The 69990-nt window shown below is 47.0% G+C and overlaps 4 protein-coding genes across 4 annotated transcripts in view; 3 read left to right on the top strand and 1 right to left on the bottom strand.

Moving 5' to 3' along the window:
• USP2 (ubiquitin specific peptidase 2) overlaps window positions 1–6110 on the top strand; it is a 197469-nt gene extending 191359 nt beyond the window's left edge. The window contains exons 6-9 of the mRNA XM_032228775.1: window positions 717–795; window positions 2256–2363; window positions 2635–2755; window positions 3997–6110. Coding sequence (XP_032084666.1) covers window positions 717–795; window positions 2256–2363; window positions 2635–2755; window positions 3997–4084 — 396 coding nt within the window. The 3' untranslated portion in view covers window positions 4085–6110. The remainder of the gene's footprint in view (window positions 1–716; window positions 796–2255; window positions 2364–2634; window positions 2756–3996) is intronic.
• Window positions 6111–12516: 6406 nt separating this feature from the next.
• On the top strand, window positions 12517–36171 carry MFRP (membrane frizzled-related protein). Its single transcript, XM_032228776.1, has 14 exons — window positions 12517–12651; window positions 15041–15182; window positions 16650–16781; window positions 18815–19043; window positions 19786–19837; window positions 21025–21248; window positions 22546–22585; window positions 22783–23002; window positions 23169–23245; window positions 25379–25527; window positions 27568–27702; window positions 32178–32281; window positions 32675–32821; window positions 35315–36171. The coding sequence occupies exons 1-14, from the start codon at window positions 12517–12519 to the stop codon at window positions 35557–35559; spliced, it is 2031 nt and encodes a 676-aa protein (XP_032084667.1). The 3' UTR covers window positions 35560–36171.
• A 4435-nt stretch (window positions 36172–40606) lies between these two features.
• On the top strand, window positions 40607–46559 carry C1QTNF5 (C1q and TNF related 5). Its single transcript, XM_032229565.1, has 3 exons — window positions 40607–40724; window positions 43299–43529; window positions 45449–46559. The coding sequence occupies exons 2-3, from the start codon at window positions 43310–43312 to the stop codon at window positions 45964–45966; spliced, it is 738 nt and encodes a 245-aa protein (XP_032085456.1). The 5' UTR covers window positions 40607–40724; window positions 43299–43309; the 3' UTR covers window positions 45967–46559.
• A 16531-nt stretch (window positions 46560–63090) lies between these two features.
• On the bottom strand, window positions 63091–68108 carry RNF26 (ring finger protein 26). The gene has a single exon (XM_032229449.1). It carries the CDS (start codon window positions 67227–67229, stop codon window positions 65802–65804), a length of 1428 nt encoding a protein of 475 aa, XP_032085340.1. The 5' UTR covers window positions 67230–68108; the 3' UTR covers window positions 63091–65801.
• Between the last annotated feature and the right edge of the window lie 1882 nt (window positions 68109–69990).

Raw genomic sequence — 69990 nt, forward strand, 5'->3', positions numbered from 1 at the left:
TTTTGCACAAAACGAAGTTGCTTATGATTTTTTTTTAAGGATCATAAGATTTTCGAGGACTGGAGGCTAAAACATACAACGAACAGTTGCAGGAACTGGGCCTGGCTAGTCTAGGGAAGAGAAGGACCAGGGGAGACAGGAGAGCAGCCTTCCAATATTTGAGGAGCTGCCAAAGAGGAGGGGGTCAAGCTATTTTCCAAAGCACTTGAAAGCCAGGCAAGGAAGAATGGTTGGAAACTGACCAAGGAGAGATTCAACCTGGAAATAAGGAGGAATTTTCTGACAGTGAGAACAATCAACCCATGGAACAGAAGTTGCCTTCAGAAGTTGTGGGAGCTTCATCACTGGAGGCTTTCGAGAAGAGATTGGACTGCCATTAGTCAGAAATGGTGTAGGGTCCCCTGCTTGGGCAGGGGGTTGGACTAGATGACCTACAAGGTCCCTTCCAACTTTGTTCATCTGGACCTGCCCACGTCAGATTCTTCTGTAAAAATAAGGGTATTTTTTTTCCCCTCAGTGAAAGCTGGCCTCTCTAGTGTGCCACTGGTTGCCCTTGTGTTTAACTCGGCCCTTTCAGCTGATCTTGTACTCTTTTTCCCCCAGATGGGACCACATGTCCCATGTCTGCCTTTCCTAACAATGTTCGTGCGCTAAGCTGCGCTCCCTTCATCTCCAGTGCTCCCCTCCTAAACCCTGGTTGTCCTTTCTCCCTGCAGACCTGCTTCCATTGCAAAGCGAGGACGAAATGCATGAAGAAGTTCAGCATCCAACGTTTTCCCAAGATCCTGGTTTTACGTATCCTTTCCTTCTTCTCCAGAGGATTTGGCCTCGGCTATTTATTTATTTGTGGGATTTATTTGGCGCCCATCTCGTATCCAACCACTGTGGGAGGACCCATAGCAAGTAGACCTCACAGGTGGATGCTCTTGTGGCCGGTCAGTGGAGCTGGCAGCAGACTCGGACAGTGAGGAGGTTGGGGAGGAACCTGGGCCAGTCCTGGAGTCTGGGGAAGGCTCTGATGATGACTCTGTGTCGGAGGCAGAGAAGGGGGCCAGAGCCATATGCCAGTTATCAGCTGCCTTTGGAGTCAGACCTCAGTGAGGCAGAAGAACAGCTGGAGCCTGTTCCCAGTGTGCGCATGTGCAGAGCTGCCAGACGAAGGGAACGGCTAAAGAACAGGGGTCGACTTGGGAGTAAGGCCACAGGTGGACGGTGAATGGCCCCTCCCAGAGGGAATAAAAGAGGAGTGAAAGGGGAGTGGAGTTTGCAGAAGGCAATTAGTTCTCTTCATTGGTTCGTGACTCTCTGAGGCTCCTTGCAAAACTCAGCCTGGCAGCTTTCCAAGCCAGATAAGGTCTGTGACTGTAAATCCTCCCTTTGCTGGATGTGAATGAGCAGAATTCACACTCAATTAATAAAAGGGGTTTTTGTCGGGAGCAGGAGTCTGCTTCATGCCCTTGGGGGGGGGGGGCTAGATCAGAACAGGTGTGTGGTGACTTGACAGGTGTCCATCAGCATCTGTCGGGTGCAGACAATTTTACTGGGTCCAAAATCCAGCCTGCGGAGGACTTAGCTTATTATTTCAAGCTCCTAGTCCTCTTGGATTTGAGAATGCAGACTTTTTTCAGTGCAGTAGAACGTGTATACACACACACACACACACACACACAAATTACAGCCTCAACCTTTTTGCTTTACTTTTTTTTTGGCGGTTAAGGCGCTAGGCTAGAAAGGAGGAGATCCCGAGTTCAAGTTTTGCCTTAGCCATGAAAGCTGGCTGGGTGACTTTGGGCTAGTCCTCCTCTCTCCCACTTTACAGGGTTGTTGTTGTTGTTGTTGTTGTTGTGGGGAAAAGAGCAGGAGGAAATTGTGTTGCATATGTTTGATGCCTTGAGTTATTTGTAACAATAATAAATGTGGGGTATTAAATAAATAAATAAATAAATAAATAAGTGATGTGGTGGCCTAGAGGTGGAGCTCTCGCCTCACAATCAGGAGGCTGTGAGTTGAAGAATATATCTGCTGAACAAAACTCCGCATTGGCAACAGGAAGGGCATCTGGCCATGGAAACAGTCTGCCAGCTACATTCAGTTGCCCAGATTCCACCCCACAAGGGAACATGGGGTTGTTTAAAGATGATGATGATGATGATGATGATGATGATGATGATGATGATGATGATAAAATAAACAAAACTCCTTCACTCGTGGGAACCATTTGGCCCTCCCCCCTTTTTCCTTAATTCCTCGCCCAGACCTGAAACGTTTCTCCGAAGCCAGGATGCGATCCAGCAAACTCACCACTTTTGTCAATTTCCCACTTAAGGATCTGGATCTACGGGAATTTGCCTCTCAGAATTGCAGTGAGTATCGCCTGCAGGGTTGGGGAGAACCAGCCAGGGTGATGTGGGTGTGGGTGTGGGTGTGGGGGGGTCATGTAGGCCAGCAACCCCCAAACGTTTGGATGCCAGGAGCCACTTTCATGGAGGGGGGATTTTCTGCGGACCTGTGTGTGTGTGTGGAAAAAAAGAGGAGGGCCACGGCATGCTTCCGATGGAGGCCGCTTCTGGCTTTTGCACAGCTAGAAGTTAACGAAAGTCTCCCCTGGCGGTAATTTGCCTCTTCCGTTTCCAGATCACGCAATTTACAACCTCTACGCCATCTCCAACCACAGTGGGACCACCATGGGTGGCCATTACACAGCCTACTGCAAAAGTCCTGTCTCTGGAGAATGGAACGCCTTTAACGACTCACGGTAAGCGGGCGCTAAACCGGACTCTCCGTTCGCCCTCCCAACTCTTTCCCCGAACAAGAGAAGGTCATCTGAGGAGGGGGGGTTTGAAACTTAACTCGGACAACTGTCTCGCTGAGCAACAAAAATGTTGAACTCAATTCTGGTCGTAAGCCGAGGACTGCCTCGGTTTGCGTCTCATCATTCCGCCTTCATTTTGGGCCATTTTTCGCCCTCCTGACGCTTCCCCAAACATGCAAAGTGGACGTTCGAGAACGGACTTCCAGTTTTCATGTTAGGCCGTTTTTTTGCCCTCCCCGGGTTCCTAGAAGGCCTCTGGAGCCTGGGGGGGGGGTGAAAAATGGACCGGGGGGGGGCTTTTCACCCTCCCCAGGCTCCAAGAAAGCCAAAATTCTAAAAGGAATATAATTGCAGGGCTGACAAATGTATGCACAGATGGATCTTGGTTCTTAATTTTCTAAGCGGAGTCCTTGGTGCTCTCTGAGCTTGGTGGTTTTCTTGCAGACATTCGATGACCCAACTAGGTAACATCATCAGCGCTAGAAGGGAGTGGGGTTTGCAGTGTGGAGGAGGACTGTAGGGACCTTGGTGCTCTCTGAGCTTGGCTGTTTTCTTGCAGACGTTTCAGTACCAAACTCAGTAATATCATCAGTGCTAGAAGGGGGTGGGGTTTGCTACTTTCGGACTCTGATCATGTTACCTAGTTGAATCATGAAACGTCTCCAAGAAAACAAGCCAGCTCAGAGACCATCAAGGACCGCCCTGCTACGCAAGGCCGCAGGGGGGGGGGGGGTCAGGCTTGCATGCACAGGGGGAACAACACAGGGGGAGCATTAAATTACGGGGGTGGGCATGCAAGTGTGTGCAATAGCACCCAAGTGTGTACTTTTGGCACCTGAAGCGAAAACGTTTGCCATCACTACCCCACGCCTTCCCAGATGGGTCTACCGCCCTTCCCAGATGGGTCTACCGCCCGGAGCCGAGGTGGCGCAGTGATTAGGGTGCAGTACTGCAGGCCACTTCAGCTGACTATTACTTGCAGTTCGGCGGTTCAAATCTCACCGGCTCAAGGTTGACTCAGCCTTCCATCCTTCAGAGGTGGGTGAAATGAGGACCCAGACAGTGGGGCTGATATGCTGACTCTGTAAACTCCTTAGAGAGGGCTGAAAGCCCTATGAAGCGGTATATAAGTCTAGCTGCTACTGCTATTGCTCTTAACACTTCTGTTTCTGTCCTTCCCACAGCGTCACACCGATCTCCCTGGGCCACCTCCGCAGCAGCGACGCCTATCTCCTCTTCTATGAGCTGGCCAGCCCGTCTTCCCGAATGTAGCTCCCAGGTCACGCTCCCCTACCTTGCTCTGCCAACGCGCGTCCCCCACGAAAAAGGAGTCCTCGTAATATCCCGGAGGAGGGACGCAAGCCAAGAAAACCAGCTCAGAAACGCATCGGGAGCGGCCGGTGGGGTGGGGTGGGGGGGCACGTGGAGACCCAGGACAATGGTGACTTGAGGGATTTTTTTTCTAAACTGGGTTTTTCCCCTCCTTTTTTCCTAAAAAACAAGCAAAAGCAAAAAAAGAGAGAGAGAGAGAAAGAGAGGGAGGGAGGAAGAAAATGCTTTTAATAAAGCGTTAACTACAATTGCCGGTTCTAACCGGGATGACTTTCTCTCACGCATGGGACTGGAGACAGAGAAAACCAGGGAGAAAACACCATCCTTGGTGGGCAGCTTCCACGCTACCTCCATCGCTCCGCGGGGAGCGGGGGGGAAGGTCCTCAGGGATGGTTTCTATGTTTTCCTTCCCTCCCTTCTCCCCTTGTTCGCCCACACTCAATACCCCTTCCACAATTTGGTGTGCAATAAGCCACAAACAGCTGCTGCTCTTTCCAGGAGGGGGGGGAGCAACCTGTGATCCCTTGGGGGTGGGGGTTTGTCGGAGCTGAGCCACAGAGGTGTTTTCTCTCTGTTCAACGCCGGACGGACGTCAGTTGCAGAACTAGATAAAGTATAACGGAATCTGATTTTGCATCTTCGATCCAGGCAAGGCGTGTTTGGTTCTTTTGCACAGCTCTTGCGCACGACCCTCCTCGGTTGGGGTTGTGCGAGGGATTTTTCTGCAGGACTTCGAGTCCTATCTCTTTGGGTGGGGTGGGGGCTGCTGTTGGTTTCGGTTTTTTTACAAACTGGAAGCATTCGTGGACGGATTTTTACGGACTTTATCGCAAAGAGCAGAGACTCGCGGGATCCAATTCTACCCGTTTCCTTGTCACGACTGTGCCTTAAGACGCATCCCGACGAAAGGCAGAGGGATTGTGTTTTCAGTGGATCCAAGTGCCCTTCGGAAAGGGACACCAGGGCACAACCAGCAGAAGTATAAACACCCACACACACACCCCCGCCTCAAATCCCTCGGCTTTCCTCTCTCCCAACTTTTCCTCGCCACATCCCTCATTCGTCCTGGGACGGAGGCCTAATTCAGGAACGCTTCGGACAATTTTTCACTGCCTTTCCAGAACGAGGATTTGCTTTTGATTTCGGTTTTCGTTTCGGTTCTTGCTGCATGCGTTCCGCGGAGTCGCCAAAACGCACCTCGTTGGAGTGCGTGTGTTGTGGGGGGGGGGGAGTTGAGCCACTTTGGGAGCGATGGCCTCGATGGGCCAGCTGGCCAGCATCTGCAAACTCGTCCAATCCTCTTATTTATTCTCCGTCCCCCATCACGCAGGGTCAACTTTTCAGCCCACCTCCGAAGCCGGCACTACTTGAAGGGCTGAGAGTTAGAGTTAGCACCTTGACGGTTTTGCAATCAAGGCAGCATTCGCTGGGTAGAAACCCCCCTCCCCTCTTTTATTACCTCCCACCCTTTTCATCCACCACCCCTCGCAAAGCTTTGAAAAAGCACCGAGCCAACTTTTAACTCAGTTTTGAATCAAGCAGAGCATTGAGGTCAGTTTTAGCGGGCACCTTGGTTTGCAACCCAAAGGACCCCCTTCTGCTTGTTCTCACGGCCTGCTTTCCCACAACCTTCCCCTCCCCCATGCCCCTTCCCCTTTGCATATTTCACTCCATTTCAACCAGGCGGATGCTCAGGACCCCCCGAAAGGGCAGGCAGAAGGGGTAAACCCAGACCTCAAGGGTCCGGCTAGCTAAGCCTTTCTCAGTGTTACTATTTCGCTTGGTTTGGGGGGAACGGGGTTCTTTTTTTTTCCCATTTTCGTTTGTGTTTGTTTTTTTTCCCCTTTGGGTTTTATCAGTTTTGGACTGAACAGCTTGTTTACTGTGTAAGCAAAGCTGGAAGGACGGACCGTGGTCACTTAGGAAGGAGGCTTGTACAGAAATAAAATTGTAACTTGATGACCAGCCCACTGCGTTTTGTGTCCCAAGTGTCTGAATTGTGGGCAAGAAATCTTTCTGGTGGGAGGAATGGGTTGTGCATTAAGAAGGTCCCAGCCCCTGATGAGCTGTGGGGCTGGACTCCTGGATTTGCCACAATCTGGATGGCGGACCCTGTTGTGGCCCTCCAGCAGAGCTGGGAGCTGATTCGGACAGTGAGGCGGTTGGGGAGGAAGATGGGCCAGTCCTGGAGTCTGGGGAAGGCTCCGATGAGGGCTCTGTGTTGGAGGCAGAGAGGGGGCCAGAGCCGTCTGACAGTTATCAGCTGCCTTCAGAGTCAGACATCAGTGAGGCAGAAGAACAGCTGGAGCCTATTCCCAGTGTGCGCGTGCACAGAGTTGCCAGACGAAGGGAACAGCTAAAGAGAAAGTCAACTTGGGAGTAAGACCACAGGTGGATGATGAATAGCCCCTCCCAGAGGAAATAAAAGAGGAGCGAAAGGGGAGTGGAGTTTGCAGGAGACAATTAGTTCGCTTAATTGGTTCCTAACTCTCCAAAACTCCATGCCAAGTTCTGCAGAGATCGGCCTGGCAGCTCTCCAAGCCAGATAAGGTCTGTGACCGTAAATCCTCCTTTGAAAGACTTTGCTGGGTGTCAATGAGCAGAATTCACAGCAAATTAACAAAAGGGTTTTTTGTCGGGACAAGGAATCTGCTTCATGCTGTTGGGAAGCCTCAGTCAGGACAGATCCAATGTATTTTCTCTGAAGGAGGAGGGCTCGGCTGGCAGACCTCAGGATTCCTTCCACAGTTGTCCACAGCAGATGCAGGCAGTACTTCTGCAGGGAGAGCTGAAGGACGTGTCATGGATAAGGTTACAGGACTACGAGCTTTGCTCAAATATGAGTTGAATATTTCACTTATTTTTGGCCACCGATTCACCACACGCTCACTTCACACACGAACGCTGCTTCTGCGCATGTCCCCGGCCTCACAAACATGGCTAAACAGGACGGCATAGCACCAGGGTGGGTGGGCGGGCCCATCCGCGATATCTGCTACCGGTTGACTTGAACCAGTCCGAACCGGCTGAATGCCACCTCTGCTTTATTTGACCAAGTGTGATTAGACACACAAGGAATTTTGTCTCCGGTACAGAAACCCCGTGTACGTGCAAAAAAATAGCAGAGTAATAACATAATCATCATAATGGTACCAAATGAGAGAAGGTAGTAGAACAAATGAGAAGGATAATAACAGTAATACAGCCGTACAATACGAGTAAATACCCTTAGGCATAAGACTACGGTGGGAATCAGGTGTTCAACTTAGTGATGGCAGGAAGGAAAAAGTTGTTTTGGCATGCAGTGCTCTCTGGCGCCACCCCAAGGAGACAAGTTGAAACGGTTCTTTGTCCAGGATGTGAACCGTCTGCAGATACCATATTTTTCAGAGTATAAGATGCACCTTCCCCCCCCCCTGCCCAAAAGAGCTTGGAAATGTTGGTGCGTCTTATACACCAGATAAAGCCATTTTTGGCCTCCCGAAGGCCCCCCCCCCTGCATCCCATTTTTGTGAAAAACAGTCCGTTTTCTGCAAAAATGGAAGCATTTTTGCTTTTCCCCAGCCCTGCTGAAGCCTGCAGAGTGCTGCTGGGGGCCAGGGAGGACAAATACTTTTTTTTCTTACTTACCTCTTTGAAATCTTGGTGCGTCTTATACACTGGTGCATCTCATAGTCCGAAAAATATGGTATTTTCTCAGCTTCTGACCCGCACGATATACAGGTCCACAGTGGAAGGAAGGCTGACTGCAATTGTTTTTTCCTGCCGTCCTAACTATCCGTTGCAGTCTCTTACCTGTTCTGTTGGGTTGCAGGACCAAACCAGACAGTTGCAGAAGTACAAACGACAGACTCCATCATTCCTGTGTAAAACTTTATCAGCCGCTCCTGGGGGCGGTCTGAATGTGAAGGGAGCTACTTACAAGCCAAATCAGGGGGGTCAAAGGTCCCTACCTCAAGATAGGGAGGTAGAAGGCATGAGCCAGGTGCTTTCGGTGCTCTGGGACAAGGGGAGAGAGTGAGTCCGCGCTCCAAAATGCATCTCCCGTTTTTGCACCGTGGGAAAATAGGGGTGAAGAAAAGGTTGTGCATCAGTGGCATACAGCACATGGATATGGCATTGGCATCCTTCAGTCTCAAAAGACTATGGTATTGTGTTTGGGATGTATGCAAAGCTGGAGTGTCCTCTCCAGAGCACGAGGCCTGGATAGATTAATATGGAGAATAGACCGTTACCCAAGCAGCAAATCCCTCCTCTCCACGTGGCTGAATTAGTCCAATGGAACGGCAGAGCTGATACGGTTGGTTCCAGCTGCTTCACAGGAGTTACCAGAATGTGGTTGTACACAGTCACGAACTGCTTCCGGGACTCCGGCTCCGGATCTTGAGTTGAGTTGAGTTTATTATATTTCTATGCTGCCCTATTCCCCGGAGGGGACTCAGGGAGGCTCACAACCAAGTCGGAGGGTGGGGGGGGTGGGTACAAATAAGAAAAAAAGAGCACAAACAAAACAATACCACAATTTAAAACACTCAACAACCATACCATTCGAGGGGGGACAAAAAAACTCATTAGCCCCAGGCCTGTCGGAACAGCCAGGTTTTAAGGGCTTTGCGGAAGGCCTGGAGGGTGGTGAGGGTCCGAATCTCCACGGGGAGCTCGTTCCAAAGGGCCGGAGCAGCCACAGAGAAGGCTGTCCTCCGGGTGGTCGCCAGTCGGCACTGGCCAGTAGATGGAATTCGGAGGAGGCCTAATCTGTGGGATCTAATCGGTCTATTGGAGGTAATTGGCAGTAGGCGGTCTCTCAAGTAACCTCTTGCCTGGAGGCTGACGCCTGAAGCCTTTTCCAGGAGTGGACAGAGCCACAAGGCAGTGGAGGTTTGTAATCAGAGTTTCCCTTCTCCTAGACGATGGTTTCTGGTGCTTGATCTGCCGTTGGGGCGTAGAGCCCTCTTCCACCTTCAAAACCGTTGACCGTCTTCTCCTGTAACCCTGGGAAGGGGCCCTTACCAGGTGCTCCCAGCCGGGCCAGCTGGACCAAGGTTTTTTAAGGAGGTGTTACTCCTCCGTCACTCACGCTTTGTCCTGGCTTGTGATAAGCAGAGCCTGGCTTCCCAAACGTTGGGCCCAGAATGGCGGGTTTGCACATTAGTAAAATTATAGAGAAGCAGCACCTAATACTACAGGACACATGCAATGTAAATGTGCAGTCCATTTATAATTTCTTGAGATAATTCAAGAAACTATAGAGAGAGTCCCAACTTACAACCTGTAGTGAACGTTTCAAGTTGCAACAGCACTGGCATACGGCCCTTTCTCACACTTACCACTGTTGAAGCATCCTTCCTCAGGGTCACGTGGTCAAAATTCATATGTTTGGCAACAGGGTTCGCCTTTATGACGGTCACGTGATCTGCTTTTGCGACCACCTGCCAAGCCAAGCCGATGGGGAAGCCGGATTGTCTGAACAGCTGCGTACCTAACTGCCATGATTCACTTAACGAAAACGGCAAGGAATGTTATAAAATGGAGCAAAATTCACTTAAGGGTCTCGCCTAGCAATGGGGTCACTTGTGGTCGTAAGTCCAGGCTTCCTTCTAAGCCTGTTTATTGCTGTGTGGCCTTGTATTATCTCTTCGGGCAGTGTTTCTCAACCTTGGCAACTTGAAGACGTCTGGACTTCAACTCCCAGAATTCCCCAGCCAGCATTCGCTGGCTGGGGAATTCTGGGAATTGAAGTCCAGACGTCTTCAAGTTGCCAAGGTTGAGAAACACTGTCTTGGGGGAAGCGACTTTACTCTTCTGAAGGGTTGAGGTAGTAGTCCAAGCTGAAGTGACATCCGATTGTCTTCGTCCCCTGCAGCTTGGCGCCGAGGTGGCGCAGTGGTTAGGATGCAGTACTGCAGGCCACTTCAGCTGACTGTTATCTGCAGTTCAGCGGTTCAAATCTCACCGGCTCAAGGTTGACTCAGCCTTCCATCCTTCCGAGGTGGGTGAAATGAGGGCCCAGACTGTGGGGGCGATATGCTGACTCTGTAAACCGCTTAGAGAGGGCTGAAAGCCCTACGAAGCGGTATGTAAGTCTAATAAATAAATAAATAAATAAATTTACACAAGCAGGTTTTTTTTTTTTTTTTTAAGTTTCCCCCTTTTCTGGAACTTGCCTGATCCTTCCCAGCGGGACACCCTGGCCGAGTTAATTGCCTCTGCGGCTCACCAAAGGTGAACTAGCCTCGGTGGGAAGATTACGGAGGCCGAGGCAGCCGGTGGGGGGGGGGGTTGCGGATTAATGATTGAAAAACAGAGCTGAGAGTCCGTAAGGAGCCGGCGTTCCTTCCCGAACAATTTGAGCAGGCAAACAAGGATCTCTTTGTCCTGTGCTTTGGAACGAGACCAGAACGGTTTTGCAATGGCTTCACGGGCCGCGTGGAATGTGGGCGTCTTAGCAACACGCCCGGTCCTGCGGAAAGAGCTGCCCTGGCAATGGCGCTTTTGACGCAACGGTTCGGAAGAGAGGTTTGGCACTCAAGGACGGGCAGGGACTCCTCAGCTTACGACCAAAGAGAATCTCTGTGGCTAAGCAAGGAGGCGGTTAAGTGAACCGCAGCCAATGTGGTGACCCTTCCCCCCCTCCCCGGGGTTGTTAAGCGAATCGCCTGACGTTGCTGTGAATCGCACGGGCGTTCGAGGAAATCTGGGACCCTCCCGTTGGTTTTGCTTGCCGTTGGGAGGTGGCTGGGAAGATCGGAAATGGGGCTCCCGCAAATACACGCACACCAACCCTGCGATGGTGTAACTGGTCAGAAATAGACGCCCGTTGTCAAGGGCCTGAACTGTGATCATGTGACAGATAGTCCTCGACTTAGAACAGTTCATTTAGTGACCATTCAAAGTTACAACAGCTCTGAAAAAAGACAATTTTTCACTATTCCTATTCTATTCTACTCATTCCACTGTACTCTAATCTTTATTCTTCATTGCAATATCTGTTCTGTTCTGTTCTGTGCTCTACTCTATTCTACTCAATATTGTTCATTCCAATATTCTATTCTATTCTATTCTACTCTATTCTATATTCTTCATTCCAATATTTGTTCTGTTCTGTTCTGTTCTATTCTATTCTATTCTACTCTATATTCTTCATTCCAATATTTATTCTATTCTATTCTATTCTACTCTACTCTATATTCTTCATTTCAAATTTTTTTTCTGTTCTGTTCTATTCTATTCTATATTCTATTCTATTCTACTCTACTGTATATTCTTCATTCCAATATTTATTCTATTCTATTCTACTCTATATTCTTCATTCCAATATTTATTCTATTCTATTCTACTCTACTCTTCTCTACTCTATTCTGCTCTACTGTATATTCTTCATTCCAATATTTGTTTTATTCTATTCTATTCTATTCTATTCTACTCTACTCTGCTCTACTCTATATTCTTCATTCCAATATTTATTCTATTCTATTCGATTCGATTCGATTTTCTTCATTCCAATATTTATTCTATTCTATTCTATTCTATTCTACTCTACTCTATATTCTTCATTCCAATATTTGTTTTATTCTATTCTATTCTATTCTACTCTACTCTACTCAGTTTGAAGAACGTGGCCACCCTGTTTTCTTTGTTTATAGAATCCTTCATGACACTCGCACTATATTTAACAGTAATCTACCCTGTGCAACTATTTCTCACCACCCCTTTTCTAGCATCCCACTATATATATATATATATATATATATATATATATATATATATATATATATATATATATATATATATATATATATATATATATATATATATATGTGATAGATAGATAGATAGATAGATATAGATATAGATATAGATATAGATATAGATATAGATATAGATATAGATATAGATATAGATATAGATATAGATATGTGTGTGTGTGTGTGTGTGTATCTATATCTATAATATGTATCCATTTCGAGAGAGTTTTTGCTCCTTCTGTTGCCCTGGTCTGGCTGGGCAGCACTGTAGCTTTAAGAGCCCCGTAGCCCATGCCAGGGCCTCTGACCTGGCGAAGTCCTCAGCTGAGTTGGATTAAGGCACCGGGGCGCCTGGTGGCTCTCATGCTCGCGCATTCTTTCATTTCCCAGCAGCTTAGCCAGTCCCTTCTCCCAAGGCTCGGCTGGCCAGGGATGGGCTGTGGTCTTGAAAGCAAGATGAGGGCTGGTTGGTTGAATTAACCCATCGCCTTCACCGGGAGGGCAAAAGGGCATCGATTTGCAGACCTCATCTCACCCTTTGGGGGATCCTTCACCAAGGAGGAGAACTTCTGGTCCGCCGTTGAATGCCCAGAGGTTCCTGGGAGAGCTGCCACTGCAGAAAGCCAGATGCCGCAGGAAGGGGGAACATGTGGCAGCCCCAGGCAGGCGGGGATCCTCTCCACGTATCCCCCAGCCTCCTTCCTGGCCATGAAGGACTTCACCAAGATCGACTTTCACCCAAAGGTGCAGAATCAAAACCAGGTAGGCGGAAGACCAGTTGTCTCAGGAGGCTTTGGGCTCCGTATCTCCACCCAACAGGGACCAGGGGACGTCCATTGTCCAATCCCTTGAGTGTTGCATTTTTGTGGCCATCATAATGACCTTTTTTGACTTCCTGGGGCACCCCCGTTAAAGACAGCACCCAAAGATTTTGCTTAGCCCCTTCCCCAAGTGGAAACTGCCTTTGGAAAGCCATGCTGGTTTATAAAAAAAAACCCATGCGCACATCTCTTTTCTTTCTCCTCCTGATTTTCAGTCTTCTGGCATCCTCACTTCCCGGATCTCTGGAAATTATTATTTTATTTATGGAGGGCTGCTCATCCCTGAGGAGGAAGGAGCCTTGTGGCGAGTAAGCACCTCATTACAAGCCAAGTTCCTTAAGAATATTGGATAAAATTTTGGAAATGGGTGCAAGAAATTACAGGAGAACAGATAAAATACAAAGCCGAAATCTTTCTACTGGGAATAGTCAAAGGGAAATATACAAAGAAAATTAAGTACATATTAATACATCTGCTAACTACAGCTAGAATAGCATTTGCACAATGCTAGAAACAAAATAATACCCCCCTCGGACGAATTAGTGATAAAAAAAAAACTTTGGATTGTGCAGAGATGGACAAATTAACACTGAAATTAAAAGATAAAGAAGAGTCGGAATATTATGAAATTTGGAACAATTGGTACAAATGGCTGCAAAACAAGAATAAAATTAATTAAGCCAAAAAACTATATATAAATATATATATAGAAGCAGTATGCTTCCTCCCATATTTGGGCATACCAGGGGTTGTGACACTAAATACATACCTATTTCCCTGGCTCAGCTGATAAAGGAGGAGAACCTTGTGGCTTAGTGGTTAACACAACTGCTTAATATGTAATACAGCACAGGTTCGAATCCCAGTAAGGGTATGGCTAGCTGATGAGAGCTAAATAGCTTGAAATAGATCTATACTAGTCTCCCTTTATTTATTTATCAGCACAAATGCAACATATATATATAGAACTGTGTATAAAGGTGTGTAAATATAGAAGCGAAATATTATATACATGTACAGGTATGATGACATAACAATGTTGATGTAATGACTGTAAGGTGTTGTAGAAGGGGAAAAATAATAAAAAATAATCTGCTAAAAAAAAGAAAAGAAAGGAAAGTCAAAGGATGATCAAAACGTTTGGCCTTGCAGATGTTTAACCCTAGATTCCAATTCCATTTCTGTCCCTGGCTGGAAAGCTACTGCGATGGCAATAAGGCGGTTAAGAGGGGGCAGATGCCCTCACGAACATTTTCACAACCCAATAAGTAAGTGTTGAATGTCCACTGGCCTTTGTCCAGTGCAAAAATTGGCCTTGTTTGTGTTTGGAGCAGTGGGAGAAGGCTGTGACAAGGCAGAGAGTAGGAAGAGCCTAAAATTTTGGAGGAGATGCCACCTTTGAGGTTCACCCTAATAGCATGGCTGAGATGGGGCAGTGGTCAAAGTCATTGCAACTTCAGGTCCAAAATTGTGTCCTTGGGGCTTTCGGTCTGATGCCGTAATCGTGATATGGACAAAAAGCCAGTTTGGTCTGGTTTGATTCGGCCAAGGCACCCAGTCAGAAACCAGAAGACAGTGAGTTCTAGTGCTGCCTAAGGCACAAAAACTGGATGGGTGACTTTGAGCCAGTCACCAGGCGACAGTGAGTTCTAGTCCCATTTTAGGCATAGAAATCCAGTTGGGCAACCTTATCTTAGCGCATGTGCCCAAAAGCTCGATTGGGCTAATTATCCGGGGAGATCTTATTTTTAGGGAAACAGGGTAGATTCAAAAATGCCCCACTTTCTCTTTCTTTCTTTCTTTCTTTCTTTCTTTCTTTCTTTCTTTCTTTCTTTCTTTCTTTCTTTCTCTCTCTCTCTCTTTCTTTCTTTCATATTTATTCTTATTGCACATTTTTTCTTTACATGTCTCTATCACATATTTAACAGATTTGTGGCGTTATTCATACAACTAGACTTAATATTCATATGTATACATTATATGCATTCTATTTCCAAGCTTTCTAACCCTATATACATTTCCATTTCTTGTTTCTATTGTTTATCCATTCATACCATTTCTCCCATACCGCATAATACTCCAAATCATCCTTTCCCTTTAACTCTTAACATGAGTTCGTCCATTTCTGCACAATCAAATATTTTGGGGATTATTAATCCCTCTGGTGGAATACTATCTTTCTTCCGATATTGCAGAAAAGCAATCCTTGGCGCCGTTATTATATGTGACATCAAGTATTCTAACTTTAGATTATGCTTCACCCTCAATATCCCCAGGAGTCTTATTCTTGGGAAAACAGATTTAAAAAAGCCCCGTTTTCTATGCCCCAGGAGACGGTCATCTTGTCTTTGCCATCGAATTTGCTGATGGAGTTCTCCAACCCCGTGTTTGAGGAGGACGCCGAGAAGCTGACCCAGAACCAGCCGGAGGAGGAGAAGGGCAGAGATGCCAAACTCACCGCCAATGGATTTGGTATCGATAAGTCCATGTTTTGGAGGGGTGCTAAGACGGTACAACAGTACCCAGCAGGATGGAGGGGGGGGGTGTCAGTTGGGTGTGAAAGTGAAGAGGCTGGACTAGAAAACCAAGAGGTTATGAGTTCAAGTCTTCTTTAGCCCAACACTCCACGCCAGGGAATTCTTGTTAGGAAAAAGGGAGCGTTGTGAATCTTGTCTTGAGTTGTCCTGAAGCAAGGATGGGATAGAAGAAATCTCTTAATTGTTACAGAGGAGATGGTTTGGGGGTGCATCACTCCAGGGTTGTTAGCTCACATTTCTGTTCTAATGGCGTTCCACAGCTTGGTGCTCTCCAGGTAGGATGGACTCCAACTTCCATCTCCCTGAGACAGAGGAATCCAGAGCTATGCTGCCCAGGGGGGTTGTGTGAATTTGTTCGAGTGAATGAGAAATATGGGAGCTGAAATCCGACAGCAGGCAGGCAGGCAGGGAGAGAGGAAGAAGGAAGGGAGGGAGGGAGGGAGGGAGGGAGGAAGGAAGGAAGGAAGGAGAAAGAGAGAGGAGGGGAACAAAGGGAGGGAGGGGGGAAGAAAGGAAGATGAAAGAGATAGGAGGGGAAGAAAGGGAGAGAGGGAGGGAAGCAGGAAGGAAAAAGATAGGAAGGGAAGAAAGGGAGGGAGGGAGGAAGGAAGGAAGGAGAAAGATAGGAGGGGGAGGAAGGGAAGGAGAGATAAGGAAGGAAGGGAGGAAGGGAGGAAGGAGGGAAGGAGAAAGAGAGAGGAGGGGAAGAAAGGGAGGGAGGGGGGAAGAAAGGAAGATGAAAGAGATAGGAGGGGAAGAAAGGGAGAGAGGGAGGGAAGCAGGAAGGAAAAAGATAGGAAGGGAAGAAAGGGAGGGAGGGAGAGAGGAAGAAAGGAGAAAGAGGAGGGGAAGAAAAATAGGGAGGGAGGAAGAGGGAAGGAAGGGAAAGAGATAGGAGGGGAAGGAAGGGAAGAAGAGAAGGAGAGATAAGGAGAAGGAAGGAAAGAAGAAAGGAAAAGCCTCCAAGCCTGGCAACATATTCCTCTGGATTTCTGAAACTATTTAGAGCAACATCTAAAAGGTCTTCTGCTCCAGTCTCACCTCCAGAGGTCCTTCTTAGCAATAGCAATATAGCAGTAGACTTATATACCGCTTCATAGGCCTTTCAGGCCTCTCTAAGCGGTTTACAGAGAGTCAGCATATTGCCCCCAACAATCTGGGTCCTCATTTTACCCACCTCGGAAGGATGGAAGGCTGAGTCAACCCTGAGCCGGTGAGATTTGAACCGCTGACCTGCTGATCTAGCAGTAGCCTGCAGTGCTGCATTTAACCACTGCGCCACCTTGGCTCTTTTAAGGCTTCTTGAGGCTATCACGAGAGGTCATCGGAACAGCTGGGGGGGGAGGGAGTGGGAGGTCGTAGGGGTACCATGATGGCCAACCTGCTTCTCCCTACCCTGCAGCTCAACAAGTGCAAGAGGAAGCCAGCAAGAAATTCAAGCCAGACTGCAAATTCTCCTGGCTTTGTGTGACCGTCCTGAGCCTTCTCCTCCTCCTCCTCCTGGCCTTGCTCGTGGGCATCCTAGTCACCTACCGTAAGTTCTGGATGGAGGGGTGGGGTCTCGGAGGGGCATTCCTGTCATTTAAGCCCATCCTGGGCCAATACGGGCTTGCTTTGAGGGTAGCTGGTGGTGGCCACCCTGATGTCGTCTCCCTGAAGCTAAGGAGGCAACAAAGGCAGGGCATCAGGGCTGGGTCTGCCCTTTGCTCCTTTCGTGCTAGTAAGACCCCGAAGGCCACGCACTTTAATTCTAAGAAGCCAACATTCTTCAACGCACAAGAGGAAATTATTTTCCAGGTCCAGGTAAGCTGAGAAGGCCTGTTCTCTTCATGTCAGCAGCTACATCGGACCTTCTGGTGGAGCTCAGCCTTGAAGAGACACCCTTGCTTCATCCATCCCATATGAGACGGGGTGGCTCAGGGGCTAAGCCGCTGAGCTTCTCAATTAGAAAGTGATTGATTCTAATTGAATCCGATTGATTCTAATTGAATCCGATTGAATCTGATTGATTCTGCCGAGTGATTAGTCGGCAGTTCAGCAGTTCGAATCCCTAGCGCCGTGTAAAGGAGTGAGCTCCCATTACTTGTCTCAGCTTCTGCCAACCTAGCAGTTCGAAAGAATGTAAAAATGCGAGTAGAAAAATAGGGTTCACCGACAAACGCACGCTGGACAAAAGCGTGCCGACGAAACCGCGGGGGAAAAACTGCGAGTTCAAAAGCGCGCCGACGAATGAGCGCAGAAGCGCGCCGACAACAGCGCGCCGACAGAAGCGCGCTCTAAACCTAACCCTAAAGGTAACCCTAAAGGTAACCCTAAACCTAACCCTGAACTTAACCCTAACCCTTACCTTAACCGTAATCGCGCTTCTGTCACCGCTCTTTTGTCGGCGCGCCTTTGTGGGCGCGCTGTCGACGTCGCGGTTTTATCGGTGCGGTTTTGTCGGCGCGAACCACCTTTGGTGGGAAGGAAACAGCATTCTGTGTGCCTTCAGCGTTTAGTCATGCCGGCCACAGAGACGTCCTCGGACAGCGCTGGCTCTTCAGCTTTGGAGCAGAGACGAGCACCGCCCCCTAGAGTCGGGAAGGACTAGCACATATGTGGGGAAACTTTCGCTTTCATTCTTTTCCTGGTCAATTTCTCTCTCTCTTTTTTTTTCTTCCCTGGAGGCAGGGCTAAAGCCCCCTCCTCTAAGCAAGCCCACTCTTGAGACTTTCCTTGGGCACAACGTGGCCAATGCCACCTTCGCTTCGGTCAGGAGGACTTCTTGGAAACCCATCTCCACCACGGCTCCATCTCAGCGAGAACTGCAGGAAACCACAAAACCAGGGCCTGGTGAGTACCAGTTACTGCTAACGCTGTTTCTCTAACCTGGTTTGTCTGGTCTGGGGATTTCTGTCCGTGGCGCTCCTTGATTGACGCTGGATCTCGTAGTGTCCAGCTTGAGGGCTTACTACAAGAGGAAAGGCAGACTTCTTCTACCTAGCCAATGCTGGGCTTCCTTGGATAAGTAGCCTAGATAGTAAACATATAGAACATGTATTCCATTCTTATCAATCAGCCTATTTTAAAATGTAGCTTTATATAGCAATAGCAATAGCAGTTAGACTTATATACCACTTCATAGGGCTTTCAGCCCTCTCTAAGCGGTTTATAGAGTCAGCATATTGCCCCCAACAACAATCCGGGTCCTCATTTCACCCACCTCGGAAGGAGGGAAGGCTGAGTCAACCCTGAGCCGGTGAGATTTGAACAGCCGAACTGCAGAACTGCAGTCAGCTGAAGTAGCCTGCAGTGCTGCATTTAACCACTGCGCCACCTTGGCTCTATATAACTGTATATAATTTCTTGAGTGGTGCGGTGGCCTAGAGGTGGGGCTCTTGTCTCACAATCAGGAGGCCGGGAGTTCAATCCTAGGTAGAAGCAAATATTTCTCTCTCTGGGCACGCTGGGAATATATATCTGCTGAACAAAACTCCACCCTGGCGACAATAAAGGCATCCGGCCATTCAAACACTCTGCTAGCTCCATTTCAGTTGCTTTGTTCTCTGCCTCCTCCTTCTTCTGCAGTGTGTGGAGGTGAACTTGGAGGCCCCGGGGGCACCTTCAGCTCTCCCAACTACCCCAATCCCTACCCGCATAATGCCCTCTGCTACTGGCACATCCAAGTGAAGTTGGGGATGGTGATTCAGCTGAAAATAGAAACCATGGATGTGGAGGCCTCCGAACTGTGCTTCTACGACTGGCTGGAGATCTACAAGGAGTCGGATAATCTCTCACTTTGGGACAGGAGCACCAGGTAGGTAGAAAGCCTTGGAGAGGAGGCGGCCTGGACTTGCCATCTGTGTGTCTATGTGCGTTTAGCTGGGGTCCATGAGATGGGATGGATTTTAGCTTCCTGTCGTGGTCCGCCAGTGGCCAGCAGAGCTGGCAGCAGATTCGGACAGTGAGGAGGTTGGGGTGGAACCAGTCCTGGAGTCTGGGGAAGGCTCTGAGGAGGGCTCTGTGTCAGAGGCAGAGAGGGGGCCAGGGACATATGCCAGTTATCAGCTGCCTTCAGAGTCAGACATCAATGAGGCAGAAGAACAACTGGAGCCTGTTCCCAGTGTGCGCATGCGCAGAGTTTCCAGACGAAGAGAACAGCTAAAGAACAGGGGTCGACTTGGGAGTGAGGCCACAGGGGGACGATGAATGGCCCCTCCCAGAGGAAATGAAAGAGGAGCGAAAGGGGAGTGGAGTTTGCAGGAGACAATTAGTTCTCTTCATTGGTTCGTGACTCTCCGAGGCTCCTTGCCAAGTTCTGCAGATCTCGGCCTGGCAGCTCTCCAAGCCGGATAAGGTCTGTGACTGTAAATCCCCCCTGGAAAGACTTCGCTGGCTGTGAACGAACAGAATTCACAGTCAATTAATAAGAGGGTTTTTTTGTCGGGATGAGAAGTTTGCTTCATGCTCTTGGGAAGCCTCGGTTAGAACACTTCCTGGATCCTCCATCCAGACGACTAAGACAAGCCAACATCCAGAAAGTATTTGCTTTTTAACAGCTTCACCAGTGAATTGGATAAGAGCAATGCAGAAAAACATATCCTGTATGAAGTACATAGAACAACCACTAAGGAAGATTATTTATTCTTGCTTATGGTCCCCCTGGTGGCGAGAGTTGGAAATGTTTCCTTACTTATTGATTTGTTCATTTTATTTTTATGCCGTCCAATCCCACCAAGGGCCACTCAAATTCTAATAAGGAACAAGCAGGAGGCGATTAACCTTGGTGTCCGTTGTCTCGAGTGGATGTCTTAATCTTTCAAACGTCATCGGCTTTTCTGCATTTTCCTTTTGAACCTTGTAAATCTTAAGAGGATAGTTTTTAATTGCTTTAAAAAACACCCTCTTGTTTACAAACACAATGAAATGATCAAGAATGCAATCCAACATTTCATCCAGTTTGGTGTTGTCTTTCTTCCTCAGCCCTAAAAATCTCACTTTGATTCCCAACTAACACTATTTGATGGATGGGGGAATCAGACCTCCAACAGCCAAAGGAAAAACGGAAAGGTTAAGTCGTTAAGTGAAGCGGTCACTAATGGAAACCACCGCTATGCTTAGGATCTTATTTCAGCTTTGTTGTACCGATCTGCGAAGGTCATAACCATGAGGATTGGTCATCGTGAAGTTATTTTTTTCAATATGGTCACCACTGTGAATGGTCACTAAACAAGGACTGTTCTGACCCCCCCTCGTTCCACACCAAAGCACACTCCGAGCCAGAGATAAATTACAGCATTTAATTAACAGACAAACAGGTCCTTGGCAGCAACCCAACACAGACAAGCTTGGGCAGCATTAAACACAGATAAGGCTTGGCAGCAATCCAGCCTGCCAAGCTCACACAATGTTCTCCGACATTCAATCCTGTGTTGACTTCTGCAAAGAGGGGCGTGTGCACAAGTAGCCTTTTTATAGTCTGGAGAGGAGCCTAATGACCATCAGCTGAGCACAATTACCTCCTGTAATTGCATAATTGTTCCTGATGCCTAGTAGCTCTTCGATGCCGTGCATCCAGGAACAACTCACTACTGGCTTCCGGCTCACTCTCCCTAGTCTCCTCCCCACTGGTCCAAGGCTCAGGCCCCTCCTGGTGGCCAACCAGCCTCTCTGCGCCCTGCTCGGAGTCGGAACCCTATCCAAGGTCCTCCACAGCCGACTCAGAGGGCCCCTCGCTGTCGGAGTCTGGTGGCAGCTCCAACGGCACCTGCTGGGCCACAACAGAGGACTATCTGTAGATATCGCTCCAGGGGGAAGTGGGGGTGGTGGACAGCTCCTTGATCCTTTGCTTATGTGGTGACTTTTGCAGGTATTGTGGCACTGTAGCTCCAGCGACTATCAACACCAACTCTAACCAGATTGTAGTTGGTTTTGTGTCCGATGATAATGTTGCTCCCTCGGGCTTCACGGCGAGGTACCGAGCCATCCTCCCCAGTGAAAGTAAGTTCCAGCTGTTTCCTGAGTGGGGATGAATTTCAGCCTGGTGGAAACTTGCTTTTGGGGTGGGAGGGAATTGGGGTTTTTTTTAACATGGTACCAATGGTTTTTCGGTCCCTAAAATAATGGTAATGACACGAAAGAGACTGGAACCAATTTCCAATGACATTTTAAAAAAATAAAATATAAATAAACAGTCACTGACCACGTAGAAGACAACAATATTTAAATCTGTAAGTGCAATAACATGGCCCAGTATGACCAGGGAAAGGGTGACAGCTAATCTCTCTGTTAGTCAAATAGGGGGGAATGGAAGACATATTTTTAGTATGGTTGATCTCTCAGTTACCCTACATTGATCAAGTGCTGTGCCAGCAGAAACAAAGTCTTAGGTGCTGCAGATTGTCAGCGATTTCCTTCTCCAGCACATGGATAAGTACATCTGGAAACATCTACCTACCTACCTACTCTCTTTCTCTCCCTACCTACCTACTGTATTTCTCTCTCTATTTCTCTCTCTATATATATATCCCTCTATCTATCTACCTACCTACCTACTGTCTTTCTCTCCCTACCTACCTACTGTAGTTCTCTCTCTATTTCTCTCTCTCTCTCTCTCTACCCCTTTATCTATCTACCTACTTACCTACCTACTCTCTCTCTCCCTACCTACCTACTGTATTTCTCTATTTCTCTCTCTCTCTCTATCCCTCTATCTATCTACCTACCTACCTACCTACTCTCTCTCTCTCCCTACCTACCTACTGTATTTCTCTATTTCTCTCTCTCTATCCCTCTACCTACCTACCTACCTACCTACCTACCTACCTACTCTCTCTCTCTCCCTACCTACCTACTGTATTTCTCTATTTCTCTCCTCTCGATCCCTCTATCTATCTACCTACCTACCTACCTAACTACTCTCTTTCTCTCTCTACCTACCTACTGTATTTCTCTCTCTTTCTCTCCCTCTCTATCCCTCTATCTACCTACCTACTTTTTTAAAAAAATGCCTCTTCAAAACCTTGGTGCGTCTTATATTCCGGTGTGTCTTATACTCAGAAAAATACAGTAAGTGTCCTAGAACAGGTTCTACCTAGAATAGGTAGAATAAAGACCGTGTTCCGTGAGCATCACGAGTGAAGTAATGATAGGATTGGTGCGTTCTTTCTTTCTTTCTTTCTTTCTTTCTTTCTTTCTTTCTTTCTTTCTTTCTTTCTATTTTTCTTCTTTTTTTCTCTTCCTCCTCCTTATTCTTTTCTTGTCCTTCTCCTCCTCTTTTTTCCTTGCTTATTCTCCTTCACCTTCATACTTTTGCAAAGCTACATTTCCCAAAGTATCTCAAAAAAGAAGGGAGCCAAGGTGGAGCAGTGGTTAGGGTGCAGTACTGCAGGCCACTTTAGCTGACTGTTATCTGCAGTTCAGCGGTTCAAATCTCACCGGCTCAAGGTTGACTCAGCCTTCCATCCTTCCAAGGTGGGTGAAATGAGGACCCGGATTGTTGTTGGGGGCGATATGCTGACTTTGTAAACCGCTTAGAGAGGGCTGAAAGCCCTATGAAGCGGTATATAAGTCGAACTGCTATGGCTATAATTGCAACCAGTTCTGAGGTAGACTGGATTTGCTCTGAACCTTTAATTCTATTTATTCCAGAGAACTGCTCCTGGGACGAATTCTTCTGTGACCAGGGACTTTGCCTCTTCCCAGCCTTTGTGTGCGATGGTCACCAGGATTGCCTGGACAATAGAGATGAAGCCAATTGTAGTGCCAAGCATACAGGTATGGAACCCATGCAAGCAAGAAACATTGCTGTGCCTCTGCCTTGCATGAGGAGGAGAAGAAATTGGAAAAAAATAAAAAGATGGGAGGACACTGCAAGTATAATCAGCCAAGTGCCAGTAAGGTAAATCCATGACCACCTATGGTGTTGGTTGTCTCTTTCCAGGTTGTGGTGGGACCTTGACCAGCTTGGAGGGACAGTTCTTCTCCCCAAACTACCCCAAACCATACCCACACCTACAGGTGAGTGAAGGCCTTTTGAGGTGGCCAAGCCTGGGCCCTGGGGACTCATTTTGCCCCAGAAATCCCACCTCCCAGCTCTATCACTGCAGCATTAAGTTGTCCCCCTTTCTGGGGAAGCCCGGCCTCTAAGGATTTGACCTGGCACGTAGGTAGGTAGGTAGGTAGGTAGGTAGGTAGATGATAGATAGATGGATGAGAGAGATGAGAGACAGAGAGAAAAAAAACAGATAATTAGAGATGATAGATAGATAGATAGATAGATAGATAGATAGATAGATAGATGAGGAGAGAGAGAGATGAGAGAGACAGATTAGAGAGATTAGAGAGATTAGAGAGATTAGAGAGATTAGAGAGATTAGAGAGATTAGAGAGATTAGAGAGATTAGAGATAGATAGATAGATATGGATAGATGGATAGATAAATAGATAGATAAGAAAGATGGATGGATGATGAATAGATGATAGGATAGATGATAGATAGATAGATAGATAGATAGATAGATGAGGAGAGAGAGAGATGAGAGAGAGAGATTAGAGAGATTAGAGAGATTAGAGAGATTAGAGAGATTAGAGAGATTAGAGAGATTAGAGAGATTAGAGAGATTAGAGATAGATAGATAGATAGATAGATAGATATGGATAGATGGATAGATAAATAGATAGATAAGAAAGATGGATGGATGATGGATAGATGATAGGATAGATAGATAGATAGATAGATAGATAGATAGATAGATAGATAGATAGATAGATGAGGAGAGAGAGAGATGAGAGGGACAGATTAGAGAGATTAGAGAGATTAGAGAGATTAGAGAGATTAGAGAGATTAGAGAGATTAGAGAGATTAGAGATAGATAGATAGATATGGATAGATGGATAGATAAATAGATAGATAAGAAAGATGGATGGATGATGGATAGATGATAGGATAGATGATAGATAGATAGATAGATAGATAGATAGATAGATAGATAGATAGATAGATAGGGAGAGAGATGAGAGAGACAGATTAGAGAGATTAGAGAGATTAGAGAGATTAGAGAGATTAGAGAGATTAGAGATAGATAGATAGATAGATAGATAGATAGATAGATAGATAGATAGATAGATAGATAGATAGATATGGATAGATGGATAGATAAATAGATAGATAAGAAAGATGGATGGATGATGGATAGATGATAGGATAGATGATAGATAGATAGATAGATAGATAGATAGATAGATAGATAGATAGATAGATGAGGAGAGAGAGAGATGAGAGAGACAGATTAGAGAGATTAGAGAGATTAGAGAGATTAGAGAGATTAGAGAGATTAGAGAGATTAGAGATAGATAGATAGATAGATAGATATGGATAGATGGATAGATAAATAGATAGATAAGAAAGATGGATGGATGATGGATAGATGATAGGATAGATAGATAGATAGATAGATAGATAGATAGATAGATGATAGATAGATAGATAGATAGATAGATAGATAGATAGATAGATAGATAGATAGATAGATAGATAGATAGATAGGAAAGATGGTTGGATGGATGATGGATGGATGGATGATAGGATAGATGATAGATAGATAGACAGATATGGATAGATAGGGATGGAAAGATGGATAGATAAGAAAGATGGATGGATGAATGATAGGATAGACAGACAGATAGACAGATAGGATAGGATAGCTAGATAGAAATAGAGAGGTAGAGAAAAATTTTGAGTCTGAGAAATTTTCACTTGGAAATTTAAACCTTAGTGGTTTAAAGAAAAATGGGCCTCCTACAGTGATGGAGTCTGAGTAAGGAGGAGAGAAAACTGCCCCATTCGCAAGATCCTGTGGTCGAGGCAGAGCAAACCCTTCCATCCCAACTCTCTGGTGGATTCATTCTTCATGTTCAGGTGGATGAAGATTCAAACCAAAAAAAAGAAAAGAGGCCCAGTTCCCATGATTTTGAGGTCTTTGTCTTCACTCCTGTCTTCCCCCAACCAACGACACGTCCGTGTTCAAAGAAATCTAGGGGGAGAGAAGGTTTGGGACCCAGATTTCTACCATCCCTTGTGACACCCCCATCTTAGCATGGAGCTCCGTATCCTCCTCCCTCCACTCATCTCCTGGACTTCTTCTCTTCCAGATTTGTCTCTGGCACATCTCCGTCCCTGTGGACCACGTGATCCAATTGCAATTCTACAACTTCAGCCTCGAGTCCCACAAAGACTGCAATTTCGACTTTGTGGAGGTCTACGACAGTGCCGCCATGGGGGCCGGCAGCCTCATGGGTCGGTAAGCTGGACCCTTTTGCACACACACACACACACCAGTGCTGGGTTTCAAAAATTGTTCGAACCTACTCTGTGGGTGTGGCCTCCTTTGTGGGAGTGGCTTGCCGCCCATGTGACCGGATGGGAGTGGCTTGCCGCCCAGGTGACCGGATATGAAGATGCCGACGACACTTGTCAGAACCACCTTAAATGACCTCGCACACAGCACTGGCATGCATAAGAATGTGATGTAAACTTGTTTTTTAAAAGGCATCTTTGGTTTGCGTTAAAACAACTTCAACACACGCAATGTTCTGATTGCGCCACAAACGCAGGAGTCATCCTTACCTTTCACAGAGGCACTGAGTTTTATAAATATGAGCATGATAGTGTAGAATAATCATATCCAAGGACCAGTGGTGGGTTTCAAAAATTTTTGGAACCTCTTCTGTAGGTGTGGCCTGCTTTCCGGGTCCACTGGTGGAACCTCTTCTAACCGGTTCGGTAGATTTGACGAACCGGTTCTACCGAATAGGTGCAAACTGGTAGGGACCCACCTCTGACACACACACACACACTCCTCCTCCTCCTCCTCCTCCTCCTCCTCCTCCTCTTCTTCTTCTTCTTCTTCTTCTTCTTCTTCCTCTTCCTCTTCCTCTTCTTCTTCTTCTTCTTTCTTCTTCTTCTTCCTAGGATATTCCCACAGGTGCAGGGTCCGCTTTTCGGACTGTTGAATGCCATTTTGCACACTCAGCTACATCTCCATGGTGACTTGCATATCTTTGTTGATGATGTCTTGCCATCTCTTGTTTTGGATGCCCGCGATGTCGCTGGCCATTGACTTCTAGCTGGTAGGCAGCCTTGGCCACAGTGGAAGGTGTTGCTCTCTGGACATAGGTATCCATAGCAGGGGAGTCGGCCTTCTATCATCTTCTGTATAATTGGTGCCACACCAAAATGTTGTCGAATGGTGTCGTTTGTGATGTGGTCAACACACACTCCTTATGTGCTCCTTATGGAATAATCCAGATGGGCATGCTCACTCCAGGTTCTTGGTTGCATTGATCCCTAAGGAAGAGAAGAGAACAGAATTTTTTCTTGACTGGACACACAAGGAATTTGTCTTTAGTGCATAACTTCTCAGGGTACATAAAAGGACAAAATACATTCATCAAGAACCATAAGGTACAACACTTAATGATAGTCGTAGGGTATAAATAAGCAATCAAATCATACTAGGAAACAATCCATATAAATCTTAAGGATACAAGCAACAGTCCTGCAGTCATAAGTGGGAGGAGATGGGTGATAGGAACCATGAGAAGACTAATAGTAACAGTAGTGCAGACTTAGTAAATAGTTTGACAGTGGGGAGGGAATTATTTGTTTAGCAGAGTGATGGCGTTCAGAGAAAAAAATGGTCCTTGTGTCTAGTGGTCTTGGTGTGCAGTGCTCTATAATGTTGTTTTGAGGGTGGGAATTGAAACAATTTATGTCCAGGATGCGAGGGGTCTGTAGATATTTTCTCAGCCCTCTTTTTGATTCGTGCAGTTTACAGGTCCTCAACGGAAGGCAGATTGGCAGGAATTGTTTTTTCTGCCGTTCTGATTCTCCTCTGAAGTCCGTGTCTGTCTTGTTGGGTTGCAGAGCCAAACCAGACAGTTACGGAGATGCAGATAACAGACTCAATAATTCCTCTGTAGAACAGAATCAGCAGCTCTTGGGGCAGTTTGAGCTTCCAGGAAGAAAGAACATTCTTTGTGGTGCTTTTTTGATGACGTTTTTGATGTTAGGTATGAGATAGGATAGAACCTAGAAATTTGAAGGCCTCTACTGTTGATACTGTGTTGTCTAGTATTGTAAGAGAGGTGGTAGTATGGGAGGATTTCTCCTAAAGTCTACCACCATTTCTACGGTTTCGAGTGTGTCCAGTTCCAGATTGTTCCAGTCGCACCACGAAGCTAGTTCTTCAACCTCCCATCTGTATGTGGATTCATCGTTGTCTTGAATGAGAGACCCATCACATTTCCAGAACTAAGTGTGACTTCCCTGCTCTCTGCAGGTTCTGCAACTCCAATCCGCCTCCAGTGTTGACTTCATCCCAACACGTCATGACCATCCTGTTTGTGGCTGACGAGGAGATTGTGGATGATGGGTTCTTTGCTGTCTACCGTGCCCACAACCTGAGTGAAAGTAGGTAATGGTGGCCCCGTTGAGGCTAAGCGATGCAGCTCAGTCATCTGCTCACCCCTTGCCCCCAAGAAGTGGGGTAGACCTGACCTGGAATGGGAAGCTAAGCGGGGTTAATGATTGGACGGGCAGCTGCCCTGGGAAATAAACCGAAAGAAAACAAAAAAAGAAATGCAGGAAGAAGAAAAGAGAATATTTGAAGCTCAGGATGGATCTTTGAGGTCCTTGATGCTCTCTGAGCTTGGTGGTTTTCTTGAAGACGTTTCATTATCCAACTAGGTAACGTCATCAGTACTAGAAGGGAGGGTGGTTGAGGAGGAGGGGGAAGAGGAGGAGGAGGAAGAGGAGGAAGAGGAGGAGGACTGTGGGGTCCTTGATGCTCTCTGAGCTTGGGGGTTTTCTTGAAGACGTTTCATTATCCAACTAGGTAACGTCATCAGTACTAGAAGGGAGGGGGGTTGAGGAGGAAGGGGAAGAGGAGGAGGAGGAGGAGGAGGAGGAGGAGGAAGAGGAGGAAGAGGAGGAGGACTGTGGGGTCCTTGATGCTCTCTGAGCTTGGGGGTTTTATTGAAGACGTTTCATTATCCTTCTCAACCCCCCTCCCTTCTAGTACTGATGACGTTACCTAGTTGGATAATGAAACATCTTCAATAAAACCCCCAAGCTCAGAGAGCATCAAGGACCCCACAGTCCTCCTCCTCTTCCTCCTCTTCCTCCTCTTCCTCCTCCTCTTCTTCCCCCTCCTCCTCAACCCCCCTCCCTTCTAGCACTGATGACGTTACCTAGTTGGATAATGAAACATCTTCAATAAAACCCCCAAGCTCAGAGAGCATCAAGGACCCCACAGTCCTCCTCCTCTTCCTCCTCTTCCTCCTCTTCCTCCTCTTCCTCCTCCTCCTCTTCTTCCCCCTCCTCCTCAACCACCCTCCCTTCTAGTACTGATGACGTTACCTAGTTGGATAATGAAACGTCTTCAAGAAAACCCCCAACTAGGTAACGTTATCAGTACTAGAAGGGAGGGGGAAGAGGAGGAGGAGGAGGAGGAGGAAGAGGAAGAGGAAGAGGAGGAGGACTGTGGGGTCCTTGATGCTCTCTGAGCTTGGGGGTTTTCTTGAAGACGTTTCATTATCCAACTAGGTAATGTCATCAGTGCTAGAAGGGAGTGGGTTGCTTTCTGTTAATATATCATAGATTTCCCTGTCAGCATTGGTGGGAATATTGGTTTCTTATGGGGTCCTTGGTGTTCTCTGAGCTTGGTTATTTTCTTTTTTTTTCAAACAAGTTTTTATTTTATTTTATATTATTTATACATATCAGTGTGTGACTGGTGGGATACCTGGGTATCCTCCATTTCAGTACAAATAAGCATAATATTGTTACTCATAATTATTACATTTCATTCTCATTTTTCATGTTGTTTACACATAACCTTACTACCACCCTTCAATTCCTAAAACCTCCTTCTTATTCTTTTAAATATCTTAATATGTTAATATATACTGTAGTTTTCGGACTATAAGACGCAGCGGTGTATAAGACGCACCAAGATTTCGAAGAGGTAAGTAAGAAAAAAACGTTTTCGTCCTCCCCAGCCCTCAGGAGCACTCGGCAGGCTTCAGTAGGGCTGGGGGAAGGCAAAAAGGCCCCCATTTTTTTTGCAAAAATGGAGGCGTTATTGCCTCCCCCCAGTCCTGCTGAAGTCTGCAAAGTGCTGCTGGTGGATGGGGGAAGGCAAAAAATCCTCCGTTTTTGCAAAAAAAACAGCCCATTTTTCACCTGTTTTTCACAAAAACAGGACACAGGGGTGGGGCTTTGGGAGGCCAAAAATGGCTGCATTCTGTATATAAGATGCACCAACATTTCCACACTCTTTTAGGGGGTGGGGAAGGTGCGTCTTATACTCTGCAAAATATGGTACATATACTATTATTCCCCTCTTATTTCCGTCTCTATTTTAACCAGCCTGGTTATTTCTTGCAGACGTTTAATGACCAAAGTAGGGAACAGTATCAGTACACTGACGATGTTCCCTAGCTGAGCCATGAAACATCTGCAAGAAAACAACCAAGCTCAGGGAGCACCAAAGATCCTCCCCTTTTCCTCCCCCCTCCATCAATTATTCGGGTGAGCCAGCCAAGCAGAGAAAGGCTGGACTTCATCCAGGTCTCACGAGAAGCATTGTGGTCTCTTGTTCCCAAGCTCTCTTCTTTTGGAGGCAGAACACAGTTTTGGTTTCTTGATTCCTGTAATTAGGGTTCCATTTTTCCCAAGCAAACTGAAAAGACCTTCTGAGAAGTCCTCCCCATCCGCAAGATGTGTGGGGTTGTGTTTATACAAGCAGAAAGATTGTGTATCCAGTTACATAATTGGGTAGAAAGACAAGACGGTGTTTCTCAATCGTGGCAACTTTTTAAGATGGGTGGATAAGTTCCCAGCCTTGCTGGCTGAGAAATTCTGGGAGTTGTGGATGTATGTATGGATGGAAGAAGGGATAGAGGGAGGCAGGGAGGGATGGATGGAAGGAAGGAAGGAAGGAAGGAAGGAAGGAAGGAAGAAAGAAGAGATAGATGGATGGATGGATGGATGGATGGATGGATGGATGGACGGATGGAAGAAGGCATAAAGGGAGGGAGGGAGGGAAGGAAGGAAGGAGAGATGGATGGATGGAAGGAAGCAAGGAAGGAGGGAGGGATGGGAGGATGTATGGAAGGAAGAAGGGATGGATGGATGAAGGAAGGAAGGAAAAGGAAGGAAGAAGAGATGGATGTATGGAAGGAAGGAGGGAGGGATGGGAGGATGTATGGAAGGAAGGAGGAATGGAAGGAAGGAAGGAAGGAAGGAAAGAAGGAAGGAAAGAAAAAGAGATGGATGGAAGGAAGGAAGAAGAAATGGATGGATGGGTGGATGGATGGAAGGAAGGAGGCAGGGAGGTAGGAATGGAAGGAAGGAAGGAAGGAAGGTTCAAGGTTCATTTTATTTATATGCCGCCCTATTCCCGGCAGGAAGGAAGGAAGGAAGGAAAGAAGGAAAGAAGAGATGGATGGATGGATGGATGGACGGAGGGAGGGATGGGAGGATGGATGGAAGGAAGGAAGGAAGGAGGAATGGAAGGAAGGAAGGAGGGAAGGAAGAAGATGGATGGATGGATGGATGGATGGATGGGATAGGTGAATGGATGGGTGGGTCAGTGGGTGGGTGGAGGAAGGAAGGGATGTCATGTTGGACAGATGGATAGATAGATGGATGGATAATGGTGCAAATTTTGATACAGACGTTGCACAATCTCAAAAGCACCAAAAGACACCTCCAAGTCTCAGCAGGATTTTAAAACTGACACCGCCATGCTGCCTCCTCTGCCTTCACCCCATCATCCTTGCAGTGATACAAAGCCTTCGATATAAATGACCAAAGGGGCAGCTGAACAACACACGAAAACGACAGAAATCATTAACAAAGAAATGACCTAAATTGGCCTCTTCTCTGACATTCTCTTGAAGGCGTGTTGTTGCATTTCCTTCTGTTCCTTCTTTCTTTTAAGCATTGCGTAAACCTCCTGTGTCTTCCACTACATTAACCTAAACGTTGGAAGAAAGCCACAGCAGAAGTTTCAAAGGTGTAGTTCACGTGGGCAGGTGATCTAATCAGACCAAGTGTTCATCCTTCTGTAAACTGCGGCCTAGAATCCGGCTTTGAGAGAGACTAACGTTAATTTTTAACTTTCACGCATGGCCGCTTCTCTGGCAGGCCAGCATCTAAACTGTTAGTAAATCACTGCTTTGAGCAGCTGGCTTCTGCAGGACCTCAAGCCGAGATTAAGGAGATAGCAGTCTCGCATCAAGAATCTTTGACTTCAGATCGGTGGATCTAAGTGAAGTGTTGGGAAGGGAGCACCTGTGAAGTGTTTCCTGGCCAAGCTGGGACCAACAGGTTGTCCGAAGGCAGAGCTTTGTGCCTGTGCTATTTGCGGTGCATTTTTCCAGATGTTCTGGTTGTGTTGTTTTTTTTTTCAACTGAAGAATTGAGGTGGCTATTTTCAAGAAAGGCCCAAGAATAATCTAGGTTTCTTCTGGGAATCTCTGGCTTCCTTCAAAGAGAAAGGCCAGAAATACAATGTGGGAAGAGTAGACATCCACCATCTTAAGCGGTGCTCCTCAACCTTGGTGGCTTGAAGAATGATGGACTTCATCTCCAAGAAGGCATCTTCTTAAGCAGGGTTTCTTAACCTTGCTGGCTTAAAGATGGGTGGACTTCTTCACCAACTTAAGCAGTGTTTAACAGCTTGAAGATGGGTGGACTTCAACTCTCAGAATTCCCCAGCCAGCCCTGAATTCTGAGAGTTGACCTTCAACCATCTCCAAGCTGCCAAAATTGAGAAACACTGATCTTGAAAGTCCAAGGAATTCTTTTCTCTAAATTCTTCTCTCTTTTCCTTGCCCCTCACCCCATGCAAGAGACATGTGGACCTCTGGAATTTGTCTGCAGGAATGGCGAGTGTGTGGCCCAGGAGTTTGTGTGTGACAGCTGGAGGAACTGTCCGGATGGAAGTGACGAAGTCAACTGTACCAGCATTTCTTCCACCTCAGTGGGTAAGTAATGTCCCCTTACATGGACCAAGCTCCCTTCGTTGGCCAATTTGCAGAACTACTCATCGCAATGCCCGCAGTTCAGATCTCACCTGTGATCTCAACCCAACTTCCTAGGTGAGTCAACCACACTCTTCCCCATCCAGCCCCCCCCCCCCATCCTCCTTTTTCTCCTGGCCTTCAGCTGGTCCCATGACGTTGAGGAGAACCTAAAAACCAACCTGAGTCACCAACAGGAGACCAGATGTGGGAATTTTGGAGAACAACCCACCTCCATTTTCCACAATTTTTTTTGTTTTGAGTAGTCTTCTTCCCCCTGAAAGCAGAGGACAACTCAACTCTTTACCATTGTATTCTGGTTACTCTCTGAGATGTTGCCTTCTCTCCCACCACTAGCAGAGGCCGCCTGCGAACCGATAAAGATAGAAATGTGCCAAGGTCTCAGCTACAATTCCACCTCCTTCCCCAACATCTGGCTGATGATCCCCCATCAGCAGAATGCTGAGGAGCTGCTTCAAGACTACATGGTGAGGCTCAGGGCAGGCGCGAGGCTGGCCAGGGGGGGCAGAGAGAGGGGGGAAGAGGGGTCAACCCTTGGGAAGAAACTCCACAGGGTGGGCATTGCATGGGGAGCAAACCCCAAACTTCCATCCCTATCAACACATGGAGGAATCAGGGTTAATTTCCCATTGCATGATTAGATACCAAGAACTGGGTGGAATTTTCACGTTTTGCTACTAATACGTGCATGAGAATGACTTCTGTACAGCAGGTGTATGAGGAGGCGGCCTGGGCGGCCAGGGTCAGCGTCAAGGCAAACTGAGAAGCCCCCGGGGTCACCCCTCGGTCTGCTGTCCATTGCAGCTAGAAATCTCAAAGACAGCCAAGGATGAATGTTTGTGTTAGCGTTCCAAATATCATGCAGAATTAAATCAGAGTCCAAGGCAAAAGTATGCTTAAAGTTCCAATTTAATAAGGCAGGCATGTTGGCATCGTGCTGTGGGGATTCCAACTCTGGAAGTGACATCAGAATCCCACCCAGTTAAAAGTTCACGATCTTGGCCCCCCACACCCACAGTCCATCCCATGGTCCAATCTCCTTCTTCCACGCTGACATCCACACCCGGCTGCTTCCGGTCAGGTGCAAAGGTTCGGGAGACAAAAGATGACCTTGAGCTTCTAGGAAGGAATTTTTTATTTGGAAAACAACACATTCTACCCTTTGCTAAATCCCCCCCCCCTTAATAAGAGTGTGGCAGGCCAAAGATTCTTAAAGGAACCGCTGCAGGCCTGTCAGTTTGTCTTGTAGCCAGCCCAGGTGCTAGATCAGCCCTCTGCAAGCTCGCCCAAAGTTTCGTGCACCGCTCACTGAAGTGCGCTGCTTGAGCTCACGGCTCACCCTGGGAGTCCTGCCTACACTCCCAGGGAGGGAGGGAGGGAGGGAGGGAGGGAGGGAGGGAGGGAGGAGAGCGTGGCACGACAAAACCACGCTCGACTAAAGCGCACCCGATTAAACCACGTCGCTGACGTCATCAACAGGGCGACAACAGCGAGCGCGGAGAAAGAAGGGCGCTTTAAATAGCGCTTTGAAAGCAAGCCGATTCAACTTAAGGTAAGGGTTAGGGTTAGGTTTAGGGTTAAGTTAAGGGTTAGGATTAGGTTTAGCGTTAGGTTAAGGGTTAGGTTTAGGGTTAAGTTAAGGGTTAGGATTAGGTTTAGCGTTAGGTTAAGGGTTAGGTTTAGCGTTAGGGTTAGGTTAAGGGTTAGGTTTAGGGTTAGGTTTAGGGTTAGGTTTAGGGTTAGGTTTAGGGTTAGGTTTAAGGTTAGGGTTAGGTTTAGGGTTAAGTTAAGGGTTAGGATTAGGTTTAGCGTTAGGTTAAGGGTTAGGTTTAGCGTTAGGTTAAGGGTTAGGTTTAGGGTTAGGTTAAGGGTTAGGTTTAGGGTTAGGTTTAGGGTTAGGTTTAAGGTTAGGGTTAGGTTTAGGGTTAGGTTTAGGGTTAGGTTTAGGGTTAGGTTAAGGGTTAGGTTTAGGGTTAGGTTTAGGGTTAGGTTTAGGGTTAGGTTTAAGGTTAGGGTTAGGTTTAGGGTTAAGTTAAGGGTTAGGATTAGGTTTAGCGTTAGGTTAAGGGTTAGGTTTAGCGTTAGGTTAAGGGTTAGGTTTAGGGTTAGGTTAAGGGTTAGGTTTAGGGTTAAGTTAAGGGTTAGGATTAGGTTTAGCGTTAGGTTAAGGGTTAGGTTTAGGGTTAAGTTAAGGGTTAGGATTAGGTTTAGCGTTAGGTTAAGGGTTAGGTTTAGGGTTAGGTTAAGGGTTAGGTTTAGGGTTAGGTTTAGGGTTAGGTTTAGGGTTAGGTTTAGGGTTAGGTTTAAGGTTAGGGTTAGGTTTAGGGTTAAGTTAAGGGTTAGGATTAGGTTTAGCGTTAGGTTAAGGGTTAGGTTTAGCGTAAGGTTAAGGGTTAGGTTTAGGGTTAGGTTAAGGGTTAGGTTTAGGGTTAGGTTTAGGGTTAGGTTTAGGGTTAAGTTAAGGGTTAGGATTAGGTTTAGCGTTAGGTTAAGGGTTAGGTTTAGGGTTAGGTTTAGGTTTAGGTTTAGGTTTAGGGGTTAATTTTAGGTTTAGCATTTACAGCGTGCTTTTTTCTCCGCGCTGTTGTCACGCTGTGATGACGTCAGCTACACGGTTTCGTCGAGCGCCCTTTAGTCGAACGCGGTTTTGTGGTGGAACCGAGGGAAGGACTGGAGCTACTAAACAGGCAGCCAAGCTAAGTGCCTGAAGGACCCCATCCTATCAACGAGCGGGAGTAATTGCTTCAGCGGGCCGTATCCGGCCCAGGGGCCGTAGTTTGAGGATCTCTGATTTAGTGCAATATTTTTAAAAAATGCAAAAATGCAAAGGTTCTTCTGCGGACCACCAAGATTTTCTTGCGGACCCCCAGTTGGTGAGCGCTGCTCTAGGAAACCTCACGAATGACCCTTCGTTGGTAGCGTTGGTCCCTTGAGAGCGTAGCCCAGGAATTCCTAAATTCCCAGCCCCTGACTGAGTCCGGCCCTCTCTTTTTCAGGTGCTGCGGGATCTCAGGTGCTACCCGTTCCTGCGCTTGCTGATCTGCAGCCTCGTCGTCCCCAAGTGCATCCCGGGAGGGGGCACCTTGCAGCCCTGTCGCTCCGTGTGCCTGGGGGCGGAGGAGCACTGCCGGAATCCCCTGGCCCACTTGGACATCCTCTGGCCCTTGAACTGCAACATCCTGCCCGACTCCGCCAACCCTCTGAAGTGCTTCTTACCTTGAGGAGCCCCCCACCCCGTGCCCAGTGCCCAGACGAGGAGGAAGGGAGGGAGGACCAATTGGAGGCAGCCAGGAGAAGTCCCAGTCCATAAGATCCTTTGATCCGTTCATCTCGCAGGGAGCCTTTACCGGTTGAGCTCGAAAATATCTCCGGGGAATTCCTCCTCCGTTGAGTCTCCTTCTGGGCTCCACTTCTGTCTCTGTCGAATTATAGATTGCAAACAGATCGAGGGATCTCTCTGTCCTGGAATTCTAGGTCGTGAAGTTGGAAGGGATCTCAAAGGTCATCTAACCTAACTTCCACTAAGTCATCTCTGACAGATCACCATTCGAGGTCTGAAGATCTGCGGCCATGGAAAGCTCAACACTTCATTGGCCAGCCTTCTACCCTTAGCTGAGGGTTGCGCAATCGGAACGTCCCTCTTCATCTCAACTCCCACGGATTCTGCAGGCAGATCTGTGAACTAAAAACTAGGACTGTGGTGGAGAACCAATGGCACGCGTGTCCAAAGTGTCCCGTGAAGCCATGTTGGCTGGCATGCGCAGAGTTGCCCGATCCTCCTCCTGGTTCCTGACACGCATGCGCATGTGATGATCAGCTGATTTTTGCACACATGTGGCAGAGCTGGAAACTGGAAGAGCTGGTCTTCCGTTTTCCGCTGTGCACATGTGCACCAGCCAGCACATCGTCGTGTGCCCATGCAAGCAGTGGTGGGATCCTGCTGGTTTGGCCTGGTTCCGCCATACCGGTAGTGGTTTTGCAGCCTGGATTGCTGGAACCTGCAGTGACCCAGGCCTGCCACGCCACGCTCCCCAAACTGGTTCCCTGGTTGGGGCCAATCTTGTTTTTCAGTTCTGCTCATGCGCAGAACAATTTTCATTGCATTGCCAAGTGCGCGCAGTGTGCATCAAATGCATGCAGCTTGCACACAAGTGAATCAGCAGTAGGCATGCACCCCAGTAACCGGAAGACAAGCTGGCCGATTTTCTTTCTTTCTTCTTCTTTCTTTCTTTCTTTCTTTCTTTCTTTCTTTCTTTCTTTCTTTCTTCTTTCTTTCTTTCTTTCTTTCTTCCTTCCTTCCTTCCTTCCCTTCCTCCCTCCCTCCTTCTTTCTTTCTTTCTTTCTTTCTTTCTTTCTTTCTTTCTTTCTTTCTCAGCACCCCCAACCCACGTTTTTGGCCTATCAGGCTTCAGGGAAGTCTGCTGGGAGCAAAAACGGACACACACACTGCGTTTCCGGAGAACCTGTAGTAAAAAAATTCTGAAAAAGTAACCAAAAAAAAAGTTCCAAAGATCAGCTGTGCAATGTGCAATTGTTGGAACTTTTTTTTAAAAAAAAAACTTTTTAAGTATTTTTTTACTCCCGGTTCAGGCGAAGTGGCCCGAACCAGTAGCATTTCACTCCTGGGTTGGTTCCTGCTTGAACTGCCTTACCCCGTCTGGTGTGTCTCCTCTGACCTCAGCAGAACACACCCAACTGGGAAACACAAAGAGACACACACTCCCCAGCAGGGAGGAGTTCCATGGAGACAGCTGGCAAAGAGCAGCCTCTGCAATGGTTAGGGGGTGACCTCATCCAGATGTAACTATCACAGCTGGAAAACACGCAGAGCTTCTCCTGATTGCCACATGCAGCTGATTTTTTTTAAAAAATGCAACCAGCTGCCGATAGGGGAGCACGCATGCGTGACGTACAGAGGCACACATGTGACACGATGTCCTATGTGTCAGCCGGCAAGCGGCGTAGATTTTATTTCATGGCTTTAAGGGGAGAAAAAGCCCAGATGTTCTTCATTCAGGCAAGGGCAAATGAATGACTTCTAGGTGTCCTGGAAGAGGATGGCAGCAGCATCCAAGCAGCGCATTATGCGCTAACTGAGCTATGACAGGTTCAGGGTTTGTAGACTACCCGTTGCCTGGAGGGTGGGGAATGAAACCCCCTGGGAACAGGAATATGGGAGGGGGGGACGATAGGATCTTCTGCCCTCTGCAACATTTCCTGTCAATTCCACCCTTTCAGCTCCTCCACAGCCGAACATCAGACATTGATTATTGGCAGTCAAAGAGGGGAGCATGGAAAAATAAGGGCAGCTGTGCCGCAGGAGCATCTTATGAAGCAGGTATGAATCCACATACCCACAGGCAACAATCACTCTTGACGCAACCTGCACTCAGCAGTTTCTAAGGCTTCACTTCTCTGCTTCCATTCAGCGGGCAGCTGTTTGTTGTTTAAAATAGAATAGAATAGAATAGATATTGGACTGAAGAATAGAGAATAGAATAGAATACTAGAATAAGAGTAGAATAGAGAATGGAAGGGAAGGGAAGAGAAGGGAAGGAAGAGAAGAGGAGAATAAGTGTAGAATAGAATAGAATAGAATAGAATAGAATAGAATAGAATGCAATGCAATGCAATGCAATGCAATGCAATGCAATGCAATAGAAAAGATGGAATACAATAAGAGAATAAGAATAGAATAGAATAATAAGAGTAGAATAGAGAATAGAATAGAATAGAATAGAATAGAATAGAATAGAATAGAATAGAATGCAATGCAATGCAATGCAATGCAATGCAATGCAATGCAATGCAATGCAATGCAGTAGAAAAAATGGAATACAATAAGAGAATAAGAATAGAATAGAATAATAAGAGTAGAATAGAGAATAGAATAGAATAGAATGCAATGCAATGCAGTAGAAAAAATGGAATACAATAAGAGAATAAGAATAGAATAATAAGAGTAGAATAGAGAATAGAATAGAATAGAATAGAATAGAATAGAATAGAATAGAATAGAATAGAATAGAATAGAATAGAATTCTTTATTGGCCAAGTATGATTGGACACACAAGGAATTTGTCTTTGGTGCAGATGCTCTCAATGTACATAAAGAAAAATAAAATACATTCATCAAGAATCATAAGATATAACACATAGTGATAGTCAAGGTTACTAATAAGCTATCAAATCGTACTAGGAAACAAATAAAGCAATATAAATTGTAAAAATACAAGCAACATGGTTATAGTCATAAGTGGGGAAAGAGAGATACTAGAAAGGAAGAGACGAATCATATTCTTCGGTCAACTCCCTGCTTGCAGACAGAAATCTCTGTGTTTATTCTGGGACCCCACCCTGCTTGGATTCACAGCCAGGAATGCCTCCCTGTTCATTTTCGACGCACGTCGAGAAAATCTTTATGTTCGCTCCATAAGCAAAAGGCCCCCTTGCCATGCTCGGTGGCGGCGGTTTCCTCGTGGCTGATGCCCAGACATGCAGACACCGTTCTGGATAAGGCCTGGCACACATTCAGCTGTCCGGGCACAACATAACAGGGTTGACCTATTCGTGGCTGAGCTTGTGGGGGAAATCCTGCTGTGATTGTAGCATGTTCAACGACCAGGGCACTGCAGGAAACCTGAAGGCGGCCGGTTGAGGGCACGGCACGGGATCGGAAACTGTGCCACTGCGTTTCCGAACAAGGGCCACAATGTAACTCCAGTCCTTCGTGGCATCTCTCCAAGGCTAACAGCAAAGAGGACAAAGGGAGTTATTCACCTAAAGAAGTCCTCGGCTTACAACTACAAGGATTTCCATGGCTGTGTAAGACGGCTGCTAAGAGAACCGCGGCAATTGTTCACCGAACCTTCCGGTCATTAAGAGAATCCGCCTTCCCCGCCCCGTTGACTTGGCTTGTCTGGCTGGGAAGGTCGTAAATGTGGACTGCTGTGGCCTCGAGGCGGAGCCCTCGCCTCACCATCAGGAGGTTTTGAGTTCAGATGAAGGCAGATGTAGGGTCTCCTGCTTGGGCAGGGGGTTGGACTAGATGACCCACAAGGTCCCCTTCCAACTCGGTTACTCTGTTAAAATGGTGATCACATAACCCCGGGACACTGCAACCATTGGTTAGCTGGGAAACTCTGGGAGGTTATGTCCAGATATCTCAAAAGTTGCCGGGTTTGAGAAACACGGAAAGCTCTTTTTCCCAACTCGGAAGAAAACTAGAAAACGTGAGACGCTTACAACAAATTGCATTTGGATCAGGATGATGAGCTATGGAGCTCTTTGGCAGGAAAACCATGAACTGGGCGCGGGGAATTCTGGGAATTGAAGTCCATGGATCTTAAAAGTATTGCGAAACACAGATTTTCATGGAAGATTTGATTTGATTTGATTTATTGCATTTCTATGCCGCCCTATTCCCAGAGGGACTCAGGGCGGCTCACAAACCAAAATAAGGAGGGGGGGATACAAACAGGAGGACAACAACGGACAAACAACTACAACAATTTAAAAACAGTCAACAACCACACAATTCGAGCTTTTGTCCATGACTTTTTCTCTTGTCTATTTTAAAAATTTTATTTTCCCCTTCCTATACATTCACAAATATACGTTCTCCTAAGTACTATTGACATTCATGTGTTATCTTTTAACATTTGTCACAATTCCTTTAGAGATTTAAAAATATAATTGGGGGGGGTCTCTTTCTTGCCACTCCTTACATCCATCTTATTTTACAACCACACTACTACTATTCCTTCCATCCTCCCTTCTCTACCTCCTCCTTCTTCTTTCCTCCTCTCCTTCCTCTTTTCTTCTTCCCCTCCCTCTCCCCCACTCCTCCTCTCTTCTTCTTCCCCTTCCTACCCTCTCTCCTACTCTTACTACCCCTCCCTCGCTCCCTCTCCTTTTCCCTTTCTTCTTTTCCCTCTCTTTTCTTCCTCCTTCTGTTGTTTGTATTTATGTATTTTCTCTGTGGATTTTCGGGGATTTGGGATTTGACTTTTTCTCTACCCTTGACCCCCTCGCCCTCCCTCCATCCTTCCTCTCCTCCTCCTCCTCCTGACCTATCCCAGGGACATCCAGACAGGATGCTCCTCCATGCCCCTGCTCAGCCGTCCTGCTTGCGTTGCTCAAACACAGCAAGTCCATTCCTTCCTTTGCCATGTCGTTTTTGGCAAAGCCTCCCATTTCCTTTGCAAGTTTGGGAGGAGGAGAGACAGAGAGGGAGGGGGGAGGGAACCAAGGGTGGGGGGGGGGGAAGGCCGGCCGCTGGAGCTCACTAGAGGCCCTCAAAGCAGCCAGTTGGCCGGTTGGAAAGTCCGTTCCTCCCGGGGAGAAGCAAGCAGAGAGAGGGGAAAAAACCCCCAAGAAAAACCAGGTAAGGGAAGAATCTCCCATCATCTCTATACATGTGCAAGGAAGACCCTCAACGCTGCTGGGCCTGGGGGTCCCTTTTCCACCCCATCCTGCCTCTCTTGGGGTGCCTGGGTGGGGGGGCTCTTTCCCAGTTGGGGGCTGTGAATTGCAGAGTCCATCATTCCCAGCCAAGTTGGTCGGGAAAGACGGGAGCCTAGCTCAGCTGGGTTTGCTTTGGATAGGAGGGTCCTCTGGTGGGGGAGTGGGGGAGACAGGGGGCACAGCCTTGTTCCCCCTACACACACACACACAGACACACACACACACACACACACACACACACACACACACACACGAAAGTTTGGGCATTGGAAGTAGTCCTTGACTGGAAGTCTGGCTGGCCAAAATGCATCCCTGGCGGAGGGGGGGGGAATTAAACAAGGACAGGAGAAAGGAGATTTCTGGTATTTATTTTGCCCTTAAGTATGAAAAGGTGGGGGGGCTATTGAGAGAAAAAAATATGCCCCTCCCCCTGTAGGGCCCGCCCGCTGTCTCTCCCCACCCAAAAAATAAGAGACTCAGATCTTACCCTCTTTCTGACATCCCTTTCATCGGCTCCTTAACCCGAAGAATTTAAGGGCACCTGTTTGATTTTCCTCCCCATTTTCTTAGCATCCTCATCCTCCCCTCCCTGCAAGGTAGGACCTGGGGTGGGGGAGACTAAATTAGTCAGCCCAAGGATGATTGGAAGGAAAACCACAGCTTTCTTTCTTTCTTTTTCTTCTCTTTCTCCCTCCCTCCCTCTCCCCTCCCCTCTCTCTCTCTTTTTTCTGGTTTTTCTGGACTTTCTGATTTTTCTTTGAAGACATTTAGTTTCTCATCCAAGGAGCTTCTTCAGCTCTCTCTTTTTTCTTTTTCTCTTTCCTTCTTTCTTCCCTCTCTCCCTTTTTCCTATCTATCTATCCATCTATCTATTTATCTTCTGATTTTGATTTATATGCCTCCCATCTCAGTATTCTCTTGAGTGTTAAGAAATCTATCTATCTATCTATCTATCTATCTATCTATCTATCTATCTATCTATCTATCTATCTATCTATCTCTATCTATCTATCTATCTATCTATCTATCTATCTTCTGATTTTGATTTATATGCCTCCCATCTCAGTATTCTCTTGAGTGTTAAGAAATCTATCTATCTATATCTATCTATCTATCTATCTATCTATCTATCTATCTATCTATCATCTATCTATCATCTATCTATCTATCTATCTATCTATCTATCTATCTATCTATCTATCTATCTATCTATCTATCTTCTGATTTTGATTTATATGCCACCCATCTCAGTATCCTCTTGAATGTTAAGAAAACTATCTATCTATCTATCTATCTATCTATCTATCTATCTATCTATCTATCTATCTATCTATCATCTATCTATCATCTATCTATCTATCTATCTATCTATCTATCTATCTATCTATCTATCTATCTATCTTCTGATTTTGATTTATATGCTCTCATCTCAGTATCCGGAGTCTTCCTCAGCTGCTATCAGGAACAAGAGCTGATTCTTTCCTCCCAGCCAACTCTTTGCTTCTTGTGGCTTGCGAAGCAAACTCAGCACAGGAAATGCAGACATATACAAGCCCCCCCCACCAGAGGATGCCAGAGTTTGCAAGGAAGAGATCACGTGTAATTTGGGGGGGGGGGGAGTTGAAGCACATCTCCACAGAACCCCCCCTCCCCCCCGATCGGTCCTGATTGGCTGAAAGGCGTTTTGGGAAAGCGGGGTTGGGGTTTGTGCGTTGAGGAATCCTCATCAAGTTTCCTCTTCAAACTTTTTGCAAGTTTCAGCGTCTGAGTTGATTTATGCCCGGAGAGGCACTGGTAGAAATCTGGCCTGTCAGGGAAGTCTTTAAACTCCAATCTGGAGGAGGAGGAGGAGGAGGAGGGGATGATCTCCCCTCCTTTTAAAGGAAAAGACACTCTGTGTGCGTCTAGTGGAACTCTGCTTTTCCTGATGAATTCATCAGAAACTCTCAGTAGCCGATTAATTTATCTTCTTTTAAAGCAAAAATCGATGCATTCAGATATGCAGAAACTGTGCTCTTTCCTTGCGCCCTGCTGTAGCTTTGGAAAAAAAAGGAATGGTTGTTTTTCCACTGATGGGACAAACTCCCCTTCTCTCACACACACACACACACACACACATTGTCACTTACTCATGCTCACTTTCACACACACAAACACACAAATGTGACACCTGGATGCTAAACCACGTCTCTCTCTCTCCCTCTCTCTGGCCCCCCCTCTCTGTATCTCTCTCTCTCTGTCTCTATCTTCTCTCTCTCACTGTCTCTCTCAGTCTGTCTCTCTCTCTCTGTCTCTCTCTCTGTCTCTCCCTGTCTGTCTCTCTGTCTCTCTGTCTCTGTCTCTGTCTCTCTTCCAATTTCCAATAGCAACAGGCAGGGCTAATCCTAAAATTAGGGGGATTGCTTGCAAAAGTGATTGGACGACACACGCACGCCCGGGGTTGATCTAGATGACCTTTAAGGTCCCCAACTTTTGTGATTCCCTGATTTTTCAGGCCTCGGGGACATGGAGCAGACGGGCTTCCTCTTTCTTTTCCTCCTCGCCCTGGCCAAGGAGGCGGCTCTGTTGGAAGACAACAAGATCCCCAGCTTGTGCGCTGGGCATCCGGGCATCCCTGGCACCCCTGGAATTCACGGCCAGCAGGGTTTACCCGGCCGGGATGGTCGTGATGGACGAGATGGGGCTGCAGGCCTGCAGGGAGAGAAGGGTGAAATTGGCCCTCCAGGTAAGGAGAAGTGATGGAAATCTTTTAAGGATTCTGGGGCTGAATAACACTTGATTTCTCCAAATCTCAGCAATGCCCAGTGTTAAAAAGGTAAAGGTTCCCCTTGCACATCTGTGCTAGTCGTTCCCGACTCTAGGGGGCGGTGCTCATCTCCGTTTCAAAGCCAAAGAGCCAGCACTGTCCAAAGACGTCTCCGTGGTCATGTGGCCGGCATGACTCAATGTCGAAGGCGCACGGAACGCTGTTCCCTTCCCACCAAAGGTGGTCCCTATTTTTCTACTTGCATTTCTTACGTGCTTTCGAACTGCTCGGTTGGCAGAAGCTGGTGCAAGTGAGGGAGCTCACTCCGTTATGCGGCGCTAGGGATTTGAACCGCTGAACTGCCGACCTTTCTGATCGACAAGCTCATTAAGGTGTGGGGGGGGGGGAATCAGTGAGAAAAATGTTATTTATCAGCCCAACTTTTCCTGAATTGGGCTCAAGAAACAAGGACGTCGTGACAGGTTTCCAACATATGAAAAGAGGTTTCAAAGGAATCTGGGACCAGCGTCAAATTTAATACATTCACAGAGCCAGAAAAAAAGACTTTAAGCTTCTCCCAGATAAATAAAGGGGAAACAAACACAGGAAGAGATTAAAGGACAAATGCAAATCATTTTTAAAAAATCGATAGTAACACGTAGATAATTGCACTGGCAAACACCATTAGGTGGAGAGGGGTCTGCAGAGGGAAATCAAAGCAGCAGGAGGGGGGGGGTGAATGCACAACTGAAACCCCCCCCCCCTTTTTTTAAAAAAATAAAGAGGTAGGAGTACAGGTATGCAATCATGAGCATGGTCTTGACTCTTCTGAATTCTGTGGATGAACCTCATTTGATGTTACAGATTCGGGTTAAATACGTGCTGCAATTGCTATTCAACCTTCATAGTCTTTCCTTCCTTCCTTCCTTCCTTCCTCCCATCTCTTTCTCCTTCCTTCCTTCCCCTCATTCCCATTCTTTCCTTCCTTCCCTTATCTTTCTCCTTCCTTTCTTCTTTCCTTCCTACTTTCCTCTCATTCCCATCTCCTTCCTTTCTTCCCCTTTTTCCTTCCTTCCTTCCTCTCATTCCCATCTCCTTCCTTTCTTCCCCTATCTTTCACCATCCTTCCTTCCTTCTTTCCTTCCCTCCCATCTCTTTCTCTTTCTCCTTCCTTCCTTCCTCTCATTCCCATTCTTTCCTTCCTTCCCCTATCTCTTTCTCCTTCCTTCCTTCCTTCCTTCCTTCCTTCCTTCCTTCCTTCCTTCCTTCCTTCCTACTTTCCTCTCATTCCCATCTCTTTCCTTCCTTCCCCTTTCTCCCTTCCTCTCATTCCCATCTCCTTCCTTTCTTCCCCTCTTTCTCCATCCTTCCTTCCTCTTTCCTTCCCTCCCATCTTTCTCTTTCTCCTTCCTTCCTCTCATTCCCATTCTTTCCTTCCTTCCCCTATCTCTTTCTCCTTCCTTCCTTCCTACTTTCCTCTCATTCCCATCTTTCCTTCCTTGTCTCTATGCTCTCCTTCCTTCCTTCCCTCCCATCTCTTTCTCCTTCCTTCCTTCCTCTCATTCCAATTCTTTCCTTCCTTCCTTGTCTCTATGCTCTCCTTCCTCCCTTCTTTCCTTCCTTCCTTCCTTCTTTCCTCTCATTAACATCTCCTTCCGTCCTTGCATCTATGTTCTCCTTCCTTCATTCCTATCATTCCCATCTTCCTTCCCCTATCTTTCTCCTTCCTTCCTCTCATTCCCATCTCCTTCCTTCCTTTCTTCCCCTATCTCTTTCTCCATCCTTCCTTCCTTCCTTCCTCTCATTCCCATCTCCTTCCTTCCTTCCTTCCTTCCCCCATGTTTAACCCTCCATTCTTGCTCTCACCTTCACTCTGCTTTTACTTTTTATCCCCGCAGGACTGACGGGCGCCCGAGGGGAGCCAGGCAGCCCCGGCACCAACGGGCTCCCGGGGGAGAAGGGGCCCCAGGGGGAGTGTGCGGTGGCACCCCGTTCGGCCTTCAGCGCCAAGCGCTCCGAGTCCCGCAGCCCGCCGCTGCCCGATGTGCCCATTGTCTTCGACATCGTCCTGATTAACGAGCAAGGCCACTACGACGGCAACACCGGCAAGTTCATGTGCGAAATCCCGGGGTTGTACTACTTCGCCGTACACGCGACCGTCTACCGGACGAGCCTCCAGTTCGACATTATGAAGAACGGCAAGTCGGTCGCCTCCTTCTTCCAGTTCTACGGCAACTGGCCCAAGCCGACCTCCCTGTCCGGAGGGAGCCTAGTGCGGCTGGAGCCGGAGGACGAGGTCTGGGTGCAGGTGGCAGTGGGCGAGTACACTGGCTTCTACTCCAGCGTGAAAACAGACAGCACCTTCACCGGGTTCCTCGTCTACTCCTACTGGCAGAACTCCCCTGTCTTCGCCTGAGAGACAGCCCAGGAAATGCCAGCATCCTAAAGTCCCACATCTTAACCCTGGTTTGTATCAACAGCCCCAAGATCCTTCTTGAGTGGGGGGTGGGTGGGTGCAACACCCTTGATCTGACCCCATTGAGACTAGGAGATTAGGAGGGGATGGCTCTCTGTTAATTCCTGGTAGCCCGGACCACTGCCAAGAAGCCAATGCTTTTCTCCAGCATCTCCCTAACGCAAATAGTCCCCGACTTACGGCCAAATCTTCCACCGCTAAGCAAGGCGGTTGTTAAATAGCTCTCGCTCCATTTTGCAGCCATTTGCATCGCCGTCGTTTAAGCAAGTCGCTGTAGGCCTACATTATTCTTGCAAATCGGGCTCCCCATATTTGACTTTGTCAGAAACGGGCTAGGAAGATGGCGAACGCCGGTCGTATGTCCCTGGGCGGCTGCGACTATTGCAAATACACGCTAGTTGCCAAGGGCCTAAATATTGACCCCCATGGCCGTGATAGAATGAGGGCGAGTTGCAAGACACTTTTTTTTCAGCGCCGGTGTGATAGCCGCTAAGCCAGTGTTTCTCAACCTTGGCCACTTGAAGATGTCCGGACTTCAACTCCCAGAGTTCTCCAGCCAGCGAATGCTGGCTGGGGAATTCTGGGAGTTGAAGTCCACGACATCTTCAAGTGGCCAAGGTTGAGAAACACTGCGCTAAGCAAATGGTTGTTAAGTCCAGAGTTGAGATTCAGCCGGTTTGGACTGGTTCAGGTGAATCGGATGTCAATTTTAATCTGGTTCACCGAACCGGCAGTTTTAAGGACTGGCTGATTCCGCTCACCTTGCCCTTCCCCCCTCCAGGAGTCTCCACGTGGCCTGTTTTGGATGGAAGGTAAGTACAGGGCCTGTGCAGAGGCTTCAGGAGGGCAAAAAACCGGCCTCCCAAAAGAACCGGAAGTCCGAAAACATGTCCATTTCCAGCCTCTGGAAAGTCTCCAGAGCCCAGGGGAGGCCATTTTCACCCTCCCGGAGGCTCGACAAGAACCTCCAGAGCCTGGGGGAGAGAGAAATCACACACACACCCCCATTCATGGTGCAAGAAACTGACTAGACCATGCCCCCCCATGGCTACGTCCACCCAGCAACTGGGCAGAGAACCGGTTGCTAAAATTTTTCATTTCTACCCCTGGAGGGGTCTCTTCTACAGAAAGGCAGTTCCACCTTCTTCTTCCCTGACCTCAGAAGTCCTCCAAAGGGTGGACCTGATGCTTTCAGCCAATTCTTCAGCTCTCCCTCCATGGAATTTAATTTCCTTCTTTGGCTAGGAGGCTCCTTCCTGATTCCATCGTTTTTTAATGGGGAGAAGTGCAGGAACCGAAATCCTCCTCACGACGATTATGGAAACCCACCTGGTGACCAAAGAGAGCTATGCCCCCTGAACCCCAGGGGTACGGATGGCCCCTCTCCAAATGCTTTGGGTTGTGGGAGGGACAAAAGGTGCCCGTGAGAAAAACGATAGAAGAGGTAAAGTAGGTGATTCATGTTGATGATGGTGGTGGTTAACGATTCAGTTGTGTCCAACCCTTGGATGTTTCGAAGGGCCAAGATTCTCTTCCGATCTTTCTGTTCTGACCCCAGACTTCCTTAAAAAGCAAGAAGCAGAGTCTTGGTCCTGACAAAAATCTCTTTTATTTGCGTGACTGTGAATTCCTTTCATTCACAGTCAGCAAGGCTTAGCAATCAGTTTTTCAGAGGAATGTTTATCCACATGCACCTTATCTCGCTTGGCGAGCTGCCAGATAACTAGTTTCCAAAGGCAGGGCAAAGCAAAACTTGGCACAGGATCTCTTATAATCCCCAACAGAACTTTCCAGACCGAATGAACGAATTGTTTCCTGCAAAAGCCCCCTCCCCATTCGCTCCTCTTTTGTGTCCTCTGGGAGGGGCCAATCACCTACAAGGTGTGGCTTTACTCCCAAGTCGACCCTGCTTTCTTAGTTGTTCCTGTCTTCTGACAGCTCTGCGCATGCGCACACTGGGAACAGGCTCCAGCTGTTCTTCTGCCTCACTGCTGTCTCGCTCCATCTCTGCCTCCGACGCAGAGCCCTCATCTGAGCTTTCCTCAGCCCCCAGGACTGGCCCATGTTCCTCCCCAAGCTCCTCACTCTCCGACTCTGCTGCCTGTTCTGCTGGCGGTCCACAACACTCGCATTAAATATACTGAATTACACTGTGCTTCCATTTAATTGAAAATATCCATGTCGAACGAAAAAGCCAGGAGGTTCTTTTCATCTTGGCTCCACACACGTTTTGGAATGCAGTCGCCAGAATGTGAACTAAAGAATTTGGCTGTTGGCCTTGGCCAAGGTGCGACCTTGCTTTTAAAGCAAAGCCACATTCACAAAAGACTCTTAACCAAGCCTTGGTTGGGTTCTACCTGTTCGTGCCTCTCTTAAGTCTATATTGGGCCAACACAGTTGGGCTAGTCCTGTTCTGACCGAGGCTTCCCAAGAGCAAGAAACAAACTCCTTGTCCCAACAAAAAATCCATTTATTAATTTGCTGTGAATTCTGCTCATTCACTTCCAGCAAAGTCTTTCAAGGGAGGATTTACGGTCACAGACCTTATCTGGCTTGGAGAGCTGCCAGGCTGATAACTGCAGAACTTGGCAAGGAGTATCAGAGAGTGACGAACCAATGAAGAGAACTAATTGTCTCCTGCAAACTCCACTTCCCTTTCGCTCCTCTTTTATCTCCTCTGGGAGGGGTCATTCACCATCCACCTGTGGCCTTACTCCCAAGTTGATTCAGAGGCTCTGGGAGGGCAAAAAATAGTCCTCCCAGAAATCCGGAAGTGAGCCCGTTTCCGGCCTCCGGAGCCCAGGGAAGGCCATTTTCACCCTCCTGGAGGCTCAGAGAAAGCCTTCAAGGGGTGAAAAATTGGCCTACCAGAAGTCCGACACAGGCCTGTTTCCAGCCTCCAGAGGGCCTCCAGAGCCCAGGAGATGCCGTTTTTGCCATCCTGGAGGCTCGAGAAAAGTTTCTGCAGTCTGGGGAGGGTGAAAAACGGAGTACCTGAGGTTCAAAAACGAACCCATTTCTGGGCTCCGAAAGCCATATTCACTGACCCGGAGGCTCGAGAAAAGCCTCCGGAGCCTGGAGAGGGTAAAAATTCCCCGCCTCTCTGGCCATGGTGCAGGAACTCCCCTGTCATTTTTCAATTCCACCCATGGTTGGTTTGCATCTTCTGACAGCTACAAGATAAAGTTCGGATATTGTCAAAGTTTGGTTCAGCCTCCCTTCTCCCACATAAAGGTACTAATTATGACCTTTAAAGCGCTCCATGGCTTAGGCCCAGGGTACCTGCGAGACCACCTACTGCCACCGGTAGCCTCCCACCGTCCAGTGCGATCCCACAGAGTTGGCCTCCTCAGGGTACCGTCGGACAGACAGTGTCGGTTAGCGACCCCCAGGGGGAGAGCCTTCTCTGTGGGAGCGCCTTCCCTCTGGAATGAGCTGTTCCCGGAGCTTCGTATAATCCCCGACCTCCGGTCCTTCCGATGCGCCCTAAAAAGTTTGCTTTTCCAGCAAGCCGGCCTGAACAAAACTAAACAAATTATTGATCATTGTTAATTTCAATTTTTTAAAAAAAATGTTATTGTCAATTCTAATTGGGTTTGTTTGGGATATTCTATTCAATTTTTTTAAAACTTTTGTATTATGAGTTTCTTTTAATGTTGTACGCCGCCCTGAGTCCTTGGGAGAAGGGCGGCATATAAATCTAATAAACCTAAATTTAAAACCTAAACATAAATGCCGGCTGGGGAATTCTGGGAATTGAAGTCCACTTGTTTAAAAGTTGTCAAGGTTGAGAAACACTGGAGTGGCTATCGAACTGACTAGCAGTGCATCCCATAAGCCTCCCATTCAAGCTGATACGGTGTGAAATCACAGGGTTCGTGATGACATCATCCTAACATTATGGAATCTGTAACTTCATGATGTCCCTTGTTCTCTCCTGCGAAAAACCCAACCTTCAGCTGCAGTCCATGCAACTACAAGAGACATTTGAAAAAAAAATGTACTGCATTTTAGCCAAATTTGAAGAAATTGCTTAGAAAGTGGGAAGGGGAGGTGTCTTCCCCCACAAGGTTTGCTGTAATTGAGCATGGAGGTTCCGTCCACTAGGGGGCACTCTGAGCTTAAGAGTTGCATTTGATAGAGAAGTTTAAAGTTTGCAATTAACCTTGTTTTTTTAAACCTTGTACCCAACTTTTGTTTTTCCCCTATGAAGAGATTTAGTCCATTTGGTTAACTTTTTTCGGTGCAATAAATGTTTCTGTGCATGTCTTCCCCTTCTGTGTCGTTCTCCACTCACCCCACCTCTCACATTTCTTAAAATATGATATAAATAATCTGGAGTACTTTTAACTGTCGGAAGAAAGCAACAGCAGCTGGCTGAAATCTTTTGGCAGTTAGGGGAACGAAGGCCGTTCAATGAATTGGGTGATGTAGCAAAGTGAGTTGAACTCCAACTTTAAAACAAGAATGGGGGGGCAAAAAAACCATGTAAAATCCAAACCACATACTTAATCGGATCCACAGCTCCCTTTGTATCATCTGCAAAGCTTGCTTGATGTTCGCCTTGTCTAATTTCAGTTCCTTGTGCACGTGAGTGTGATTTATATGCTGTGCGAAATCGGGCCCCTGGGCTGTTCTGCGGTCCAAGATTTTGTACAAGTGCACAAAGCGAGTGACTCAATCTCCCTCTTGAAGGGCGTGTTGGAAAAACAGCCTCATCAAAGCCTCCAGCCTCCTCCTGCATGGCTGCATGGTTCAGTATTTTGGCATGAAAATGCATTATTTCTGGGTGATGAAACATCTTGGCTTCCTGGCCTCGCATGGAGCAGAGCAAGTGAATCTGAGGGCAGAGCTTAAAGCTGATTGGGGTAGGGCTAAGGACGGCAGCCAATGGAATCACACCTAGAGTACTGCATCCAGTTTTGGTCACCACACTGTAGAAGAGATGTTGAGATTTTGGAAAGAGTGCAGAGAAGAGCAACCAGGATGATTAGGGGGGGACTGGAGACTAAAACATACGATGAACGGTTGCAGGAACTGGGCCTGGCTAGTCTAGTGAAGAGAAGGACCAGGGGTGACAGGAGGGCAGCCTTCCAATATTTGAGGGGCTGCCAAAGAGAGGAGGGGGTCAAGCTATTCTCCAAAGCACTTGAAAGCAAGACAAGGAATAATGGATGGAAACTGACCAAGGAGAGATTCAACCTGGAAATAAGGAGGAATTTCCTGACAGTGAGAGCAGTCAACCGATGGAAACAGAAGTTGCCTTCGGAGGTTGTGGGAGCTTCATCACTGGAGGCTTTCAAGTCTGCCATCGGTCAGAAATGGTGTCTCCTGCTTGGGTGTGGGGTTAGACTAGATGACCTACAAGGTCCCTTCCAACTCTATTATTCTGTAATCTGTAATATGAATCGCTTCACTCCAGAGATAGGGAGTCCAGAGGTTCGGGAAGGGTTCAAGCGATGGACTGTAGCTGTTTCTGCTCCGGATACTAAACTTTCACATCCCTGGAAATCCTAGAGGGTTGATGGGGATTTAACCTGGTGCAAATAACGCTTCTAAAAGGCCAAACGAAGTGCCTAGAGCACTATTTCTCATGTGGGACTTCAACTCCCAGAATTCCCCTCCCTCACGGCCAAAGGTTTAGCAACTCTGGACTACAAAGAATGCTTGCAAGTCTTCACAAGTGCCACTTTTCTTTGTGCGATCTCTATTCCTTTTTTGGGGGGGTGGAGATATTGGGCTGAAGGCATAGAATCCAATAGCATGTGTTTGTTCTTTAAAAGTCCTCTGGGATTGGGCGGCATATAAATTTAATAAACAGTTAAACAGGAGTTTTTTCCCATAGAAAGCTATGCTGGGGACAATCCCTGACCAAACTTTGCTCTGAAACTTCAAGATCATCCTTCTTTTCCAGTCTGGACTAAGATTTTTTCCAGTGTGAGAACTTCCATAACGCCAGGGGGCAGGGGGAGAGAAAGGTCCTTTATTTTTAGCACGTGTTTTGCATTCTTGCCCGAAATAGATCTCCTCCGGGCCATTTTCCTAAATCCTTCTGGAGCCTTCCCAGATGTTTTGCAGAAGTTTCCCAGTGTTGGCTCGAGGGACAAAGCCTCTGAACTTGAGGGCCACATCTGGAGGATTTCAGGGAGCTGGGAGGGAAGCTGTGCCGCTCCCACAAACGTCTGGTATCAAATTCGTGTGTCAAATTGCCAAACCGAGCCCTCCCGTTCATTTTCAAGGCAGATTTCTGCAGCTCCCAGTGGTGGGTTCATTGGTTCTGGGGTTTTAGCTCTAGGACACCTCCAGGAAGCTGGCTGAGAAGACCCACCAAAAGCAGGTTTCAAGAAGCTGGAAGGTGGGGGAATTCTGGGTCTATTTGAATATGCCTACTCTAATGAAGAGAAGGTCTAAGAGGGATGATAGCATTGTTCCAATATTTGAAGGACTGTCAGAAAGAAGGTGGTGGGGTCAACCTATTCTCCAGAGCACCAGAAAGCAGACAAGAAGCAACGGATGGGAAATAATCAAGGAGAGAACCAGTCTGCAAATAAGGAGATATTTCTTGATAACAATTAATCAGAGGAATGAAATTCAATGGTGAAAAGAAAAAGGGTCTACATTTAGGCAAGAAAAACGAAATGCACAGGGATTGCTCAATAGAAGTAACTGTGAGAGAGATCTTGGAGTCCTAGTGGACAACCATTTAAATAGGAGCCAGCAGTGGGCAGCAGCTGCCAAAAAAGCCAACACAGTTCTAGGCTGCGTAAACAGAGGGAGAGAATCAAGATCACGTGAAGGGTTAATACCACTTTTATTGCCTTAGTAAAGCCACACTTGGAATACGGCATCCAGTTTTGGTTGCCACGATGTAAAAAAGATGTTGAGACTCTAGAAAGAGTGCAGAGAAGAGCAACAAGGATGATTAGGGGACTGGAGGCTAAAACACACGAAGAACGGTTGCAGGAACTGGGTGTGTCTAGTTTAATGAAAAGAAGAACCAGAGGAGACATGATAGCAGTCTTCCGATATCTCAGGGGCTGCCCCAAAGAAGAGGGAGTCAAGTTATTCTCCAAAGCACTTGAGGATAGAACAAGAAGCAATGGGTGGAAATTAATCAAGGAGAGAAGCAACTTAGAACTGAGGAGAAATTTCCTGACAGTGAGAACAATGAATCAGTGGAACAGAAGTTGCCTCCAGAAGTTGTGAATCCCACAACACTGGAAGTCCTTAAGATGATGTTGGATAGCCATCTGTCTGGAACGGTATCGGTATAGGCAGGGGGTTGGACTAGAAGACCTCCAAGGTCCCTTCCAACTCTGCTATTGTATTTGTATTCTCCAGAGCACCAGAAAGCAGACAAGAAGCAACGGAGGGAAAATAATCAAGCAGAGAACCAGCCTACAAATAAGGAGATATTTCTTGATAACAATTAACCAGAAGGAACCACTTGCCTCCAGAAGTTGTGGGCGCTTCATCACTGGAGGTTTTTAAGAAGAAACTGGACAGTCATTTAAAATGGTAGAGAGCAGTGATGGCTAACCTTTTCGGCACCAAGCACTGGAATCGTGCACTTGCGTGTGTGAAAGCGCTGTCATGCATGCACGCACCCATAATGCAATGTGCGCACGACCCACCCCATGTGTGCCCCACCGCCTCACGTATGGAGGCATAATCATGTGCGCCCCGTGCATGCGCGCAACCCTGTGCATGCATGTGCATCTCCCACATGGGCTCCACCCCACACACATGCGCAGCAGACCAGAAAACTGGTTTGGTGGGAGGCCTGCATGCCCATCTGTGGCAGAGCCGAACTGGGGCAACAGCTCGCGTGCCAGCAGAGAGGGCGCTGCATGGCACCTGTGACACTCGTGCCATAGGTTCGCCAAGGTGGCGCAGTGGTTAAATGCAGCACTGCAGGCTACTGCTAGATCAGCAGTTCAGTGGTTCAAATCTCACCGGCTCAGGGTTGACTCAGCCTTCCATCCTTCCGAGGTGGCTAAAATGAGGACCCGGATTGTTGTTGGGGGCGATATGCTGACTCTCTGTAAACCGCTTAGAGAGGATTGAAAGCCCTATGAAGCAGTATATAAGTCTAGCTGCTATTGCTATTGCTATCGCGGGTATAGAGTCTCCTGCTTGAGCCGGGGGTTGGACTAGAAGACCTCCAAGGCCCCAACTCTGTTTGTATTCTGTGTCCTGGTTTAGCAGGAATGATCTCGTCGAAGAAAAGCCTCGGGGTCAACGCTGACGAAGGGCCTCTGTCCCAAGTGACGTGGGAGTTGCGTGAGCCAGGAGGCTTTTTCCAGCAACACAACAAAGAAAGGCTATGTTTTGCGTCCCGGAGCCTTTGCAGAGCCCATCTCACATCTCAAAACACACACACATACACAAACACACACATACATACACCACCCCATTTAATTCTCAGCCACGTTTCTCCCCTCCCTTCCAAACACCCTCTCCCCTGGCTGACCATATCAAGAACAGAAGCAACCAGAATCTAAAAACCTGCAACAAATACTGGAATTCTGCATTCAGTTTTGGTCGCCACGATGTAAGAAAAGATGTGGAGACTCTAGAAAGAGTGCAGAGAAGAGCAACGAAGAGGATTAGGGGACTGGAGGCTCAAACAGATGAAGAACGGTTGCAGGAACTGGGTAAGTCTAGTTTAATGAAAAGAAGGAGAGACACGATAGCAGTCTTCCGATATCCCAGGGGCTGCCCCAAAGAAGAGGAAGTCAAGCTATTCTCCGAAGCTCCTGAGGGGAGAACAAGAAACAATGGGTGGAAACTAATCAAGGAGAGAAGCAACTTAGAACTGAGGAGAAATTTCCTGACTGAACAATTAACCAGTGGAACAGAAGTTGCCTCCAGAGGTTGTGAATGCTCCAACACTGGAAGTCTTTAAGAAGATATTGGATAGCCATTTATCTGAAACAGTATAGGGTTTCCTACTTAGGGGGTTGGACTAGAAGACCTCCAAGGTCCCTTCCAACTCTGCCATTGTATTGTAAATTGGTACCACACTGAAAATTCTACCGATCAGACTCACTAATCCTTCAGTTCTACAATCACCTGAAATACAAATTTTAGACGAAGCCAAATTGATATAAACAGTTCTATTTGTGTGGGTGGGGGAAGGGCAGGAAGATCTGACTTATTCTCCGATCCTTGGAGGGATGGCATTTTTGCGTCTGGTTCAAGAGACGGCTCTTCGTTTCCAACACCTGAAAAAGTTGGTGGCGTCAATCAATCCATGCGTGAAGTCCGCTGGTTTGATACAGACGCATCTCTTTGTGGCTCAGCTGTTTTCTCCTATCCGGGGAAAGTCTCATTAGCTTATTCCCTTGTTTTGGGCTTGGAAGGATTCCCCCACCCTCATTTAGAGATTAAGGGGTAAGAAAATGCCCCAAAGCAGGGAGAGGTTCAGCTTGGCATCTGCTGCCTTGAATTGCTAACAGAGCAATGGAGCTGAAAGGACCACCTTCCTCATTAAAACAGCCACCTGCTCTTGTCTCGGCCATCCTCCCTTGACGACCGCCGGGTCTCCGATTCTGCCAAACAAAAGAGAGCAGGTTTGAAGTGGGGAGGGGGGGGGAGATTGACTTAGGGGGATGAATTAGGCGGATACGCAGGGGAGACAAGTGGAGCAAGACTCCCAGCTCAGCTCTCTATTAAATGAGACATTACTTTTTGGTAGGGGAGCAAAGCAACAGGCGTGGAATTCAAACGTTGGCACAGAACTTTGGGCAAATTGTGTGATTCTCCAACTCTTGTCAACAGGGATGTCTGCAGGGTTGTGGATCAAAACGTCAATATAGTCACAATCATGTGATCCGAGCCCTCTTTCGACATGACATTAAAATTGCACCAACGTTAACTCTCGATGGCCAGCGGACTGTCCCTTCTGCAAGCCTCGTGGGAAGTTCTCAAGAACGTTTTGAGAGCTGCGGCTACAAGATGATAGAAGGTGGATTTGGTACCTTCATGGTTACTCCCGCGGTGTTATCTAGTTTTCACAAGTTCTGGCAAGGCAGGACAAGGCGTTTTGTTTAACGCTAATAATTCTGCAGGACAGCAAGGTCTGAGAAATCAAAAGTTGGAGCAAAGTCCCCCAGGTTCCCTCAGGGAGCGCCAATATTTGAGCAAGGATTTCCGCCTGGATCTCTCTGATCCCATTCCCACAAGGGAATGTGTCACTGTCGAGAGGCCCAGCTGCACATCTTCTTCCATCCCAGGAGAATATATGTCTCTTGGGCAGCTTTGAGGGTTCTTAACTTTTCCTGTGTTAAAACCAGCAAGGGAAAAACTCTGTTGCTAATTTACTCCGCCCATAACATGTGCAAATGTCGAGAAGCTCATTTGTGGCTCTCGCAGGTCTGCTGAAACCATTTGTGGTGGATCTGCAAGAGAAGCCTGCCTGAGAAATGGGAAGGGGTCAAGTTCTCACTCGTCTTCCTGCCCCAGATGGTGCAGGAAACCCATTTTTATCCTTTTCAAGGTATGTTCCACCACTTGTTCTGAGGATGATTGTCTATTTAACGGCTGCTTTGTGCTCCAGAATTTGAAAGCCCAGAACTTTCCCAAAAAAGGATCTACATGTCAGTATCTATCGGTAGCCCTTCTGCCTCTTGTTCCTTTACAAGGAACCAAGCGATGAGTAAACATTGACTTAACAATAGTGTTGCTGGGATAGAAAAATATTTAATTTTCTCTCTGTAGAATATTAGCGACGACTTGGAACAAATGGGCAGCTGGTGAACATCCAGGCATTAAGTGACTTCATCTGTCATTTCTGCATGATAGCAACCAACGATTCACAAGCATCAGCAGAACAATGTTACTGCAGTCAACAGCTTCAACCCATCCATAGTTTCTGTGCTGACCGAGGCTTCCTAAGAGCATGAAGCAAACTCCTTGTCTCAACAAAAACCCTTTTATTAACTGACGGTGAATCCTGCTCATTCACATCCCGCAAAGTCTTTCAAGGGAGGATTTACAGCCACAGACCTTATCTGGCTTGGAGAGCTGCCAGGTCGAGATCTGCAAAACTTGGCAAGGAGCCTCGGAGAGTCACAAACCAATTAAGCAAACTAATTGTCTCCTGCAAACTCCACTCCCCTTTCGCTCCTCTTTCATTTCCTCTGGGAGGGGCCATTCATCGTTCCCCTGTGGCCTTACTCCCAAGTCAACCCTTGTTCTTTAGCTGTTCCCTTCGTCTGGCAACTCTGCGCACGCGCACACTGGGAACAGGCTCCAGCTGTTCCTCTGCCTCCCTGATGTCTGACTCCGAAGGCAGCTGATAACTGGCATACAGCCCTGGCCCCCTCTCTGCCTCTGACACAGAGCCCTCATCAGAGCCTTCCCCAAACTCCAGGACTGGCCCATGTTCCTCCCCAACCTCCCCACTGTCCGAATCTGCAGCCAGTTCTGCTGGCTGCTGGCGGGCCTCAAGAATTTCCCCATCTTCTTCTCACTTCTCAATGTTGATCCCTTCTTTCTCTCCTTCGTCCGCCAAGTGAGTCGGGATCTATTCAGATCCAAGGAAATAGAAACATTTAACATCCTTCCGCGCTCTCAAATGCTCAGTCTCAACATCAGTGAGATGTTGGCTGATCCATCTTCTTCCATGGTCCTCTCCTGTGAAGGCCTGAAGGCATTCTTTCTCTCCCCACTTCTTAAGGCATAGAGAGGGCAGCATTCTGGCTATGTCCAGCTTATCCAATGCCCATAAAAAAAATGGGCAAAGCTTTCTTGCACTGGGCAGTTCACTAACTTGATTTTGGCCCACGCTGTATGGACACCCTGTTTTGGTCTCTGCTACTGCAAAACAAGACCGGAAAACAGAAGGTTCAGGAAGAGCATCTTCAACGAAGCTGTTTCCAAAAATTAGCCAAACAGGCTACACTTTTGATCATCTCATCCATTTGCAGGTGACCTAGGAAGCATCCACAGGGGTTATACACCATCATAAATGTTGCCCGTAAAAGCCACCTCATTGCTTACAGCAAATGCAACCTTGGCTCACAGCTGAGGGCCAAGTTCGGCTTTACAGCTGCTGGAAATGTAGCCACAAAGAGAGAGGAGCAGGGAAATTTGGATACCGCAGCAGTGATAGTCACCTGTTTGCAAGACGCCATCTAGGATAAACAGATAAACAGACACACAAGGCCAAAAAAAAAAATGCAATGTTTTGCCGCATGCCGCTCCAATGTTCTTGATCTAGCGCCAAATCAGATATGTTGTGAGGATCGTTTTACAATCTCTTGTTCCCACAAGTTTGAAAGGGTTATTTTTTTTTAAAAAAAAAAAAAACCAGTCAATTCCACTGGGACTAGAACATGTTCTACCCTCCAATTATAAATAGACAGAGATATGGAATGAGGAAGAGGAAAGAGAAAAAAAAGTATTTGAACTTGTATTCTCTCCCCCCACCCCACCCCGCCACATGTAATTTTTTTCCCCCAAAAAAGGGGCCTTCAGATGGATGAGGAAAAAAAAGGAGGAATGTTTAGAGAAAGGCTGCAGTGGAGGAAAACGACCTTACACTGCCCAGCACAAAGACAATTTCCTCCTCCAGATTTCCCTTGCTCTGGCCGGGTCACTCATGGGAATTTATGCAGATTACGGATCGCTGATGCTGTGGAGGGAGAATTAATTGCATGTCTGAACTGACTGGTGTTTGGAGGAAGGAGGCTGCAGTGGTACCAAATTGGGGCCGAAATATTTTGCTGCTCAAAGGAAAGGAGAGAATAGTTCCCTCCCTGCAGGGACAGAGAAACACGCAAGCAGCCTGGTAACTAAATCTTCAAACCTTGATTGGTGGTTCAATTATATTGTTCTGTCTTATACATCATGCTAAGCTTCAGGTAGCAATAGCACTTATGTGCCGCTTCACCGTGCTTTTACAGCCAAGTGGTTTTACAGAGTCATCCTCTTGCCCCCAACAATCTGTGTCCTCATTTTACCCACCTCGGAAGGAGGGAAGGCTGAGTCAACCTTGGAGGTCTTCTTAGTCCAACATCTTGCTCAAGCAGAAGAACCTACATCCTTCTAGATAAATGCCATTTTTTCCAGTCTCGTTTATATCTCTCATTTGAGTGGTCTTTAAGATATGCTGATATTTTAGCCATCTCGGCTAAGTTTGTTACTTTCAATGTCCATTCTTGGATTGTAGGCAAGTCTTCCTTCTTCCAGTATTGCGCCACCAACAGTCTTGCTGCCGTTATTAGGTGCAGAATCAAGTTAGTCTCTACCACTGTAAAGTCAGTACATATACCTAGTAAAAATAACTGAGGAGTAAACTTTATCCTTCTTTTAAAAACATTTTGCATGACCCACCATATTTTTATCCAGAATGCCTTAACCTTTTGGCAGGTCCACCATATATGATAATATGTAGCATCGAGAGAACCACACCTCCAACATTTAGGCTGTACATTCGGATACACAGAAGCCAACTTTTTAGGATCTAAATGCCATCTATAGAACATCTTGTAAAAAATTTCTGTCAAATTTTGAGCTTGTGTAAATTTCACATTTCTTACCCAGATTCTTTCTCATGTATCCAACATTATTGGTTCTTCAATATTTTGAGCCCATTTTATCATACAATCTTTAACTAATTCTGTTTCCGAATCCATCTGTATTAATACATTATATATCCTCTTTATATGCATTAAGCTTTGATCTCTTATTTGTTTAAACAAGTTATCCTCAACTTGGATAAAACCAATTTTTTGATCTATTTTCCACCTAGCCTGTAATTGCCATCCTTCTAGATAAATGGTTGTCCAATCTCTTCTTTAAAACCTCCAGTGTTGGTGCACCCACAACTTCTGGAGGCAAGTCGTTACCTTGATTAATTTTAGTTAAGTGTCAGATTTCTCCTTAGTTCTAGGTTGCTTCTCTCCTTAGTTAGTGCTCCAAGATGGCCTCTATCTCTTGCCAAGGGTACTCAACAAACCAGGTTTTCTCTGGCAGAAAGCGAGTGATTCTATTGAAGATAAGCTGGATCTCTTTCGTTGTGGTCTTGTAATCATCTTTAGGAAATTTCCAGAGCAGTTCAGGAGGTCATTAGCCAACCACATGGCTCTTTAGGGAATATCAGCCAGGGCGCAGAGGCATATTTCGAAAGGACACACTGTTCTATCACAAACCATAAATGAGGGTTATCTTGAATGTGTGTTGATTACCTCAACAGATAACTATGTCTCAAAAGTTCTTCTCATGTCCGGTTCAGATTCTTTAATTTAAGATGAAACAGGTCAGACACCACATCATTATTATTATTATTTTTGGCTTGTCACGTTTCATTTTGATGGCTGAACACAGCGTTTCTCGTGGAAAATAAAGATGCTTAGAAAACAGCAAAAAACATGGAAACTCCCTTCATTCTTCCAAAAGTTGATATCATCAGATTAGAGAGAGGGAACTGGGGAAGAATGCAACCCAGTTCAGCAAACTACTTAAAAGTTTAATCTTCGACATGTTAAATTTATGTTTTACCAACAAAGAAATAAAAGGGTCAAAAGTGACTGCCTGATAGACCGTTCCCACTGGAGAAAAAACACATTTCATCTTCAATATTTCTCAATTCAGGCAGGTGATTTTAAGACTTTGCTAAAGGATAAGTTCAAACATTTCCACTGGTTGAGTGTGTGTTTTTAGTGTTCACCACGATTCTCCCCCCCCCCCCCCCCGCTCCCACTTATTTTCGAATCCCACTCAGCTTGGTCTGGTGGAGAATTTCAGTGACTGTCAGGCCGGCAACCATCTTTTCTTTTGGATCTTTGGCCTGCCACACTTTCTATTCTTCTACTATGCATTTTCTATGGTGAGAAAACGGGAGGGGGGGGAATTGTATGGAGTTAGATGATATGTAGCCATAACAAAATTCTTTTTAGAAAACCAAGGTCATCCTTTGTCTCTGCACCTCTGCACCTGACTGGAACTGGATGGGTGGAACTTCCAGCATGGCAGTGGGAGATTGGACCGTGGGATGGACTTGTGGGCGTGAGGGCAAGATCTTGAACTTTCAACTGGGTGGGGAAAACCTGGAAGCTTTCAGATTCGGGTTTTCACAGATGAGCCAACATGGCTCTCTTAATAAATTGGAACTTTGAGTAATCCTTTGTCTTGGACTGATTTAATTTTGGATTCTATTGGGAGCCCTGACACTTACTTGACTTTGTTCTTGCCATCTTGGCCAAATTTTGCAGATACTTGCAGGGGCCCCCTCACCCATCATGATCTGGTCTGACTGGATTATAGCTATGCTTCGAATGTGATTTTCCCTTTCTAGAAGCAATTACCGGGATTTAACTCAGAGCAGCACCCAAGATAGAAATAGCATTTAGACGTGTATACTGCTTTATAGTGCTTTCACAGCCCTCTCTAAGCGGTTTACAGAGTCAGCCTATTGGCCCCCAACAATCTGGGTCGTTTTTCCCACCTCGGAAGGATGGAAGGCTGAGTCAACCTTGAGCTCGGTGAGACTCGAACTGCCGAATTGCAGGCAGTACTGCATTCTAACCACTGCGCCACTACGGCTCATACAGATACAGTAAAAGGATCCCCCCCCCCCTTTCAGTTAACAGGTTAGGGATCAAATCCAGGAATGGGGAAGACCAACCTGAAAGCTTCATTGATGCTAGAGCCTTTCGAAATAAAGGATGCTGACATTGCAATCCCCAGTAGCTACAGAAAATGAATTTCCTTCGATATGATCAAGTTACCAAATAATTGAACTAAAGCTGCTTTAATGTACTTTAGATTTTTCCTTCCCTAGCTGTGTTTGATAAGCAATGATTCACAGCCTATTATAGGAATCCAGGACTTGGGATTTGCTCAACAAATCATAGCTTAGATGACTGCCAGAAGTTCCCAAGTGAGTTGCTCAGGGCTGATCTTTCAACCTACTTGGGATTCCCACGCATTTTCCAAGCCGCGTTCTTTCTGCAACCCCGTTTGGCCCGGAAAGCATAAAAGAACTTCCCACATGTTTAGAAATTAAAAGGGGACCCAGGAAGTGTTGTCGTCTCCTGCAAAATAAATAAATAAATAAAGAGAGTAGCAGAATACATTTTCTGGAAAAAAAAGCTCTTTTTTTTTTTTAATTGGTCGTTTACATAATGCGGAGTTCACCAACCAAGTGGTCCCTCCAAAGAGGCAAATCGGATTGCGAGAACACGACAACGCACAGGGAAGGGGTTCGGAATGGGTAGCAGTTTGGACAAGGCACAGATCAGGAGCAAGCGGCCAGCCTCTTTATACAAGCAGTGCAGGCACTTCCGCCGTTAAAACTACTCTTTGTCTTCTCCTCTCTCCCAACTTTCCCTCAACGCTCGGCACTCTGGAATTACCTGCACACAATAAAACATCCACAGGCTGAGTCAAGCCAGAAACACAGCGTCCTTCAGAGACGGGCGGGACAGGCGAGGAAGAATATATTTTATTCTAACTTCTCTTAAATCCTCAAGTACAGATCAGGACGCGCAGAGCCTTAAATCTTCAAATGCAAAAAAACAAACAAAACAGAGAACGCTCTTCCTAGTCTGCAGGTAAAAAGGACTGGATTAAAACAACAAGGTATATCCTCAACCCTGAATCCGGGTAAATTCAGGAGGATGGTTTAGCACACCCTCCCAGGTCTAGTAACCTAAATCTTTGGGCTGTCCCAGGTGGGGCCCTAGAGGTCTTTAAAGCAGAGGCCTCCAAACGTGGCAATTTTAAAGACTTGTGGACTTCAACTCCCAGACCAGCGTGGCTGGCTGGGGAATTCTGGGTGCTGAAATCCAAAACTCTTAAAGTTCGAAAGTTTGGAGACTCCTGCTTTAAACCATCACCTCTACTTGGCTCCTGGATGGTGAAGGTCTGTTTAGAGCCTCTGTCTTTAATTTACAGGGAGCATTTACAAAAAGCGCGAGTGCTGTAAAAAAAAAAAAGAGCAGATCCCCTTTTGCATCTGGAAGCTGTACGGCCTATTTTATTTATGGTATTAATCCCCCGGTTATGTCTCTGGATTCCACCTGCTGCTATTCACATTGGATTTTTTTCTCCTCTGACCTGAAGAGATCCTCCTTTGCACGCACACAAACACAGATCTTCAGCACTGCCAGCATTAAGGCACTCAAGTTTAGCAATCGGTCAATTCCCTCGTTTTACCCCTCCAGCTCCCGAGAATCCTGCAGCTTCCCCCAAACATAAAAGGAACGACGTTAGTTCTCAGCTACAAGTTAAGCACTGCTTTGCCAATTTAATTCTAAGGTTTAAAATCAGATTAGGAAAACAAAACAGCAGAAGACTTTCAAGTAAAACAAAATTAAAAACCAGCGTAGATGATGGCTGGGGTTTTTATGTCTCCCTGGCTGCGGATGCAGATGAAAAATAAAACCGTGGACAAAAATAGCTCCTCTTTTTGTTTTGAAGGGAACAAATGGTTCAGGTAGGTGGGAAATGTTAACAAGAGGACGACAGGGGCTGTGATCCTCATCTACCTGTAGCCAGAGAGACACAGACCGCAGCAAATTGTACTTTATACAATGTTCCTCTTGCAAATTGATGGCAAATCTTCTCGAGAGAGAGAGATTTTTCCCTTGAAATTTGGGTGGTACACATGATAGCCCTTCAAAACCTGTTGTTGAGAATGTTTACAGCTGACTTCAACTTCCCCATCTAGCAGGGTAGGATCTCTGGGTTGTTGTTGTTTTTAAATGCTGGAAAAATCTGCTTTGTGCAAAGACAAGTTTAGTGCCCTGAGGACTTGAACTGGACAATCTCCAAAGATATGTCAAGCAACATCTCAAAAAGGGGAGCTGTGATATGCATTACTCAAGAGAGACACTGAGCCCCGTCCCCCCCCCCCCGCCCTCCCCAGCCTGTGTTAGCGACAGCCGATTTTTCCGCAGGGAGTCTCGGCCTTCTCGGCAAACCTCCCTGGAAAAAGAGACGCTTCTTAAAATCAGCAGGGTTGGATTCCAAGGAAAAAAAAGTGTGCCACCTTCTCAAACCCCTGCTCTGTGGAGGCTGCTGCAATTCAGCCCATTTGCACAGCTGGGATCCAGCCACTTGGAGCTGCGGTTTCAACCAGGTTCCACTTAGAGGTGGAAGAGCTATCAATAATTCAGCCGTTGCAAAAAAATAAAAATAAAATAACAACAGAAGAACTTCAAAATTTCTCATTTTTCTTTCCAATTCAAACATTAAAGAAAACAACAACTGATTCTACTAAATGGGTGCACTTAATCGCCCGACAATTGGTACACTCAAGGCTGGCCTTCCAAGCAGTCCTGTGGATATTTAATGACTGCCTCTGAAAACAACAATCTCTCTCCAACCAAGCAAACCACTGTAATCACAACCGCCTTCTTTTTCCTTAAAATTACCTTTACAGGATCTGCAAAAGGGGCATCTAACTTTGGTCGCTTGTGGACCAAGCGTGGACATCAACTTCCAGAATTCCCCAGTCGACAAGGTTAGACACCTCTGATCCGACAATGTCTCCTTAGAAGCCTCAGCAATTCTGCTTTCCGGAATTAAATTATGACTTCTAGAACTTACTTCCCCATGTTCTAAAAACCAGTCCAGACGAGGAATCGTAAAAAGCCTTTTCACTGGTCTAAACCATCAGTGTCATTTTAACCTTCCACTGCTACTTAGAGCCATTTGCTAGCTAGCAAAACTATAGCTGTACTATTAGGTTCCCAAAATTATCCTCAAAAGAGGGAAGAAGGGAATTGAGAGTTGTGCAATAGAGCTGGAATGTACTATTTTGCATAGATAACCTGTGGAAATTGCATGCCGGTGGGTGGAATACGATCTTCCGTAAGTGTAATAAGCTCCTCTATGAAGCATCTATGTGCTCTCTCAGTTTACACATTCGGTGTCCAGCTTATTTTCTCAAGAATCTGGACAAACATACATACAGTCTTGGAAATAATATTTGGACTAATGGTATAAAACTGGACATCGAGATGCTCAGTAACAGCCAGAATCTAAGACGTTAGTTGTGCCTTGTGAAACTTGACAATGCACGGCTGTGATAAAATGCACAAGAGGTTGACATCCCCTTCGGTGGGTAGCACCAAACCCGTCCAGATCAAGGTTTGGAAGTGTAGACTTCTCTTATTAAGCAGGAATTAATAATAAGTGTCTTACATGAGTCAGGCAATGTTCTACAGAGATCAATAAAACCATCCAGAGGTGAAGTTACAATGAACTTTTAAAAAAATGAAAAGAGTGGCAGGAGACATTCTGACTCCAATAATAAACGGCAGAATTATCTTATTCCTCTTTTCAGACCTGTTTATCAGCTATGTCCCTTAAAGACGTTTTTGTCCCAAACACCAAATGATAGAAAACCCAAAATATCAGCACCTGTGCTTTTTGTACTCTGGATGAAAAAAAACAGCCATTGGACTCCTTTACCCCCACATCGGAATACGGTGCTTGACTTCGCCACCCACCTCTCACCACAGGAAGTTTCCCAACTATTAACTGCGACCAGCAACTGGGGTGTTTCCTTTTTCCCCTTACGAAAGCAACAAACCATAAAAACAGAAGTGCAAAGAAACAATTCATAGCATTTTTCAGGTTCCGCTAATTGCAACTCATGTCCCTGGATTTTGTTTTTTTTTTTAAAGGGAGGGGGTGTTAATAACTCAGTGTTGACACCGAGAGCCTTTACCAGCTGTTAAGAGGTCCAAAGGCCAGCGACCTCTTGTGCTTTGGTAAAAAGCACGTGGTGAAGGAGATCGAGCTGCTTCCTCCGGAGCTCACAGGTAGACGTTGAGAGTCTGCAAGATCATTTGTCTGCACAGCGGGCAGTTCCGTTGGTAGATGGCCTGCTGCAGCAAGATCTGAGTGCACTCTTGGCACAGGCAAAGGTGCCGGCAGGGTAGTAAGAGGACCGTCTTGGCTTGATCTTGGCAAATGACACATTTCTTCCGTTCTTCTTGTTCTTTAAGAAGCCGCCACAGGTCGCCGTCTTCTTCCGAAGCATTCAGCTGCTCCTTTTTGGCAGTTTTGGTCTGGGAGACGCTTGGTCCTTCCCCCTGAGACTGCTGTGAGCCTGTTCCCAGATCACTGTCCGTTCTGGCCTGGTCCCTGCTGCCTCTTTGGCGGGGACGTGGGTTCCCAGCTGGCCCCTGTCTTCGTGGATACGGTTCTTCCAGAGCCACTCTCTGCCCCACAGCAGCTCCCCCTGCCCTTTCTTGGGGAGCTTCAAGTGCCTGCTGTGGTTCTCGTTCTCCCTGCTGGTTAGCCGCCCAGATGTTCCTGCTCCAACTGAGCACTTCAAGGCCCCAGTCTGCCCACCTCCGCCAGGTCTGGGAGCTCAACAGCATCTCCAGGGACAAGGTCACGATGTGGTAAAGGCGTTGCATGTCCCTGAGCAAGCGGTGGTAGGAAGGCATGGTGTTCAAATAGCCGGCCACTTGGTTGGCCAGGGTCCAAGTCAGCTGAGGGTTCAGGACGAAGATGCTGGTGACAACAATCGCAGAGAGCAACACCATGCCGTACAGGTTGACAAAGAAGACGTTGATCAACAGCTTGCTCACCGAGGCCAGGAGATCAACAGCCAGCTGGCAGGGAGTCCACAGGAGAATGGCCGTAGCAATGGCACTGCTGGAGAGGCGGGCGAGAAAGGCAACCAGAAGGTCTATGATCCTCAGAAAGGGCTCAACTATAGTATCCCAGAGGGCCAGCCCCGCGCCAAAAAGGTTCTGAGTCCCAATGAGGCAGATGTTGATTATGCTGTTGATGAAGTAAGCCACAAGGCTCATGGCTATGGCGCAGACTTCGCACATCTGCCTCAGAAGTGTCTGGCCGGAGCCAATCAGGTTCCAGAAACCTCGGTGAACAATTTCTTTGCTTCTCAAGCCCAGGTGGGTGAACAGGTGGCCGAGGACTTTCAAGCTCTCCATGCTGGAGCAGAGTCCCCTCAACAAGTTGAGGACGGTGTGCACGGAGCCCAGAATCAGGCAATACAATGCCTCCAAGATGCACAGCAGGACAACCAGGATCCCATTCCAGAACTGGCTCAGGCAGGCCACCGTGGCACTGGGCAGGTTGAAAATGAAGGCCAGGAGCCAGATCAAGACGGAGAGGAAGCTGGAAACGAGGAAGAAGTTGATGTCCAGCAGGATGACCAGCAGATCCAACACCAGCCCCATGCCGTTGATCACCAGGAATACCAGATCCATCACGGAGCTCTCAAAGAATCAGCCACAGCCAAGAACCAACTGCACGGCTCCGGAAAGGCAGCAGGGAGGAGAGGCCCACGTGTGCGTTCTGCTCCCTAGTTTTGTATGTTAAGGGAGGGAGGAAAAGATGCTTTGGCAACCAACTCCTGCAAAACTCGTAGCTCACTGTGCATCAAGGGGCAAATGGGCCGGCGGGTCCAAATTTGTGAGAGTGGAGAACTGGACAATTCTTCTCCCCAAAGGAAGTCAGCCCCTCCAATATTTTTTTCTGGTGCAGAGAGTTTCCAGCCCTCACCCCAAATCGAGGTGGGGGAGGGGGGCTTGCAAACCACTAGGCCCCATCCATGGAAGCTGGGGCACAACGCCCCCTCAATTCAGGGGGGGGGGGATGCTTCCACCACCTTCTTCCTCCCCCTGGGGGGTCTTTCTTGCTGAAATGTATTTGAATAAAAATATTTCTTTTCTGTCCAGAGAAGTTGCCTTTTAATTCAGTTCAGAGTCTGGGACCCCTTTCAAAGAAATTGGGGGGGGGAGCTTTGCAGCTGATGGCCTGGGTCGGAAAAAAAGGGGGTTCTTCGAGGGAGGGGCGCTTTCGGAGCAAGAAGGGCGCCCCATAAATACTGAGGAGGGGGAGGGGAGGGCGCGCGGGAATCCCCTCCCCCCGAGGGGGCGTCCCCCCTCCCACGACGTAGAGCTCGGAAGCCCAGTCCTCAAGGCCGCAGCCTCGTCCCCAGCCTCTCCAAGCGTGGAGGTGGCAGGGCTTGCCCGCCGCGAGGGGCGCAAGCGACCACCGCCCCTTCAACCGCCTCGGCCGCCGTTCGCCTAACCGCTGGCCCCTCTTCTGCTGGGCGCCGCCATCTTGGAGGGGCGGGAGCCTCGGCGGCCAATCACCGACCGCGAAACCGAGGGAAGTCGCGTTTCCCTTTCCTCATTGGCCCGCGGCGGCTGTTGTTTTCGACCTTCCCGCGCCGCCGATTGGTCCGTTTTGAAAGTCGCCTTCGGGCGGTTGACGTCGCTCCGAGGGAGGAGGGAGGACTGAGGGGCGTGGCTTCTCCAGAGGCGAACGGCGGGAACGAGGAGGTCACGGGATTGGAGGGAAGGGGCGTCCCTCTGCTTTTCCCCGCCTCCTAGGGGGCGGAGCTTTTTTGCATCTTTGGGAGCCGTTAGAAATAATAACTGAAATAAGGAGATTTAAATATGGTGCTTGTTATTTATCCAATGATATTTTATTACTTATTTTATCAGCCCTTAGGTCTTCTTTAACAGAGATTTTAATATATATTTTTAAAAAGGAGAGTATTTTTTGTGCACTTTGTTTTGAAAAGTTAATTTGGCTAAGACACTGAGCTTATTGATCAGAAAGGTCGGCAGTTCAGTAGTTCGAATCCCTAGTACATGTCTCCTGCGTGAGCAGGGGGTTGGACTAGATGATCTCCAAGGTCCTTCCAACTCTATTACTTTAAAAAAATGTGGGAAGGTTTTTGCAAAAGAATATATGTTGTTTTGGAGGGGACCAGGGCACAATTGGAATATATTCTATATCTTTTACTTGTTATAGTTGAAGAAATTTAGTGGGGGGGGGGAACAGGGGGTGGGAAGGCACTGTAATATTATTCCCCCCCTTTTTTTTCTTTTACTGTAATTAGATGTATATATTCTATGTTTGTGTTATTTGCATTTAAAAGAAATATTTTTAGAAAGGCTTTTGCAAAAGAAGGCATATATTTTAGCAAAAATTATTTCAGATTTCAGGCTGTTTTCTCATCCTGTGGAGATTTTATTTATTTATTGCCTTTCTGTGAAGTTGGGGGAAGGCTCCAGAAATCCTAAACTCGCATTCTCGCTTGGATCCTGCAAATTTAAAAGCACCCTTTAAAGAAATTATTTATCTATTGTTTCCTGGCTTCCCTTCTGATTCTCTGAATGTCTCGCCATTGAATATCTCACCTTTGCAAGTTTGCATGGCCAATACCTGAATTTAATTGATGCAAGACTAAGCCATCGCCCTTCTTAAAAATTCATATTGCACAAAAGGGTCCCATTTAGGGCAACACCTGTGAAGAAAAACTGGATCCCCCCCCCCCCCGCCCAAAAGAGAAGCTCTCCAAACCTTAGACAGCATAGTCCACCTTGGCTTCAACTTTACAGCAAGGAAAGGAGTGGAAGGGGAGTGTCCGTGGGAAATATGTAATTAACTCAGCTTTCCTTTTCGCAGAGAGCATCTGCAATCTGGGTTTGTTTGCCATCAAGGTGCCCATCTCGGGCTTATGCTCTTTGACCTCAAGGGCCAGAATGAAAAACCAGCCGATGTTCAAATATTTGGGGCTACCTATGAAAAGCTGCAGCCCTCTGAACAGATAGGCAGAAAAGGGCCTTTCCCTGCCATCTCTGGTTTGCAACTCTTGTTTATTCATCATCTCCTTCCAAGTATTCTACCTCCGAGGTAGATTTCTATATCCCAATCGATGCGATCATCATGATCCTCCAGCTCTTCCAGACAGGAGGCTAGAAATCCTCCAAAATCTGTCTTCTTGGATGGCTTTTACAACGCGGGAATCACCTTTTCAGTGGGACATAGAATAGAACAGAATAAAATAGAATAGAATAGAGTTGGAAGGGAAATTGGAGGTCTTCTACTCCAACCCCCTGCTTAGGCAGGAAACCCTACACCACTTTAGACAAATGGTTGTCCAACATCTTAAAAACTTTCAGTGTTGGAGCATTCACAACTTCTGGAGGCAAGTTGTTCCACTGATTAATT

Source organism: Thamnophis elegans, chromosome 13, assembly GCF_009769535.1.
Source record: "Thamnophis elegans isolate rThaEle1 chromosome 13, rThaEle1.pri, whole genome shotgun sequence".
NCBI classification, from domain to species: Eukaryota; Metazoa; Chordata; class Lepidosauria; order Squamata; family Colubridae; genus Thamnophis; species Thamnophis elegans.

What these genes read in the sequence shown, in the direction of transcription:
- MFRP (XM_032228776.1), top strand. Translation starts at nt 12,517, where the DNA reads ATGCCGCAGGAAGGGGGAACATGTGGCAGCCCCAGGCAGGCGGGGATC. An exon ending in AGGTGCAGAATCAAAACCAG is followed by an intron (nt 12,652 to 15,040) that starts GTAGGCGGAAGA and finishes TCTATGCCCCAG; the next exon opens with GAGACGGTCATCTTGTCTTT. An exon ending in AAAAACATATCCTGTATGAA is followed by an intron (nt 19,838 to 21,024) that starts GTACATAGAACA and finishes GACTATCTGTAG; the next exon opens with ATATCGCTCCAGGGGGAAGT.
- C1QTNF5 (XM_032229565.1), top strand. Translation starts at nt 43,310, where the DNA reads ATGGAGCAGACGGGCTTCCTCTTTCTTTTCCTCCTCGCCCTGGCCAAG. An exon ending in GGGTGAAATTGGCCCTCCAG is followed by an intron (nt 43,530 to 45,448) that starts GTAAGGAGAAGT and finishes TTATCCCCGCAG; the next exon opens with GACTGACGGGCGCCCGAGGG.
- RNF26 (XM_032229449.1), bottom strand. Translation starts at nt 67,229, where the DNA reads ATGGATCTGGTATTCCTGGTGATCAACGGCATGGGGCTGGTGTTGGAT.